At 38.9% G+C, this 65,823-nt stretch overlaps 1 protein-coding gene and 2 non-coding genes across 3 annotated transcripts; all 3 read left to right on the top strand.

Moving 5' to 3' along the window:
• Window positions 1-11,342: 11,342 nt before the first annotated feature.
• Trnaa-ugc (transfer RNA alanine (anticodon UGC)) lies at window positions 11,343-11,414 on the top strand. Its single transcript has one exon. It is a non-coding gene; the product is annotated as a tRNA-Ala (tRNA).
• Window positions 11,415-12,787: 1,373 nt separating this feature from the next.
• On the top strand, window positions 12,788-12,859 carry Trnaa-ugc (transfer RNA alanine (anticodon UGC)). The gene has a single exon. It is a non-coding gene; the product is annotated as a tRNA-Ala (tRNA).
• A 20,057-nt stretch (window positions 12,860-32,916) lies between these two features.
• On the top strand, window positions 32,917-38,059 carry LOC129925127 (mucin-2-like). Its single transcript, XM_056023505.1, has 3 exons — window positions 32,917-32,991; window positions 33,205-33,299; window positions 37,354-38,059. The coding sequence occupies exons 1-3, from the start codon at window positions 32,917-32,919 to the stop codon at window positions 38,057-38,059; spliced, it is 876 nt and encodes a 291-aa protein (XP_055879480.1).
• Window positions 38,060-65,823: the final 27,764 nt, after the last annotated feature.

The following is a 65,823-nucleotide window of genomic DNA, read 5'->3' as shown; positions in this document are numbered from 1 at the left end:
ATACTCTCTAACCTCTTTTTTTTCTTTAAAACTACGGGACTTTAAGTCTGTTGGCGTCACTGACAAGTCGTGTGCTAGATGCTAAAAACGCATTTAAAGGTCAAGGGTATTGTATCTTATCAAAAGTAAATATTATCTATCGTAGGACGTCAGTTCTCCTCAGTCTGACACTGATATAAGAGACGAGAAGTTTTGCCTAAACAAAGACACCAAACAAATATATCAATAGCTCAAAACAAACCAAAATTATTTTTTTTTAAATAGCAACATTTGGAATTACCTTAAGTAATAATAATTATAGCTCTCCTATAGCGCTACTTTCATGCTTATAGCATGCTCAGAGCGCGATGGTTCAATATCATTTGTGGACCCCGTTCTGATAACATGTGGATGTTTCTCTACTAATGATGAAGAAAAAAAAATGTCATATTAATAAAGTTCCTTTGGACCTTTCAGCCTGTATACAATGGCGCAGAACACACGACTTATTTACAACATGCCTGATAAACTCACCAACAAAAACATTTAGAATTTTGTTTCTCGGAATATTTGGGCTTCCATAGAAACAAAAGACAGTGACTTTCGAAAGAATCCCAAGTTCAAGGACTTTGTTCGTTTGGCATGTGAGGACATGTAGGATACATGTTTGCATACATGTGTCTACAACAGAGAACAATAGACAACCTGATGATCGTCAAGTTTGAACAATTTCTGACGTTTTTTATTATATCTTATCTTATCTTATATAATACAGACGTTACTTCAAAAAAGAAGATGATTACGTCCTACGCGTCATGCATTCAGTCATGCATATAAACCAATGACTTAAGTTCTGCCAAGTCACTGGTTTTCCTGGCTAGCTCAGGCTATGCTCTAATAGCACTAGGGAAGAAGGAGTATTTGTACAAATTTGTCCTAGCATATGGGATGAGGAATGTGCCTTTATCTTTGTGTCTTTCAGAGTATTTTATAAAATTTTATTTTTGTATTTGAAGATTATGGTTCGGTGTTTTATGTATGATTGCTACTTTACTTTTGAGTCGTCTGTCCTGAAGGCTTTCTAAATTTAGTGATTTTACTAAAGATGTTACTCTGGTTATGTGTGAATATTCGTTTGTTATGAATCTCACTGCTCTATTTTGTGTCTGTTCTAGTTTCTTAATGTTTTCTTGAGTTTAGGGGTCACAAACAGAGGATGCATATTCTATTATTGGCCTAAACACGGTTATATCCAGTAAAAGATTACATGTGAGTTCCTTTTTTTTTTTCACAATAATTAATTTTTTTTTATATTCAGATCACTAACAATGACACACAAAATAGTAATCTTTTTTTTTTTAAGGAAACCTCAGAATTTGCGCTATTCAATTTTAGCTTTGTCGTCATAGGAATCCTTGGGCCTTAAGCCTCTTTTTTGGTCATTATATGCCTCTTTTGTGGACTTTTTTTTTATTCGCTTTCAAAATATTACATTGCAATGTAGAAATCAAGGATTTTTTTTCTAAATTCAGTACTGAAGAGATGACATTGCCAACAACACATAAAACACTAACATACGTTTACGGTTTACACAACAGTTCACGTTAAAATTGTTCATAAACTGTCCAAACTTGACCATCACTGGGTTGTCCATTGTCTTCTGTTGTGGACGAACGAAGTTATTGGGATTTTTTTTTTTAAAGGAAACCTCAGAATTTGCGCTATTCAATTTTAGCTTTATCATCATAGGAATCCTTGGGCCTTATGCCTCTTTTCTTTGCCTCTTTTTTTTTGGGCTTTATGTGCCTCTTTTATGGGCCATCTTGCCTATTTTGTGGGCTTTCTTTTTTTTTTTTTTTTTTTTTTTTAGGTTTTTATTTGTAAGTTATCATAATTCACAAGTATTAAATCATAAACAATTGAAAAGTGATTAACCTAAAATATTATAAAAATAATAGAAATATTATTTAATACCAAAGACATTGGGATTTTTCCAGAACAATTGCCGACAATTAAGAAAAATTTCATCAATATAATAATTATATAAAATATATATGTTTAAACTTAGGTGTTTATATTGTTGCATAACTCCACCCGCATACATAACTGAGTTGATAATGTTATTTAAAGTGGAAACATATTTTCCAGGGCGACACTGATACACCGATGCACCCGCCCAGATCGCCCTTACCCATACGCCATCTCCGTTACCTCCCCCCCCCCCCAAGACATGACGTTTGTGTTATCTGTTGACATCCTGAATGTGTACCTGACATTTGACTTTGGTGTCGGTATAACCTCGGACGTATCTTGACACCAGAAGACGTAAGCTATCTTTTCACGGGACAGTCTTCCCAGTCTTCCTGTCTATGTGTGGCTATTGATATGTGTGTGTGTGTGTGTGTGTGTGATTGTGTGTGAAGGTTGATGCATATTTGTGAATGAGGTTATGAATTAGATATCGTTTGCAATTCGCACCCAACAGCTATCTGTAATGTCAATATTTAAAAAGCAATATTTGTTTCCATTGAAAAGAAATTCTAGAAAAAACAAAATTCTGGAGACTTATGGCGCCTTACCGTTCTTATACCATAAACACACCAGGGTTAGGTCAAGGTCATCGATTCTGTATCTTTGACATCATCAAGTTATCATCGACTCAACATCTCTTTCTTCCTCCTGGTATTTAACTTTGTAGGATAGATTCGTTAGATAGAATCTAAGACAATACAATCTAGGACTGTACTATCTAAGCTCTTTGACCAGGACGCTATCTAAGACAGTACAATCTAAGACTGTACTATCTAAGCTCTTTGACCAAGACACTATCTAAGACAGTTCAATCTAAGACTGTACTATCTAAGCTCTTTGACCAGGACGCTATCTAAGACAGTACAATCTAAGACTGTACTATCTAAGCTCTTTGACCAAGACACTATCTAAGACAGTACAATCTAAGACTGTACTATCTAAGCTCTTTGACAAAGACACTATCTAAGACAGTACAATCTAAGACTGTACTATCTAAGCTCTTTGACCAAGACACTATCTAAGACAGTTCAATCTAAGACTGTACTATCTAAGCTCTTTGACCAGGACGCTATCTAAGACAGTACAATCTAAGACTGTACTATCTAAGCTCTTTGACCAAGACACTATCTAAGACAGTACAATCTAAGACTGTACTATCTAAGCTCTTTGACAAAGACACTATCTAAGACAGTACAATCTAAGACTGTACTATCTAAGCTCTTTGACCAAAACACTATCTAAGACAGTTCAATCTAAGACTGTACTATCTAAGCTCTTTGACAAAGACACTATCTAAGACAGTTCAATCTAAGACTGTACTATCTAAGCTCTTTGACCAAGACACTATCTAAGACAGTTCAATCTAAGACTGTACTATCTAAGCTCTTTGACCAAGACACTATCTAAGACAGTTCAATCTAAGACTGTACTATCTAAGCTCTTTGACCAGGACACTATCTATGACAGTACAATCTAGGACTGTACTATCTAAGCTCTTTGACCAGGACACTATCTATGACAGTACAATCTCAACATTTCTTTCTTCCTCCTGGTATTAACTTTGTAGGATAGATTCGTTAGATAGAATCTAAGACAGTACAATCTAAGACTGTAATATCTAAGCTCTTTGACCAAGACACTATCTAAGACAGTACAATCTAAGACTGTACTATCTAAGCTCTTTGACCAAGACACTATCTAAGACAGTACAATCTAAGACTGTACTATCTAAGCTCTTTGACCAGGACACTGTTTAACCAGTTATTAATTTCATCATTCATCATTTCTGCCTATGGTCATATCTGGCTTGAACTCTGTCCTGCGACGTCTCAACCTGTGGGACTTTTAGATCCAATAGCTCGTTGCCACGTCACAGCTCATGACGTCAGAGTATAATAGAGCCAAGACATAAGGGGACATGGTCAGCAGAGGAAGGGACGAAGTTTGACCAATGCTTTGAAATACATGGACAAGTTAAATAAGGCCAAGGACTCAAATATTGAATTATCTCTGTTGCTAATAGAAATTACTCCGCGCTATAATCAGAAGTAAATAATTAACTTCTCTAGGGTTACAAATGTTTTATATATCTATTATACACCTGTATATCAGGGGTTCTCAGCCTGTGGGTCAAATGACAAATGGTCAGGGAAATTTGGATTTTGTCTATTCATCATTGGAAGTTTTTTTTTATGCTTTTTTTTAGCGGCACCTTCACTTTCACCTATCCCTGGTCTACTGGGCCGTTGAGGCACCACACAAGATCTGCCAACCTTCTTTCTCCATTCTTCTCTGTCATTTGCCCTTGATAGAATTTCATTCTGATACTCTTTCTGAAATATAGAAACCTGCCTTTTTAACTGCCTGGGTGGACCACATAAACTGTCTTTGTCACCAATATTAAATTTAATTATGAGCACAAATGTAATTATCTGTAAACGAATAAAAAGTTTATGGTTGGGGGTCGCAACCTAGTGGGAAATTATATTAGTGGGTCGCAGAACTAGTAAGGTTGAGAACCGCTGCTGTATATGCTTTAAAAAATACATATCAATTCTTCCATAGTCTGATAATACTTAATAGACTCGAGACTTGTATATTTACAAGAGTCTTCGCAAGAAACATAAGCTAATAGTCCTCAGAAAAACATTCTTCCTGTTTAACAGAGTTACGGAGCTTTGTTATGGCCATTTTTTTTCTTTTTTTTTTTTTCACATTGGTTCAGTTTTTAGTTACGCTGTTAAAATCTCGACTAAAAAGCCAGTACCAAAGTATGAGCAAGATATTCGACACTCTTGTATCAGACTACACCTGCAAGTGATAGTTGGATCTCCCTATCAATCTTCAACCAAGATAAGGATAAAGAAAGAGGGCCCCTTCGAACTATCCTACGATACTACAGTCACTTTGACTAGAAGATGATCTGTCAGGCTGTCACTATCGATAGCACTTGCCACTTCGGAACACACCTGACTTTCACTCGAACAGGTAGATATGTCAATCTCGATTGAGTGATGGCATTGAAGGGTGGATAACAGCACAGCACTGAATACGTAATTGAAATTTTACCACTGGCTACACCCGTTAGAATAAAAAATTAAAGTTCCCTCTTTCAGACCTTGCGATCTAGTGGGCAGACGATGTAAAGGTCATCCGTTTCTGTGGCTGAAGGTTAACGAGGTTGTCATGAGAACAGCACAACGACCAACTGCATTTACTTTTCCCCAACTGATGTCATGTACCCATTAGGGGCTGGGTGGACTCAGGCACCAGGGGGATCCCAAAATTAAAAATCCCAATCTTCACCAGGATTCGAACCCGGAGCCGCTTTGCCGCTCAGCCACCGTGGCTCTTCTACGCCCGCTATCTAGAGCATAATAGGTGTTGTTATTGTTGTTTCCCCTGTAATGTAATGTAAATATGCGCATTATATTAGTCGTATCTCTGTGTTGGCCGCATTGATTTATATTTAGTGAAAGCATACCTGTGTATTGAACTCAAACTGTATTGTAACATGTATGCACTACGCAAAAACAGCAGATTTCTGCTTAGGGCTTTTGCAAGAGAGGATTTAAGTCTCTCAAGACCTCATTCAAATTGAGTTTAGTAATGGGGAAGATTATCATGATTGATTGACTACATTGTGGCTATCTGTCTATAGTTTATAAATTATATAAATATCTGTGTAGAATAACTTCTAATTTGTGAAAGATTACATTTGTTTACCTTTGCATATATTCAGCATGTAGTTGTTATTTTTTTAACATCAACTAAACAATAATTATATATCAGACAGAATTTAGCTTTATACATGAGTTCTATAACTTGTACTAGCATTAAATTAAATGAATTTTGTTATTTTGCACAATGGTCCATCTTTTCTTTTACCATCTCCTTTTCTTTAATTCATTATATTTGTTTTATTACCTCCCTTTCTTTAATTCATTATTTTTTTTATTACCGCCCTTTCTTTAATTCATTATACTTTTTTTTTTAAATACAGAAAGTCGTCGTCTTCAATGTACTTGCTACAAAAAAAAAAGTCGCGATTGACTTCATGCTCAGTCTATGTTTACTGTCCTTTACTGAATAGATCGTCGTTTCGCTGTCCTTACAGAAACTTTGTCCTGGCTCGTCCTAAAACAAAATTATTCCAAAACAAGTCTGTTTATGTTTGGTCTTCAATTATGTCCCGTTTGTGTTTAGTCTAGCGCGGCGACACTCAAAGGCGTCACCATTCAGAAACGGGCCAGGCACAACTGGCCCACAACACTAGCTGTCAAACAAATTGTAATTATACAAACACCTGATCACAGAATAGGTACAGCCTGGTCTAAGTTCTCCTTTCCGGCCCCATTCTCCCGTAAAGTAAATCCCCGACCCCCTTTCTTAAGTCTTCCCCAGGGTCAGGTTGGGGAGGAAGGTCAGAACAGTTTCATTGGGAGGTATGAAAGTGATGCTTTGTACCTGAGTCTCACTCACCTGGTCCTGGACGGAGCAAAACTCAACGTTGGTTCGATTACTTTGTCGTCAATCAGAGGTAGCAGCTCTTTCACTGGGCATCTTACATGAGTTAACTCTTTCTCTCCTAACTGACGATACCAACGTTGATTCCACCAGAATGTGGTGAATAGTTACGGAGAGAAAGAGTTAACACACACGCGGAGAAATCTAGTCCTGGAGGTGATTTTAAAACATGAAAAACATAAACAATACTTAAAAAAATAAACAAGCTTATATTATCGATTATTTGGGATTATTTATTTTGTGATATGAATATTAGCCTAGACATACAGAATCCGTGCGATTAGAAATATTTTTACCAATTGTCCTTAATGAAAAAATGTTTGTAAAATCTTTGACATGTTTCGGATGTTCCTTCCGAGTTGAAGATTGTTTACTTCCTAGTCAAAACATCCCGCGGGACGACGGTGGATGGGAGCGGGCAGGGTTTGAACCCGGGACCATCGATAAATGCAAACGAAATTCCAGGCGCAAACCGCAAGACCATGCAGCCATCCTATGCGCTATGATCGTGTCACTTGTCTGGACCAGTTGTGAAAGGGGGGAAGGAAGAAGGGCGGGTCTCTTGGTGAATATTTACATGATCGTCTTTTTTTTTCTAAATCCATAAAAAAAAATGTTCACTCAGGGCTCAACAGTCCTTAAGGGGACTAATTAAACGTATACCACCACATCTGTCAAGTACGATTTCTTTTCCTTGTTCAACGTACTAAACAAAATAATTAATTACCAACGGTTAATTGACTCATTGCTTATTTCTTTTATTGATTCTCGTGTTGTCAGGTAAAAGAAATAATTGTGCAAAATTTCAGCTTGATCCGAGACTGGGTGTGGGAGAAATAATGTGTACAAACTTTTTACCATACAGAGTGAGTTGATTTAAGCTTTGTAAAAAAAAAAGGAAAAGGAGGGGGGGAGGGAATACCATCGAAGTAAGAAAACAAGTTTCGGTTTAGGTATGAAAAGGGCGTATGGCGCTATCTTTCCCCTAGCTTCCGCGCCCTCAAGCGACAGATCATAGCTAGCATACCTCAAGCCGCCTGAACTATTACGGAGCGGTTGCCAAACAGATTCATTCACACCTTCTCCGCGTTGGTTCCCCAAAGATTACATTTTCCGCTACATTTACCTGAAGTAATTAAAATCTGGTAGCGACAAAAAAAAACAACAAAAAAAAGCATATACACGCACCCACGCTCGTACAAACAGAGTCTGGGAGATCAGGTGCATGTCGAGAACTCTAGGTACGACCCTAGGGGCGTTTTCAAGATGGACAACGTGTGTCTACTCTCGTAGTGTGAAAGTTGACATTCAGATTTCATAAAATTGTGACAGTTTCAATTGGGAGCTGAAATATATTGTTGTAACTCTCTAAGGCAAGCACTCAAAGTAAGACAGGTTGACAAGAGTAAATGATGTATTTATTTAGCTTAACTAGTAGAAGCATCAACAAATAGTAATAGTTACTAGTTAGACTTGGACTTCTGCTATAAAGTCACAGGGAGTAATATGTCTTAAGTTCTAAGAGTCCTACTTCATACCAGAACACAGAACAGACCACCGACACACTTCCCAGTGTCGCTCCAGGTCTCCCACTCAGTTTCCTAGTATCACACAGGACAGCACTCAGCACCAGACTGTTCAAACTCCCATGACTTTTAGCCGGCTCACAACAGTCCTTCTTCCTGTCTCAATATGTCTTTCACTAGTCGTGTTCAGTAGTGCTCAGATGCGCACCATCAGTGTAGCGCGGGAGCGGGGTTACAACAGTATTATTTGTGTTGTAGGTGTTTATCAACGCACCTACTTGATGAGTCTTCTAAAGGTAGATAAGCCCTACATGTTTCGGATGTCCCTTCAGACTACGTCCTAGCCTAAACCTTCAGATTACATCCTAGGCTAAACCTTCAGATTACATCCTGGGCTAAACCTTCAGATTACATCCTAGCCTAAACCTTCAGATTACATCCTAGCCTAAACCTTCAGATTACATCCTAGGCTAAACCTTCAGATTACATCCTGGGCTAAACCTTCAGATTACATCCTAGCCTAACCTTTCAGATTATATCCTAGCCTAAACTTTCAGATTCCATCTTAGCCTAAACCTTCAGATTGCTTTAACTTACTTACTTAGACTTAGGTCCTCCCGGGCCGTTCGGTGCATTGGGCAGCAGGCTGTCTCCATAAAGATCTGTCATTGGCAATGTCTGAAGCCTCCTCCCACCTGGTGTCCACTGTTCTTCAGATTACATCGTAGCCTAAACCTTCAGATTACATCCTAGCCTAACCTTTCAGATTATATCCTAGCCTAAACTTTCAGATTCCATCTTAGCCTAAACCTTCAGATTGCTTTAACTTACTTACTTAGACTTAGGTCCTCCCGGGCCGTTCGGTGCATTGGGCAGCAAGCTTTCTCCATAAAGATCTGTCGTTGGCAATGTCTGAAGCCACCTCCCACCTGGTGTCCACTGTTCTTCAGATTATATCCTAGCCTAAACTTTCAGATTCCATCTTAGCCTAAACCTTCAGATTACTTCCTATCTAAGCCTTCAGATCACATCTTAGCCTAAGCCTTCAAATTACATCCTGGGCTAAACCTTCAGATCACATCTTAGCCTAAACCTTCAGATCACATCTTAGCCTAAACCTTCAGATCACATCTTAGCCTAAACCTTTAGATCACATCTTAGCCTAAACCTTCAGATCACATCTTAGCCTAAACCTTCAGATCACATCTTAGCCTAAACCTTCAGATCACATCTTAGCCTAAACCTTCAGATCACATCTTAGCCTAAGCCTTCAAATTACATCCTGGGCTAAACCTTCAGATCACATCTTAGCCTAAACCTTCAGATCACATCCTAGCCTAAACCTTCAGATCACATCTTAGCCTAAGCCTTCAAATTACATCCTGGGCTAAACCTTCCGCTGGATGACGGCGGATGGGCAGGGTTCGACCCTCAAGACCATCGAACGACAGTCCAGAGTGCATACCACTCGACCAGACTTACATACGAACAGTGAAAGAAAGTATTTTGACATTGGGCTTGACCTTGAGGGAAAAACCAGATGGGTGTGGGGTTCTCTCCCTCCAATGAATCAAGCGAACCCTCAGAAACACTGCTAAACTTTATTGGATGTTGCTACAAGAGACTAAGTCTCACCACAAAGCTCCAGATCATGGAATCAATGTTCGTATCTGTGCAGTTTGCACAGCTGGCGGCAATGTGAACTAAATATGCATTGGGGGGGGGGGGGGGGACAGAGTTGAATTTTAAAAATAATAGCGACTAAATAGAATATGCTGGTGATGAATCAGTGTAGACCCTCAGCTTCAGGATTCAGTTCGAATCTTTTTGCTTTCTTAGCCAACTTAGCCGTAACAAACTTCTTTTATTGGGGAGGGGGGGGGGGGGGAGGAAACAATGTAGACGCCAATTTGTGCTTTTGTTCAGATAGGGTGCCCATAGTTAAACAGGGCAAATATTGAGAGATGGCTGTTGCTGTTGTAAGTGCTGTTCTAAGTGCTGTTGTAATCCAAAAATTTTTTTTTACTTGAAACAAAAATCATGTAAAAGTAGTTATACCAAAGCCCATCAAATCCTGGCAAACAAACATTTAAGATGACAGACTGAAAAAAAGATAAGGAAAAGAGAGAGGAAGGAGAAAGAATAAAGGAAAACAAGAGGAATATAAAGAAATGTTGAAAAAGAGAGAAAGAGCGATAAAAAGAGATAGAAAGAGACGAAAGAGAAAATTAGACAGAAAAGAGATAGAGAAAGAGAGAAAGAGGGAAGATAAGGGAAGAAAAAAAAAGACACAGAAAAAGATCGGTAGATATAGATATAGAAATATAGAGACAATAAGGAAAAGAGAGACAAATAGGAAATTAGAATTAGAGGAAAGAGAAAGAGAGAAATAAAGAAACAAATGAGAACTATGGAAATAAAATTTGAAAGAGATGAAAAAGAGAAAGCAACACTAGAAAAAGAAATGACAAAATAGAGAAAAAGAATTGGGAAATAGAGATGTACAGATGCTATAGTATTAACAAAAATAATGAGTCTTATAAGCAACAATTCTTAACGCTTAAAAACTCCTACAGAACCAAAAACGGAGAGAGATCGCTGACTAACTGCGTAACATTTCCCGTTTCTACGGCGCTCTGCCCGCAGGATATTTACCCAGATTATGTCCCGTACGGTCCCTTAATCCACACTTTCTTACCGGGAGAATAGTCGAAATAGAGTTCGCTTCGTTCAAGAGCTAAACTCTATTATCAACTCCCTAAACCCCCCTCTCCCTCCCTCACCACCCTCCACCCGCGCCCCATGCTTCTAATTTCTTCAGGGAGCATATTCCCTCATGTAGAAAAGGACACACACACAAAAATATTATTTTTTTTATACGAGAGTTTTTCTTTATTGAGTTTGAGACGGTTCTCTAGGGCCCGTTTTTTTTTTTTTTTAACCAGGGCAATGATTGTTTACATGTGAATGGGCTATAATCTACCATTTGGTCGGTGTGTGTGTGGGGCGGGGGGGGGGCATGGGTTTAAGGCGTAAAGAGTTCCATCAACGACCCTTTGCCATTGAGCGTATCGCTTTGCTGGATACATGGCTGTGTGTATTCATTTACTTTCATAAAAGAAACAATTTGCTCAATGTGATGTAGCACCCCACGAACCCTCGAACCACGCCCGTGAACCCCCCCCCCCCAGCGAACATTTCAACGGCTGGATGTGACGACGATCGTGACTTGCACGCGAGGTCATAATAAATCCATAAAGAGTAGCATAAATTGTATGTGGGGATGTAGCTCAGTGGTAGAGCGTCCGCTTTGCATGTGAAAGGCCCCGGGTTCGATCCCCGGCATCTCCATTTTTTTTGCATGGACTTCATTTCGTTTGTTTTGATCATTATCTTTGTCATAACTTTATAACCCCCATTTATAAGGCTAAATCGTGACTTGCACGCCAGGTATTAGAGAAATACATTTTTTTTTGCTTATATGCTTAACTAGCCTGACATTACCCGCGGCCTGCGGGTCTTAGTTTGTGTTTTACAAATCTAGTGGATTGGATTTAGATGCATGTTAAACTTAGCTAATGATCCTTTCAAGTTTTTCTCTTTCGCTACGAAAATAAAATTAGTTTTGCGAAAATGGGTTTACCCGAAGCCGATACACTCATATCTATTAAAAACGAAAGGAGCGATAGATGAATAGGATATAAAGTACAATTAAAACGGGTTTACCCGATTTGTTCAATGAATGGGATTATAAGTACGTCAGGACGTCTAAATTCGCAGATATGTGGAACGAATTTATGGAAAAATGCTTTTGAAACACAAAATTGAAGGTTAATTTTATTAAATAAAATATATTGTGTCAAATGTGTCAAAATATTTTGTGTCATGTGTCAAAGTAAAAAACTATATGTGCAAATTTTACTTTTTAAAAGTAGATCTAGATTAAAATCCTTTCGATCTTTTCTCATTTCAACATTGTAAACAAAGCCTAGATCCATAAAATACTATAGCTTTAATAGAGTCGGTCAACATTTTTTTTTTTTTTTTTTAGGATACATACACTACGGTCTAAGTTAGTACCCAAGGAACATTTCTGCCAAGTTTTATCAAGATCGGTCAAGGAGTTTTTATTTCTATTCCTAACATATATACATACATACCCCTTACTTTCTACTTTATAGTATATATATGGAAAGACAAAGGCTTAGCCCTCGGCACCAAAATCAGACTGATGCGCTTCCTGGTCATGGCCACATTTTTATACGCTTGGGAGTCTTGGGCGCCGACTGCAGAGCTAGGGAGGAGGATCTTACCAATGGAATTGAGGCGCTATGGAAGGATCCTTGGTATCACATACAAAGACCGCATCACAAACCAAGAGATTAGAGACAGGGTTACTGCAGCGATCGGACCCCAAGATGATCTGCTAACTAGTAACTAAAGTTTAAAAAAAACAAAAACGCAATCTTAAAGTCTATGGCTATATTACAGAATCTTCGGGGCTCGCAAAGACCTTCCTTCAATGAACAGTACCAGGAAAAAAAAAAGAAGCAGACAGAGAAAGCGATGGGAAGACAACATAAAAGAATGGACGGGCCTGCCATTGAAAGAGGTTCGAACTAAGGCTTAATACAGAGAGGAATGAGAAAGACGGTCGACGCGTCTTCCTTGGTGCCCCAACGGTCAAACACATTAAGAGATAGGTAATGGTACTATGTAAATGTGTGGATGTAGCTCAGTGGTAGAGCGTCCGCTTTGCATGTGAAAGGCCCCGGGTTCGATCCCCGGCATCTCCATTCTTTTTATTTTTTATTTCGATTAATTGCTTTTTTGGTCACTGTCATCACTTGGAAAAATAATAAGTTTAACCATGACCGACACCCAAGAATGTATTTAGATTCGGCTTTAAGCTATTTGAGATATCGGACCCCTTATGATTCGGCAGTAAGCTATTTGAAATATGGGACACCTTGTGATTTGGCATTAAGCTATTTGAGATATGGGACCCTTTGTTATTCGGCAGTAAGCTATTTGAAATATGGGACCCCTTGTAATTTGGCATTAAGCTATTTGAGATATGGGACCCCTTGTGACTTGGCATTAAGCTATTTGAAATATGGGACCCTTTGTGATTCGGCATTAAGCTATTTGAAATATGGGACCCCTTGTGATTTGGAATTAAGCTATTTGAAATATGGGACCCCTTGTGATTCGGCATTAAGCTATTTGAAATATGGGACCCCTTGTGATTTGGCATTAAGCTATTTGAAATATGGGACCCCTTGTGATTTGGCATTAAGCTATTTGAGATATGGAACCCCTTGTGATTCGGCAGTAAGCTATTTGAGATATGAGACCCCTTGTGATTCGGCATTAAGCTATTTGAGATATGGGACCCCTTGTTATTCGGCAGTAAGCTATTTGAGATATGGGACCCCTTGTTATTCGGCATTAAGCTATTTGAGATATGGGACCCCTTGTTATTCGGCATTAAGCTATTTGAAATATGGGACCCCTTGTTATTCGGCAGTAAGCTATTTGAGATATGGGACCCCTTATTATTTGGCATTAAGCTATTTGAGATATGGGACCCCTTGTTATTCGGCAGTAAGCTATTTGAAATATGGGACCCCTTGTTATTCGGCAGTTAGCTATTTGAAATATGGGACCCCTTGTTATTCGGCAGTAAGCTATTTGAGATATGTGACCCCTTGTGATTCGGAAGTTAGCTATTTGAAATATGGGACCCCTTGTTATTCGGCAGTAAGCTATTTGAGATATGTGACCCCTTGTGATTCGGCAGTTAGCTATTTGAAATATGGGACCCCTTGTTATTCGGCAGTAAGCTATTTGAAATATGGGACCCCTTGTTATTCGGCAGTTAGCTATTTGAAATATGGGACCCCTTGTTATTCGGCAGTAAGCTATTTGAGATATGTGACCCCTTGTGATTCGGCAGTTAGCTATTTGAGATATGGGACCCCTTGTTATGCGGCATTAAGCTATTTCAGATATGGGACCCCTTGTTATTCGGCAGTAAGCTATTTGAGATATGGTACCGACATAAATAAATGCATTCCTTTGCTTTTTCTTTAAAACAATATTTGTGGGCTCCTGAGATGTAGTTTATGTTTCCAGTAGGTAAATCCGGCAATGGCAACACCATGACATCATTTAACTTGGTGAGACACCCCAGGACAGTAGACGAATGAAAAATGTAGCGATAATACGTAATAACTTTAAGGGAGGCAACTCAAGGAGCAGGAATGTTTATTCACAGGACATCACAAATACATTATAACCTCTATCTCTAGCACAGTCTTTTCACTTCGGCTCTAGAGTTGGGCAGGAGTCGTTCTCTTCTTCCCAATGTTGACACCCTTCTGTTTGGTTTCTAGAAGTGCGCACCTTCTGCACTAGCCTGGGTGGCGGTGCGCATGGCAGGGTTATAACAATACGTAAGATACGAACCAGTACGTAGTTTGTTACATGACAAGCCTCTTGTCGCTCCTGTCGTCGTTTTTTTATATATTTTTGTTGGCGTTGTCGTCATGGCTGTTGATGTCATTTTGGTGGCGTTGGTGATGTTGATGTCATCTTGGTGTTGTTGTTGATGTTGTCATCTGGGTGTCGTTGGTGATACTGATGTCATCTTGGTGCCTTCGTGGCTGTTGATGTTATCTTGATGTTGTTGTTGATGTTGATGTCATCTTGGTTTTGTTGTTGATGTTGATGTCATCTTGGTTTTGTTGTTGATGTTGATGTCATCTTGAAGTCTTCGTTGATATTAATATCATCTTGGTGCCATCGTGGCTGTTGATGTTATCTTGGTGTTGTTGTTGATGTTGATGTCATATTGGTGTCGTTGGTGATGTTGATGTCATCTTGGTGTTGCTGTTGATGTTGATGCCATCTTGGACAACACACACAGCACCTGTGCCTCCACAAACATATTTATCCGAATTTCGATTGGACAGAAAAGTTGTTTTGTTTTTTTACGGTTGGGAAAAATGTCGTAATTAAGAAGTGTCCCGCTTGTAACATGCTTGGAATAAGTAAATACAGTTCCGGATTTACGACAGTGTGTCTACCAAGGACCTTACCTTCCACAAACTCAAAAAAAAAAAAAAAAAAAAAAAATTTAAAAAGTACAACTAAAATATGTATATTAAATATTTATTTTAAAAATAGTCAAGCTAGATTAAATACATAAGACCGCCGTTTCTCTCTTTTAAAATATAGCATGCTTTTAGATTGAAGTATTTTCATTCATAACTGTATGTTTATTATAGCTTTTGAAAAAATTGCAGCGGCCTTCACAAAAATCCTGCCCCGGGGCCTCCACATGCCTATATCCGGCCCTGACTACATTTAGTAACTGCCAAAGTTTATTTCGGTAACGGACTTTGGTTTAAAATGTAGTTGCCAGATTACAAAGAAAGATAATTAATGCGCAGATTAACGATTTAGGCTCTGAAACTTCTAACGTTGGGAGTCAAATGAGTTCCCTTGGTTATAACTCGGGATGTAGCTCAGTGGTAGAGCGTCCGCTTTGCATGTGAAAGGCCCCGGGTTCGATCCCCGGCATCTCCAAATCTTTTTCTCATTCCTCTTAGTTTTTTTTTAATTCAAGAGTTATTAAAGGCAAAATAATCACATTATAAGAGGTACGAAGAAGGAGAAATCTATTTCAAAAAAACATTTCAAATATTTTTTATAAAATAACAATTAAATAAACAAGAAAAAAAAGAGCAGCTGATATGACTACATTATCTTTAATACAAATTAATTATTGTTTTGTCATTTCATTATTCAATTTATCTTATCTCATATAATACAGACGTTACTTCAAAAAAGAAGATGATTACGTCCTACGCGTCATGCATTTAGCCATGCATATTAACCAATAACTTAAATTCTGCCAAGTCACTGGTTTTCCTGGCTAGCTCAGGCAACTCATTCCATGCTCTAATAGCACTAGGGAAGAAGGAGCGTTTGTACAAATTTGTCCTAGCATATGGAACGAGGAATGTGCCTTTATCTTTGTGTCTTTCAGAGTAATTTCTGGGATAAGTATTTTCTAACATTTCAAACTTTTAAAATAAATGATAAATAACAATAAATATATAAATAAGAAATATTTGTGCCAAATTTCCAGCTTGATCCGAGATGGAGCGAGGAGGCAATAACGCTGACAAACCTTTTACAAGACTGACAGACAGAAAAACAGAGTGAATTGATATAAGCTTTGTAAAAAGAAAAAAAAAGGCGTGAACAGGTTCTGTATTGTTTTCCATGCACCTGCCCGTCATTCCATTATCTTGACCAACGTCCATCTACCCCAGGTACAACAGGGCAGCTCCTCTCACACAAACACACACACACGCAATCACCAGAACAAAGAACTGGTCACACAATTCCATTCACGGTTTCTCACATTTCATTGTGGCAATGGGAAAGAAACAGTTCCTTTTTCCCGCCAATTTTTAGACAATCGGACACAAAAACATTAAAAAAAAACTTGGCCGTAGGTCCAAGGGGAGCTAATTTCACGTCTGATAAGTCCGCTGTTGAGGACGAACAATGAATCAACGAACGTAGATGACCAGGCCGATGGTTGGAGAACACTTGTAAGGGCATCCGTCAAAACACTTGTTGAAATTAACCAACAAATGCAGAAAAAACTGGCAACAATAAGCAGACGACGAGAGCGTGAGAAATCCCGTCAAATCTTATTGGCCATATTAGGTCGTGAATACATTCTAATTTTAACTTAACTAACATATATAAAAGCCTTATTTATACAAATAACGTTTTTTTTTTAAGCTGAATATCCGACTTATAAAATAAACCACACAGTAGAAAAAAATAATGCCAAATAGAAGACCTTTTGAAACTGTGGCTTTTTTATTTCTAGAGTATTGTGATTCGACGCTCTGACACTCGTTTGACAATATTGTGACACTTAGCTTACCCCCTACACCCTGGGTGGAATTCTAATTAAGGACGCCCCGAGACTAGGAGAAACCAAAGAGAACGTCTAGCGCCATAACAAAGACAAAGATAAATAAAGGTCCTCATACATCAAACATGTGCTTACATCTAGACACATGAAGGTCCTCATACATCAAATATGTGCTTACATCTAGACACACGAAGGTCCTCATACATCAAACATGTGCTTACATCTAGACACATAAAGGTCCTCATACATCCCACATGTGCTTACATCTAGACACATGAAGGTCCTCATACATCCCACATGTGCTTACATCTAGACACATGAAGGTCCTCATACATCCCACATGTGCTTACATCTAGACACATGAAGGTCCTCATACATCAAACATGTGCTTACATCTAGACACATAAAGGTCCTCATACATCCCACATGTGCTTACATCTAGACACATAAAGGTCCTCATACATCAAACATGTGCTTACATCTAGACACATAAAGGTCCTCATACATCCCACATGTGCTTACATCTAGACACATGAAGGTCCTCATACATCCCACATGTGCTTACATCTAGACACATGAAGGTCCTCATACATCCCACATGTGCTTACATCTAGACACATAAAGGTCCTCATACATCCCACATGTGCTTACATCTAGACACATAAAGGTCCTCATACATCAAACATGTGCTTACATCTAGACACATAAAGGTCCTCATACATCCCACATGTGCTTACATCTAGACACATGAAGGTCCTCATACATCCCACATGTGCTTACATCTAGACACATGAAGGTCCTCATACATCCCACATGTGCTTACATCTAGACACATGAAGGTCCTCCTACATCCCACATGTGCTTACATCTAGACACATAAAGGTCCTCATACATCAAACATGTGCTTACATCTAGACACATAAAGGTCCTCATACATCCCACATGTGCTTACATCTAGACACATAAAGGTCCTCATACATCCCACATGTGCTTACATCTAGACACATAAAGGTCCTCATACATCCCACATGTGCTTACATCTAGACACATAAAGGTCCTCATACATCCCACATGTGCTTACATCTAGACACATAAAGGTCCTCATACATCCCACATGTGCTTACATCTAGACAGACGAAGGTCCTCATACATCCCACATGCGCTTACATCTAGACACATGAAGGTCCTCATACATCCCACATGTGCTTACATCTAGACACATAAAGGTCCTCATACATCCCACATGTGCTTACATCTAGACACATGAAGGTCCTCATACATCCCACATGTGCTTACATCTAGACACATAAAGGTCCTCATACATCAAACATGTGCTTACATCTAGACACATGAAGGTCCTCATACATCCCACATGTGCTTACATCTAGACAGACGAAGGTCCTCATACATCCCACATGTGCTTACATCTAGACAGACGAAGGTCCTCATACATCCCACATGTGCTTACATCTAGACACATGAAGGTCCTCCTACATCCCACATGTGCTTACATCTAGACATATGAAGGTCCTCCTACATCCCACATGTGCTTACATCTAGACACGAAACGAAATGCTTGGGCTTGGTATTGTTGAAGGTCAGTGTCTCATTTCTGAGACACAATGTGAAAATTTGTAAGGGTGGTGTGCTGGTCGTTTCAGATCTGCAACAGGTTGGGGTTAGGGCGTGGAGACGAAAGGCCCAGGAGAGATCTGAATGGAGGGATGTGTTGAAGCAGGCCGGAGCCCTCCATGGGCTGTAGCGCCACTGGGATGAAAAGTTTCTCAGTCTTTATCAAACTGTGGGCGAGGCTTGTGTTCTGTACCATTGCATACAGGCTGAGAGCAGTGGCGTTGCTTGGGAGGGGGAGAATTTTAAAAAAAAATCCAACGGGACCCCCACTTGAGGAGTGCTCCCTAAATGAGTGTTTTTACAATAAAAATTAAATATAACGCAAAATGTAGGGGCAACCCAAACGATGGAAAATTCCTAGCTACGCCACTGGCTGAGAGATCCAAAGGAACTTTATTGCTCTACGTCATAAGTAGAGAAGCCTTTACAAGTTGACAGAGCGGGCCCCGCTTTCAAGATGTCCATGACTGTCATCTTGACGTCAAACCAAGATTGAGACTAACCGACATTGCTGTCAGCTCATGGGGAATTTAGTGTCAGTTTCGTATCTTATCTTATAAAATACAGACGTTACTTCAAAAGAGAAGATGATTACGTCATGCATTTAGTCATACGTGTTAACCAATGACTTGAATTCTGCCAAGTCACTGGTTTTCCTGGATGGCACAGTAAACCCATTCCATGCTCTAATGTGCCTTTATTTTTGTGTCTTTCTGAGTATTTTGTTATGTCTGGTCTGGCCTTAAATTATTGTAATCCCCAATGACAATAAAGCTACCATTTAACACCTAGAGATATTTGTAAAATGTTTTACATGTTTCGGATGTTCCTTCAGAGTTGAAGATAATTACTTCCTAGTCCAAACCTCCCGCAGGACGACGGGGGATGGGAGCGGGCAGGCTTTGAACCCGGGACCATCGATAAATCTGAACGACAGTCCAGCGCGCAAACCGCACGACCAGGCAGCCAGCCTGTATGTATGTTTAATGGTATGTTTTATATATATATATTAGGAAACCTCAGCATTTGTTCTATTAATTTTTAGAATATTCCTCCTAGGCCTCTTTTCTTTGCCTCTTTTGTAAGGTTTTTTTTTTTTGCGCTTTTTTTTGGGCCTAATTGCCGTTCTATGGGCTTCTTTTTTTTTTCCTTTTAAAAATGTCCACATTTTACAAACATTAAATAGTAATGAATTAAATAAAAGTATGAAACATGATTAACTTAAAACTTAATTATTAAATAAAATAGTAAATCTACGTGAATAGTAGATAGTAACTTGTTCGAGATTAATTAAACAACTAAATATTGACTTGTCTTGTGAGAATTATTTTCCTCGTCTTGGTTGTCTGTTAATAAACTTTGGGTCCATGTGTTGAATATCTGATGGAGTTTAGGTTGGCTGCCTGGTCGTGCGGTTTGCGCGCTGGACTGTCGTTCAGATTTATCGATGGTCCAGGGTTCAAACCCTGCCCGCTCCCATCCCCCGTCGTCCTGCTGGAGGTTTGGACTAGGAAGTAAACTATCTTCAACTCTGAAGGAACATCCGAAAACATGTAAAACAAGATATTTCTTTTTAGTTTTATTTATTATTCAGTACTGAAGAGATGACATTGCCAACAACACAGAAGACACTAACATAAGTTTACGGTTTACACAACAGTTCACGTTAAAATTGTTCATAAACTTTCCAAACTTGACGATCACTGGGTTGTTCATTGTCCTCTGTTGTAGATGAACGAAGTTATTTGGGATTCATTCGGAATGATCTGACCTTATTTCCTATGGAAGCCCAAGAAACCTTGTTGGTGCGTTTGAATTCTTAAAACTGTTTTTATGTACCACAAAGGGAGCTAATCAACGCAAAAAAAACCTGTTCATGTACATCACTCAGTCATAAGTCCAACGCCAATGTATACAGGCTGAAAGGTCCAAAGGAACTCTATTACTATGACCGCTTTCCCAAATCACTAGTAGAGAAGCCTCCACAAGTTGACAGACCGGTACCGGTTTCCAGATGTTCACTTTTCGTCAACCCAAGATTGAGGCCACACAGCATTTTTTAAATTCAGTATGGACCTCATTCACCAATCGTAAACAAACAAAATTTAGTCACGTGATCTTATTGACAAAACAATGGAAAAAAACTGTCACGTGACAACCATCATGAATTAAACATGAGATCGTAAATTATATAGACGAGATAGAGCACCACGTTGCTAAATGTTGTTTGTTTACGATTGGTGAATGAGGTCCATTGAAGAGATGACATTGCCAACAACACATAAGACACTACCATAAGTTCACTTTAACATTGTTCATGAACTGTCTCAACTTGACCTTTTTTTTTGTTTTTTTTAAATTCAGAAGAAGATTTTTCTTGCTAAGCTGATTCCCACATGGATGAATGGGTAATTAATTTCACGTTTGTATTATTTTCCAAGATTATGTCCTTAATATGGTGTCCAAAAATATGCATTGGAAATTTCAAGATATATGTGCACATGATAGCCAAAAAAAAAGACCTCGTTAGATATAGATTATTATAGATATCGGGTAAATCCGTGCCAGTGGGTATCGTCTGGATAATGTTGTCATATTGTAAGTTGACTCCATTCATTAGAGATGCGCTAAGATACATTGACATTTAGCGCGTATTTGCTGCGTGAGTGTGGCGTGTTAGTGCGTATATGCATGCGAACTGCGTGTGTGCGTGTGTAGCTGGAGTGGGTTGTGGGCGGAGAGACTGGTCACGTGGTTCTTACTCGCACTGATAATTTAATCATGGGGACATAATCGTAAGGCGGGAAAAAAAAAACCCCAACAACAACAACACAGGTGATGCTCTTCTGTCTGGAAGTGATGACGTCAATCAGGCGTCATTAGCTGGCAATTAACACGCGACTCTGATATGTAATTTGGTTGCGATTGATTCTAGGCACGTGTTTTAGTGTCACTGCATGTGTGTGTGTTTGAGAGAGAGAGAGAGAGAGAGAGAGAGAAGGAGAGTGTGCTTACGTTTACAATAGGAAATGGTCGCCCCTTTTGATATGTTCAAGTTGTGAAATATCGTCAGGAGGGTGCTTGTAAGGTAATAATACGCAGTTTAAACCCCCTGGAACAATATGCTTCAAGGCAGAAAGATTGTCAGTAATGCATTTATGGTATGAAATTAATTAGTATTTTGTAATTTGTTCTGATATATTATTTGAATCATATAACTGATTTTTATTGGCCATGATATATTTACATATTTCATATTTATACTTTTATGTTTATAATTTCATATTTATACATAGTATAATTACTCTTTCAGATTTATGCTTTCTACGTTTTAGGATGGGAAATATATTTGAAAGTTGTCATAAGTCTGGAAAATAAAACAATGAAATAAAATATTAATGTCAAATCCCATGTGTTCAGACCTCGTTGAGATATCCAAAAAGTTTCGAGATAAATCCCGTTTATGAACCTTTGATCCCGTGGCCAGGATGAATGATTCGCTTTTCACTGACCCCTCTGTCTGGAGGCCCACTTCAACTAGATGATCATTTAATCCCATCCGTTTGTTCATGGGGTCACAGTCCCCATCCTAGGCGAGGTCAGAGGCCGATCCCGCGTGGGACTAACTCCATATTCCTATAATGTACAATGGCGTCTTTGCTCTTATGGACCGGGCTGGTGAATGTATCAATGGATGCGGACTGGTTAACAAGTCTTTCTTCCATCTTCACCAAGCGCCAGTACACTCGCTAAAGCAGAACTGAGGTAGCCTACTGGACGCCCTGTTTCCTCTCGTTCTTAGACGTTCCGTTTCCCACGGGCGGACGTTTCCACAGAGAGCGCCACGCTGAGGAGACGGGAGCTTGAATCACCCGTGTCTTCAGACCTCACACTTTTCTTTTGAAACTCCAAAGTGTAGGGAATGGAACAAAGCCTAATTCTATAAATGACCAATGCATGACAATACATAACAAATACTGACCAATAAATGACAAATACTGACCAATACATAACAAATACTGACCAATAAATGACAAATACTGACCAATACATAACAAATACTGACCAATAAATAACAAATACTGAGCAATACATGACCAACACATAACAAATACTGACCAATACATGACCAATCCATAACAAATACTGACCAATACATGACAAATACTAACCAATACATGACCAATACATAAGAAATACTGACCCATACATAAATACTGACCAATACACAGCAATTACTGACTAATGCAAAACAATTACTGACCAATACATAACAAATACTGACCAATACATGACCAATACTTAGCAAATACTGACCAATACATAAATACTGACCAATACATAAATACTGACCAATGCATAACAAATACTGACCAATACTTAACAAACACTGTCCAATACATAACTAATACTGACCAATACATGACAAATACTAACCAATACATGACCAATACATAAGAAATACTGACCCATACATAAATACTGACCAATACACAACAATTACTGACCAATGCATAACAATTACTAACCAATACATAACAAATACTGACCAATACATGACCACTACTTAACAAATACTGACCAATACATAACAATTACTGACACATACATAGCAAATACTGACCAATAAATAACAAATACTGAGCAATACATGACCAACACATAACAAATACTGACCAATACATGACCAATCCATAACAAATTCTGACCAATACATAACAAATTCTGACCAATACATGTCTTGCGTGTATCAGAAAATCTCCTGAACGATGGTTTACTTAATCAAAGATTCACACAGACTCAGGACAGTCAAGTGAAAGCGCTAAATCTGACTAAATTACATATAATTTCAGGAAGTCTTTTTCCATGGTAGACCAGTTCAAGCCTCTAATTTTTAGATTAGATGGTAGGACGGGGGAGGAGAGGGGGACAACACTAGAAGACTATATTGATTATATCAGTAAGCATTATCTATAATTTAAATTATTAATATTTCTTTACCTTAATTAGAAATTTTCTGTACACGAAACCCCACATCTCTCTTAGGCCGGGTTTATAAACAAAGTGTTTGACAAGGATTCGAACTAGGCAGAAACAGGTATTTTCGTCTTCCGCATCCAACTTCGGTCTGGCCACTAAATTACAGCTTGACCACCTGGGTGTCCAGTCACCCGTAACCTCTTAAATGATCTTACTATTTATCTGTAGACAAGATGATAACTAAATCCTCACCCCCCCCCCTCCGCCCCGATGAGCTGCTATTCTTAGTAACTTGGGAAGAAAAAAAAGAGTTATTTCCCATGACGATGTTTTATATAGCTTTTTTTTTTTCCTTTTTTTTTAGTTTTTTTTTTACCTCCAGGAGTTACTTCCCATTCAAACATTTATTTTCGTTTCAGGAAAACTAAAAATAAAACGGTCGGTGAATGCCAGGGGAAGATAACTCTAAAGACAACGAAGCTTATTAGCGAAATGTTGAAGCGACCTGGCATTCGTGGAGTTAATTTCGCGGAGTAGCTGGGGATTTACCCCCTCATGGCGGCGCCCCTGACATCTCTCTCCCAGCTATCTAAAGAACACAAACAGACAGGTCAGAACGGAGTGTTACTGTTGCTAAAGATTTTTGAGTGTTTTCTGAGAAATGTGGTCACCGTAACGTGGTTACTGGAGGAGTTGTAACTTTCTTATCATTAGATAATAGAAGGCTTGCAACAGGTCAAGGCAATATAAGATAAGTGATATAAGATAAGTAATAGTATAAGACAATAAAAGTGTATACACAGATCCTAATAATACAATGGAGTAATGCACTGCCTAGAGAGACAGAAAGAGAGAGAGAGAAAGGGAGAAAGAGAGAGAGGAAGAGAGAGTGAGAGAGAAAGAGAGAGAAATTGAGAAAGAGAAAGTGAGCGAGAGAGAGTAAGAAATAGAGAGAGAGAAAGAGAGTAACGAAGAGAGAGAGAAATAGAGAGAGAGAAAGAGAGTAACAAAGAGAGAGAGGAATAGAGATAGAGAAAGAGAGTAACAAAGAGAGAGAGAGAAATAGAGTGACAAAGAGGGAGAGAGAAATAGAGAAAGAGAAAGAGAGTAACTAAGAGAGAGAGAAAGAGAGAGAGAGAAAACGATAGAGAAAAAGAGAACGAAACAAAGAGAAAGAGAAAGAAAAAAGAGATTGACAAAAAGAGAGATAAGGAGAAAGAGAATCATAAAGAGAAAGAAATGAGAAAGTGAACAAAAGAACACAAAGTGACAAAGCGTAGAAAACTAAGAGAAAACAGAGAGTCAACTTAGAGATACTGCACAGCGAAGATAAGAGAGAGTCAACTTAGAGATACTGGACAGCGAGGATAAGAGAGAGTCAACTAAGAGATACTTAACATCTTGGATAAGAGAGAGTCAACTAAGAGATACTGCACTGCGAAGATAAGAGAGAGTCAACTTAGAGATACTGGACAGCGAGGATAAGAGAGAGTCAACTTAGAGATACTTGACAGCGAGGAAAATAGAGAGTCAACTTAGAGATACTGGACAGCGAGGATAAGAGAGAGTCAACTTAGAGATACTGGACAGCGAGGATAAGAGAGAGTCAACTTAGAGATACTTGACAGCGAGGATAAGAGAGTCAACTTAGAGATACTGGACAGCGAGGATAAGAGAGAGTCAACTAAGAGATACTGGACAGCGAGGATAAGAGAGAGTCAACTAAGAGATACTGGACAGCGAGGATAAGAGAGAGTCAACTTAGAGATACTGGACAGCGAGGATAAGAGAGAGTCATCTAAGAGATACTGGACTACGAGGATAAGAAAGAGTCGAGGATGGATAGATAAAGCGACAAATGGGAGGGAGAGACGCGGATGGATGGAGAGTCAAGAATGTGAGGAAGACAGAGAGGGAGAGAGTCGGAGAGGAGAACAAATAATGGAGAGACAGGAAGAGAACAACGTGGATGGAGAGAGAGACACACAGAGGGAGAGACCGGAAGGATAGCAAGAGGCGGGAGAGATAGGGAAAGAGATACGGACTGATGGTAAGACTATTCTAGCAAAGTAGTGCAAGATTTTCAGAGACCTGAACCCTAGCCATTACGTTTGTAGTCTTGAGCTGTCAACGCTACACCTTCAGCCAGGATGGTTTAGATCTCTGGCGCTACTTACAATGTAAGTATTTTAACCTCAGTTCTCCTGTTAAGAAGGCGATAGCTTCTGCTCACGATATGTAGATATTCGATACCGTCCACTTAGCGCAAACAAAATCGTATGTCAACATTTGCGGTGGAGCCGAAACACGGGCGGTATCGGATAACACTGTTTAGCCGAGTACCGACAGCGCTGCTGTGTCCGCGACTACTGCTGTTTGGGTTGTGTACCCTTTTCAATGTTTTCTTGGAGCTCTGGCGTAGGGACTATTTCTGCGTCTGTTTTGTTGTCCAATTCCACAGAGAAAACACAAATTTGGACCGATAATAGGATTGTACTTACGGATACAAGGATGCCATTGGATTATTTCCAACACAAGATTTAATTCTAGAACCCATAAATGCATGACGTCATAATTCTATTTTTTTTTCTTCTTTTTCCATGACGTCGCTAGTCCAAGTAGATTGATTCCCTTGGCCCTTGCCTCGTATGTGACGTGGGATGCTACTTCATTGGTTAACGCAAGCTCTGACAAAACATGGTACTTGCTTAGCTGAAGCCTGACCCTGTGGTATGCGCTCGGGAATGTCGCCATGATGGTCCCGAGTTTCAACCCTGAGTTATGGAGTGTGTTTGTGTATGTAGGTTTAATGTGTCTGATAAAGTTTTTTAGTACGTTAGCTGCAGATGCGTGGATAAAAAAAAAAATTAAAGTAAAGTTCCCCCTTTCAGACCTTGTGGTCTATAGGGCAGATGATGTAATAAAGGTCATCTGTCTCTGTAGCCTACGGTTTATTAGTGTGTCATGTGGCCAGCACAACGACCAACCGCCTTTACTTTTCCCCAACAATGTCAGGTACCCATTAGAGCTGGGTGGACTCAGAGGCGCCAGAAGATCCCGAAATTAAAAATCCCAGACTTCACCAGGATTCGAACCCCAGTCCCCGGTTCGGGAGCCAAGCGCTTTACCGCTCGGCCACCGCGCCTCCAGATGCGTGGATAAGGGGATAGTTATTGATAGGGAACGTATTCAATGGCGCAGGACACACGATTTATACAAAACGTTTTGCGTTGAATAGCCTTTTCTAAGTACACTTGGTTGGACTTAAAGGCATATACAATAGGAATTCATGCCTGACAGCTGGTAAACGCACCAACAAAAACATTTAATATTATGTTTTTTGGCATGTTTGGGCTTCCATAGAAACTAAAGAGGGTGACTTTGAAGGGAATCCTAAGTTCAAGGACTTCGTGCGTTTGGCATGTGAGCACAAGTATGATACACGCGTCTACAACAGAGAACAATAGACAACCATGTGATCATTAAGGTTGAACAATTTTTAAAGTTAATTTTTTTTTATTTATTTTTTAAAGGAAACCTCAGAATTTGCGCAATTCAATTTTAGCTTTATCATCATAGGAATCCTTAGGCCTCTTTTCTTTGCCTCTTTTTTTGGGGCTTTATGTGCCTCTTTTATGGGCCATCTTGCCTCTTTTGTGGGCTTTTTTTTTTTTTATAGGTTTTTATTTGTAAGTTCTCATAATTCACAAGTATTAAATCATAAACAATTGAAAAGTGATTAACCTAAAAATATAATAATAGTAATAGAAATATTATTTAATATCAAAGACATACTACCTAACCAATGAACCCCCTAAAGACAGAAAAATGATACAAGTATCCTCTACTCCAGAACAATCAACACAGTATCAGATATCCCTGACCCCCAACACCCTATTTCTGGAAAACTACCTGAGCATTGTACAGGTATATGAAAATCAAACTACATAATTCTCTACCCTAAAGTCCATTATTTTTCTAAATGTCGATTCTAAGTGACTAGGATCAAACACCTTATTATTATGTAGACATTTGAGCCAGCTAGCCCAAACAAGATTCCTGCATTCGGAAACAATAATCAAGTTAAAGTTATGTATCATTTTATTTTTTAGTTTTGGCAGCTTGTTTAAAATAATAGACAAGTTAAAATTTACATAATTGCCACAGTTTGCTTCCAATAAGTCCCTTACAGTACTTCTAACTTGAGGGAATAATGGACATTCCAAATACATATGTTTCTCATTATCAGCATTTTCAAGATGGCATAATATACATTCACGGTCATTTGCCCGTCTTCTAACCATAGGGGTCATCCCAAAGATAAGTCTATAACTTAGGGGCCTTAACCAACTTAATGCTCCTAATAGTGTTTTTAAATATAAAGCTTCTAATTAACTTGTTCAGCTTGTTTATGAATTTAGGAGGTGGCTCTGTAATGTTAGCCAAATAGACAATCTTTGGAATGACCAAACTATTTATCAATACAGCTCTACCAAATATTGTAGAACCTGTGTGCTGATAAAGTTTAATCAAGTTTGAGGCTTTGACAAAAATATTCTCCCACTGGTCTTTACAATAGAACAAAGGATTACAGGTATTGACAATACCACAAATCTTGATTTTATCAACTATTCTGAAAGCGCAATTCTCTTTGAATTTCCATTTCCCTAGTCCCATTACAGAGGATTTATTTATATTTAATTTTGGGGTATTCTAGTAATTAGTATACGAACGAATTTAACCAATTAAAAAACCTTAAGTAATAATTCATAAATATAAGAAATTTGTGTTTTAGATTAGGTTTTGAATTTGTGGCCTATTATCAATGTGCGCTTACATCAATCTGAATATAAACTACTTGATTGATATAGTCCCGTAACTTTAAAATGGTTGGCCTATAAAAAGAGCAGCTCGGCAGCAAAAATGAACTAGCAGACGACGAGGCTACCCGTTGACCTTATTCGTTCTGAACGTTAACCTTCATTGTTGAGAAAACATGGAACTTTCTGTTTTGTCTGGTGTGTGTGTTTATTTGTTTTTGGCAATGTAATCTTCTACTGAAGTATAAAAAAAAATAATTGAAACAAAAAAAAAAAAAGAATTAAAAAAAAAAGATTCAAAGTGTTCAGTACTAAAGAATCAATTTTCCACACTTTTTCGCCTGTAGCACAAAAATATTTGTGTAGAATTTAGTTGGTAACAAAAGGTCATTCAATAGGGCGACCTTGACCTTGTTAATTTTGTCTATTTCTTTCAAAATCTTTCCCGATCTTCCTTTTTTTTTTCATTTTCTAAATATTTTTTTTTTCTATAGGTTCCATTATATCACCATCACATTTCTTCATGGCGCTTTCCCTTCTTTTCTTCTCTTTTGCTTTATTTTAATTGCTTAACCGGATCTTAAACATCAAAGCGTCTGCAAAAATCTGATTACTGTGATTAACGTTTAGTGTGAATATCCCTAAAGCCAAAGTGATGTCTTTGAATATGGCTACACGTCAAACCTGTGAACCGAATATGGCTACACGTCAAACCTGTGAACCGAATATGGCTACACGTCAAACCTGTGAACCGAATATGGCTACACGTCAAACCTGTGAACCGAATATGTCTACACGTCAAACCTGTGAACCGAAAATGTCTACACGTCAAACCTGTGAACCGAATATGGCTACACGTCAAACCTGTGAACCGAAAATGGCTACACGTCAAACCTGTGAACCGAATATGGCTACACGTCAAACCTGTGAACCGAAAATGGCTACACGTCAAACCTGTGAACCGAAAAAGGCTACACGTTAAACCTGTGAACCGAATATGGCTACACGTTAAACCTGTGAACCGAAAAAGGCTACACGTTAAACCTGTGAACCGAATATGTCTACACGTCAAACCTGTGAACCGAATATGTCTACACGTCAAACCTGTGAACCGAATATGGCTACACGTTGAACCTGTGAACCGAATATGTCTACACGTCAAACCTGTGAACCGAATATGGCTACACGTCAAACCTGTGAACCGAATATGGCTACACGTTAAACCTGTGAACCGAATATGTCTACACGTCAAACCTGTGAACCGAATATGTCTACACGTCAAACCTGTGAACCGAATATGTCTACACGTCAAACCTGTGAACCGAAAATGGCTACACGTCAAACCTGTGAACCGAAAATGGCTACACGTCAAACCTGTGAACCGAAAATGGCTACACGTCAAACTTGTGAACCACAAAAAAAAAAAAACAAAGACTAGAAAATGTCGCCCTGACATCAAAACACAAACACTTGTTAAGTAAACGTCGCGTGACACTAGAGCAGAAAGGAAACAGTTTAAAAACAAACCTGGAGTCAAGTTCTGGAGGTCGTTAAAGTCAACTGCAGCTTTTGCAGGTGCATCGCTCTTTTTTTTTTCTGCAAACTTTTCGGCCATATCGGCAGTACCAGCTACTAATCACTGACCCAAAAAGTCCCAAAAAGCCCGTGGAGTCTGGGAGCACATGAGGCGCCCTGACCGCACTTCCCCGTGGTGGAGGCTTTCCAGGCCTGAGCAAGCTATTATAGCACAGTGCAGGGCAGGCCACTGTCCTGTTGGCTCATATTTCTCGCGGCTATGGCCAAATTTTGATTCACGGTGCCCCCGCTGCGGGGAAGAAGAAGAAACCGTGCCTCATATTCTGTTTGACTGCCCCAGACTTGCTGATCTCCGTCTCGACAGGTCTGGGAAACCCAAAATTCTCGACCTGTATGGCGACATTTATGCACTACGCAAGACAGCAGGGTTTCTGTCCAGGGCTTTTGTAAGAGAGGATTTGAGCCTCTCAAGCCCTCACTCCAATGGAGTTTGATGATGATGACGATGATGATGATGATGATAATGATGAATCACTGACCAGTTCAAAAAGTAGAGTACCCTTTCAAATTTGTTTCTGTAGCTTAAAGTTAACGAGGGTGTCATGTAGCCAGTACAACCACCAATCGCATTTTTCTTGTTCCCATCTAATGTCAAGTGCTATTTTAGTTGGGTGTGCTCAGGGGCGGATTCAGACTCCGGAAATAGAAAGTCCCATTCTTCACCAGAATTTGAACACAGTAGACAGTAGACCTTAAATAGACCATATCTACTTTTTTATTGACAATGTAAAGAAATGACCAGTGATTGTTGGCTTTGCAGGACCACTGCGTTGTAACAATTAGAAACTTAAGTGAAAAACAAATAAAAAATGAAAACCTAAGAATATAATACTGTTGTAAAATAACAATATACCCTGTTATTACCCGATAGAGGGGATAGGGATAACTTAAGTGGCAGAGACATTCGAGACAAGAAGATACTCGTTACCCGTCTGCAGACCTTCGTCACAAGGAAATTCTTTAGTGGAGACTGTTAAAGGGAGACTACAGTGAAATTTATTCGTCAATAAGCAGCAGTTCTACTGCTCCAGACCTACATCACAAGGAAATTCTTTAGTGGAGACTGTTAAAGGGAGACTACAGTGAAATTTATTTCCCTCTATCAAATCTCGACCCTGACAATGCCGGAGAATAAAAATTCGTTTATTTATATGATAATAGTCTTAATTTCATTGCTCGCAATGACAAAATATGAAATTTGGATGGCTTTCTGGCCGAGTGCTATTTTCTCCGACAGTCGCCACGATAGTCGCGGTTTCGAACCCTGCCCACTGCCGCCCCAAGCCGTTCTGCTTAAGGTTTGGGTTATCTTATCTTATCTTATCTTATATAATACAGACGTTACTTCAAAAAAGAAGATGATTACGTCCTACGCGTCATGCATTTAGTCATGCATATTAACCAATGACTTAAATTCTGCCAAGTCACTGGTTTTCCTGGCTAGCTCAGGCAACCCATTCCATGCTCTAATAGCACTAGGGAAGAAGGAGTATTTGTATAAATTTGTCCTAGCATATGGGACGAGGAATGTGCCTTTATCTTTGTGTCTTTCAGAGTATTTTATTAAATTTTGTTTTTGTATTTGAAGATTATGGTTCAGTGTTTTATGTATGATTGCTACTTTACTTTTGAGCCTTCTGTCCTGAAGGCTTTCTAAATTTAGTGATTTTACTAAAGGTGTTACTCTAGTCAAATGTGAATATTCGTTTGTTATGAATCGCACTGCTCTATTTTGTGTCTGTTCTAGTTTCTTAATGTTTTCTTGAGTTGAGGGGTCCCAAACAGAGGATTCATATTCTATTATTGGCCTAACCAAGGTTAAATAACATTTTAGTTTTATGTTCTTATTTGATTTATAGAAATTTCTTTTAATAAATCCTAATGCTTTGTTTGATTTTTTTGTAGTTTCATCAATATGTGGATTCCATGACAGTTTTTCATTTATTATAACACCTAGGTATTTTGCGTTTTTAGTCTGTGTTACTGGTTTGCCATGAATAAGATAAGTGGAATTAATTTGTTTTAGTTTTTTTGTTACTCTTAACAACTGACATTTTTCTGGGTGGAAAGACATGCTCCAATTTGATTCCCATTTCTGTAATTCATCTAATTCTCTTTGTAAAATATCTGTGTCTTGTGTTGTTTTTATTGTTCTATATATTATGCAATCGTCTGCAAATAATCTGACTTTTGTTCCTGAAGTAATGCAATTTGGTAAATCATTTATGTAAATTAAAAATAGTAGTGGACCTAAGACTGTTCCTTGAGGTACACCTGAGTTTACTGTTATCGGTTTTGATTTAGAGCCATTTATTATTACAGTTTGTTCTCTCCCTATCAGAAAGTCTTTAATCCACTGATGCAGTGGACCATTAATGCCGAAATATTTTAATTTTTTAAGCAAACTATGGTGGTGAACTTTGTCAAAAGCCTTAGAAAAATCTAGTAAGATAGCATCTATTTGTTCACTATTATCTAAACCTTTTGAAAAATCATCAATTAGTCCTATTAGTTGTGTTTCACATGATCTATATTTCCTAAAGCCATGTTGGTATGGTGTGAGGACATTATGTTTGTCTAAGTGGTTAGGGTTAAGAGATAATACTCTTCATTTCCGAAGGTGGATAAAAAAAAAAAAAAAAGAGTACAAATCAAATACAACCAAAATAACTTTTGCACCCCACCTTGTCTACACCACTGTAAAAATTTTATTTTTTTTAAATTGTCCGCATATTACCAAAACACCAATTATAACCGAAAAAGAAGACGCCATGACACCAGAGAAAATAAAAAACAACAACTCTCCAAAAACGAAACAATTCGAAAACGAGTCTGACATTGAGTGGGGGAGCTGCCGGTGATGCCAGCTGCACCTCTTGCAAAGCGCATCATCTTTCTGGATGTCCAGTCAAGCAGAAATTGGAATCACCTTCAGGTTAGCGATATCCCCTCTGGCAGTCGGGCAGTTGAGTGTCAAACATATCTCACGTATTTTTTTCTTAATGGGCTTTTTGGTGACTTAACCGGAAGATGTTTGTTTTTATGGAGTATTGGCTGTATCATCCGTCTCTCCCTTGTAGCATGTGTCAGGAAAAAGACGCGTTGTGCGCATGCGCTGTTGCTAATGTGTTCATGTTTTGCTTTTCAGATGTTTATTCATAAATGCCCGTGTCATCCATATGTGGATAGTCGTATCCGTGGAGATATTATGCGCAGGCAGAGAGCCCGATGTTTACGGCTGAGGTATTTCTCAGAGAGGGGTCACCACTAGGGATTCGAAAGAAGAGAGACGATACTCTTCAACGGCCAAGAAACTGACTGATTGAGAGATAGGGATTAGTCATTTTTATTAATTTCAACATATTGCATTTCACACGCCCAAAAAAAAATGCATTGTAATTTAAAAAAAAAATCAATACCTATTTTATGTTGAATGGATATTCCATATAGACATTCATGTCAGACTAGAATATAGGCGAGGTCGTATTCAACAAATAACAACTGCAATACACAGACTAAATCGACATTTGTCAGTATGGGGATGGAACCTGTGACATTAGTGTGATTTGCTTTTTAATATGCGTAGCTTTTTTTCCACTTTATTTTCCAGAAAGATACATTGCAAAAAAAAAAAGAATTTTATGGTATCACAACAACAAATGTAAAAACTTTGTTCAGAAATTGTTCATAGTTCTTGCGTTCATTTGCTTGTCCTTTTTCTCACCCTAGACGCGTGAAAATCCGCATACATCTTACATGGGCTTACATCTCACACGAAATGCCTGATCTCCGTAGTTTTGAAGGTCAATGTCTTTATTTTCTAGTAAAGTCCAACAGTTCTGGGACACATACACACACAGAAGTGTTTTTTTTTATGCATGGTGTGTTGTCAGTACTCAGCCATTCTGAAACGGGAAAGGGAGGGGGGGGGGAAGGGGAGGCTTGTGTAAAAAATTGTTCATAAACTGTCCAAACTTGACGATCACTGGGTTGTCCATTGTCCTGTGTTGTAGACGAACGAAGTTATTTGGGATTCTTTCGGAAGGATCTGTCTTTTTTTTTTAAAATGTAATCAACGCCTTTATTGTTACAAATACAATGGACCTCATTCACCAATTGTAAACAAACAACATTTAGCCACGTAGGGCTCTATCTCTTCTATATAATTTACGATCTCATGTTTAATTCATGATGGTTGTCACGTGACAGTTTTTCCCCGTTGTTTTTATCAATAAGATCACGTGACTAAATGTTGTTTGTTTACGATTGGTGAATGAGGTCCATTGTGACTCTCGTGTGGGATATGTCTGTAACCACAAAATAGGCTCTTTAAAAAACGGACACTACAACTAGTTGACTTTAGGATGCATAACAAGTGGACAAAGCACATAGCAAGAGCTGCCGTGTTATACAGCACTCCCCCCACAGTTTACATTAGAAACAATATGTCTTCCCTGACAACACAGTACTAACGTCATTCGGACATTTGTCAGTTATTGAGAATATAGTCATTGAAATCAAGTGACAAAACTGTATGGACGAACATGAGAAATAGGGAAACAATGCATAGAAAGTATAATAATAGGATCTGTCATTTTTTTCTTAGTAGTTTAGTATTTTCTACTTGTTAAAACATTATTACAAATTTTTAATACTTATATTTTTTTTTTGTGATTTAAAAATGGTATATCTACTCTACGTAAAATTAAAATCCAAGGATGATTCATGAGATAAGAGGATGCGAGTGGTTTTCTACTGTTTCCAAAGATATTGACGTCTCTGTTTCAGACTTACTCATTTCCCGAAGGCTATCACATCTGCTGCTATCTTGGGCCCCTTTTACACGATCTTCTAAAAATCCCCCCCCCCCCCCCCCCCAAAAACACACTTCTCCCCGCCATTTGCATTCTCACATTAGGGTCCACCCCATTTCGGAATTCTGTTTCCAATTCATGTTTTAACTCCCCATTCTGAAGGATTTGGTTAAGTAATTAGTCTTATTATCTTCCCTTCTACCCCCCCCCCACCCCTCCCACGTTCTATTAAAGATGAACTAGCTGTGTTTGTGCGTGCCTGTGCTGAGTTTCAAGGGGGGGGGAACGCTTCGTTTTACACTCCCTCCCCCGCAAGCCAAGTATGATTAAACACGCGAAACACTTTCTCCGTTCTCGCTCTCTCTCGCGCGAAGTCTCCCTCGAAGCGAGATGCGCCTCTTCAGAGCCCGGAAGTTCAAAGAGCAGCAGAAATTGTCTCGGCTCCACGATTGATTCTTATCCAATAACTGTCTCTTTAGGAGATTGGAAGCGGGGCCTCGCGAAGATTGTCATCCAGGGGACGAGGCGCCGGGCGAGGCTGACAATTCGAATTAAGGGCGCGGAGAGGAGGAAAAGAGAAACGTGGCGTTTCGGGTAAATTACAAGGTGGTCAAAAAGGATTGGTGGGGGGGGGGGGGGGGGGAAGAAAGGGGGGGGGGTAATGTTGATGGTCAAGGTGAAGGATGTTGTAAGATGGACTAATAAATGTCTGTATGATTTTTTTTTTCTATCAAAATGTCATTGCCATAGAGGTCAGTGTCATAGATGTCATGTTTATTTTGTCCTTGCTAGAGAAGACCTTGTCCCACTAGAACAGGGGTTCTCAACCTGTGGGTCGCGGCCCCCTTGGGGGTCGAATGACGATTTGCCAGGGGTCACCTAAGACCATCGAAAATTGTCTACTCTTCTATTGCTGTATGTGTGTGTGTGGGGGGGGGGGGATCGCGGCAGAGTGGGGGATTGTAAAAAAGGGGTCGCCGAGAATAAAAGGTTGAGAACCGCTGCACTAGAACTTTGGATCTCATCTTGAATATATCATGGTATCGATTCTTTTATTTAACGATTTCACATAGAATCGATGTTTTAAATGCAATAAAACGTCTAGTGTCACTCCAGGGGTGGGCTAAGTATGGTTGCGTTCTCAAAGTGGCTCTCGAAAGAATTGAATTTTCTACGCCACATAAAAAAAAATAAACATGCTCATTCCTAGTGTTATAAAATAGAAATATTTAGAAAAATAAAACTTCTGTTTTGTGATATTTTAATTAATCGATATATTAAACAGCTTTTATAAAGGAAAGAACATCCTTTTTTACAGCCACGTCTCTCAATATTGTAAGATTTACATCCCTTTTCTTTAACAAAAAAACTTAATTAATTACCCCTTATTAATTATTTAAATAATTGTTTTAATTTATTAAATGTTTTATCTTTTTTTTTAATATATATTTATTCTAGTGTTGTTTGGGTCAATGAATAATTGTGCAAAGTTTTAACTTGATCCGAGAATGGGAAGTGGGAGAAATAGCGTGTACAAGATTTGTACCAGACTGACTGACTGACTGACTGAGTTCATAAAAGGTTTGTAATATGGGGCCACGTGATAAAGAGAACCTTTTTGTCACCGTCAGCTATTGTAACAAATATTCGAGGCCCTGATTTAGTACTCACCCAGGGCCCCGCGAACCGCTACGGCCGCCTCTGTGCAGACATCTAACATTTCAAACATAAACACAACTGCCGCTTCAACGTTTACAACAAAAACCATCGACCACAACAGCAACAGCCACATCTTCTCCAGACATACCTAATCCAGACACACCCACCCCAGACACACCTTCTTCACACACACCTGCCACAGACACACCTACCCCAGATACACCTACTTCACACACACACCTGCCACAGACACATCTACTCCAGACACACCTACCACAGACACATCTAATTTAGACACACACCTGCCACCGACACATCTACTCCAGACCCACCTACCACAGACACATCTAATTTAGACACACCTACCACAGACACACCTACTTCACATACACACCTGCCACAGACACATCTACTCCAGACACACCTACCACAGACACATCTACTCCAGACACACCTACCATAGACACATCTACTCAGACACACCTACTTCACACACACCTGCCACAGACACGTCTACTCCAGACACACCTACCACAAGCACATCTACTCTAGACACACCTACCACAGACACACCTACTTCACACACACCTGCCACAGACACGTCTACTCCAGACACACCTACCACAAGCACATCTACTCCAGACACACCTACCACAGACACATCTACTCCAGACACACCTACCACAGACACATCTACTCCAGACACACCTACCACAGACACATCTACTCCAGACACACCTACCACAGACACACATACTTCACATACACACCTGCCACAGACACATCTACTCCAGACACACCTAACACAGACACATCTACTCCAGACACACCTACCATAGACACATCTACTCAGACACACCTACCACAGACACACCCACTTCACACACACCTGCCACAGACACGTCTACTCCAGACACACCTACCACAAGCACATCTACTCCAGACACACCTACCACAGACACATCTACTCCAGACACACATACCACAAGCACATCTACTCCAGACACACCTACCACAGACACACCTACTTCACACACACCTACCACAGACACATCTACTCCAGACACACCTACCACAGACACATCTACTCCTGACACACCTACTTCACACACACCTACCACAGACACATCTACTCCAGACACACCTACCACAGACACATCTACTCCTGACACACCTACCGCAGACACATCTACTCCAGACTCACCTACCACAGACACATCTACTCCTGACACACCTACCGCAGACACATCTACTCCAGACTCACCTACCACAGACACATCTAATTTAGACACACCTACCACAGACACACCTACTTCACACACACACCTACCACAGACACACCTACTTCACACACACACCTACCACAGACACACCTACTTCACACACACACCTACCACAGACATAATATCTACTCCAGACTCACCTACCACAAGCACATCTACCAGAGATACAGCTTTGGCTGTTGTCGAGATGCTACTGAATTCAATCTCCGCCCTCAGAATACTCTTACTAAGACATATGTTTATATGATAGAAGAATTTTGTGAAATGATATAATAGAACGACCAATAATGTACCGCGAATCTAAATCTTACATTCATATAAAGATTAGTGTGTAAATATTGTTGTAATTGAAAATACTTTCATTCTCTGGCATTGCTAGGTCTGAGCTTCGTTTAAGTCTACTCTCAACACTGTCCACCGGAGGAATTCTCTGATGTTGTGGCAGGTCTGCAGCAGTACCGCCCTCAGACAGGTAACAAGAATCTTCTTAGGAATGTTTAGGGTCTCAAATGTATTTGCGAGATCAATTGTCACTTTCCCCTCGAGATATTATTTTTTTAGCCAACCTCGCAGTATCTCTAAGCTTTGGTTTACATATTTTGTTCTTTTCTCTCTTTTACTTTCAGTAAAATTATGGGATAGTGAATAGTGAATAGTGGTAATGTCGAGGACTATTTATGATTTTTTTTCTTTTTGACAAAAAAAAACACAAAAATCTTGTCGATTAGAATCCAGCGTCATGCCAGTTAAATTAAGTCTGCGCAAGTATAGTAGATATTTGGTTGACATAAGAGCCCCCACCCCACTGTGATCGGTATTAAATCATTATCATTATTATCATTATTATTATTATTATGTTGGAAACGAACGAGTATTCATTCTCTGGCGCTGCCAGGGTCGAGTTTCGCTAAAGAGAAACACAATTCATCGTAGTCCCTTTAACAGTTTCCACTGAGGAATTTTCTGGTGATGTGGCAGGTCTGCAGCAGTACAGCCCTCTGACAGGCAACGAGAATGTTCCTAGGAATGTCAAGGGCCTTGAAGGTATCTATGAGGTCGGTTGTTATTATCCCCTCGGTTGATATAACAATGGGGTATATTGTTGTTTTAGATAACTTCCATAAACGCTTAATCTCCAAGCCTAGGTTCCCATATTTTCTTTGTTTTTCTATCTCAGTTTTTCTTAAATTATGAGACAGTGGTACGGCGATATCGATAATGGTAGCGGTTTTTTCTTTTTTATCGATGAACAGCAGATCAGGGCGATTGAAATCTACCGTTTTGTCGGTCAGAATATCCCAGTACACCAGTATTATTATTATTATTATTATTATTATTATTATTTTTATTATGTTAGAAATGAACGAGTAGTCATTCTCTGGCGCTGCCAGGGTCGAGTTTCGCTAAAGAGAAACAAAATTCATCGTAGTCCCTTTAACAGTTTCCACTGAGGAATTTTCTGGTGATGTGGCAGGTCTGCAGCAGTACCGCCCTCTTACAGGCAACGAAGATGTTCCTAGGAATGTTAAGGGCCTTGAAGGTGTCTGTGAGGTCAGTTGTTATTATCCCCTCGGTTGATATAACAATGGGGTATATTGTTATTTTGGACAATTTCCATAGACGCTTAATCTCCAAGCCTAGGTTCCCATATTTTCTTTGTTTTTCTATCTCAGTTTTTCGTAAATTATGAGACAGTGGTACGGCGATATCGATAATGGTAGCGGTTTTTTCTTTTTTATCGATGAACAGCAGATCCGGGCGATTGAAATCTACCGTTTTGTCGGTCAGAATAGGCCTATCCCAGTACAGCAGATGTTCAGTAGACTCGAGAACCTCTTGCGGAGAGTATTTATAATAAGGGGGAGTGTCCTTACCGATCAATTTGTACGTCAAAGCCAGGTGTTGGTGTATTAACTTTGCAACTTGGTTATGGCGACCTAGGTAGGCTGATTCTGATAGGGCTGGACATCCTGCCATAATGTGTTCAATCGACTCGCCCACATTTCCACATTTTCGGCATTTGTCGACAACATTGAGTTTCAGGATATGCTTCTCGTAATTTTTTGTCCTGATTACTCTGTCCTGTATTGCTGTAACAAAGCCTTCTGTTTCAGGGTAGAGATGACCTGCTTTGAGCCATGTTAAGGAAGCAGCCTTGTCGATGTTGTCCCCATGTAATGAAGCCGGAAATTTTCCGTGGAGTGTTTTTTCTTCCCATTGGCGAATCTCATGCCCTACGTCGTCCAAACCGATATTGACATCAGAATTGTGTAGGTTCAGAATGAGCCAGAAGCAGACAAGACGTTGACTCTGAAAATTTAAACCAGAAGTCGTCCTATTTAGAGATTATCTGTTTTTTTTTTTTTGGTGTGTTTTTTCTTCGTTATTTTTTTTAAATATGTTTTTGTTTAATACATTTGAGTGAATACATCAAATTAGGCGGGAAATGTAATTGAATTAGGAGCATTACACACCACGAAGGATTTGAACATTTTTCTTCAGATTTGAATTAAAGGGAGGTGATTATTTCCTGTGAAAATTGCCCCCGTGTGCTGTTTCTTTTTGGGGGGGTTTATAATTTGAAATCGATTGAAAGGCGAACAGAAAAGGGGAGACAAAAATCTGACGTCGTCTGGAGCAATAGGAGCTGCTGTTCGAAGGAGTGGTTCAGAGAACGCAAAATGTTTCTCAAAGTAAACACATCAATGCCTGAATATTATAAAATTGTGTTGTTTTTTTTTTCCTACAGGTTCATTTAATTATTGGAAAAAATGACGCGGCCCAAAATTTAAAAGAACAATGCTGGGAAGGAGGTGTGAAAAAAATAAGGGGTTTTACAGTAATTAGGTAATGGAATAAATGATTAGCGAAGTAGTGAAATAGTGAATTAATGAAAATTTGAATTAGTGAAATGGGGTTGCAAAAATGGACTGGTAAACTGGTAGTATGGAAGAATTATAAAACAAAAACCCTGAAAAGTGGATTACTGGAAAGGGATGAATTGGTGGAGGGCGAAAGGGTTAACTGATGGAATAGTGAATCGGTGAAATGGTGAATTATTTAAATAATCAACTGGTGGTGAATTGTTGAGTGGGTGAAAGTATGGATTGAAAGTGAAACCATGAAAGAGACACATAGAAAGAGGCACATAGAAATAGATACATAGAAAGAGGCACATAGAAATAGACACATTGAAAGAGACATATAGAAATAGACACATAGAAATAGACTCATTGAAAGAGACACATAGAAATAGACACATAGAAATAGACACATAGAAATAGACATATAGAAATAGACATATAGAAATAGACATATAGAAATAGACACATAGAAATAGACACATTGAAAGAGACATATAGATATAGACACATAGAAATAGACACATAGAAATAGACATATAGAAATAGACACATAGAAATAGACACATAGAAATAGACACATAGAAATAGACACATTGAAAGAGACATATAGATATAGACACATAGAAATAGACACATAGAAATAGACACATAGAAATAGACACATAGAAATAGACACATAGAAATAGACACATTGAAAGAGACATATAGATATAGACACATAGAAATAGACACATAGAAATAGACACATTGAAATAGACACATAGAAATAGACACATAGAAATAGACACATAGAAATAGACACATAGAAATAGACACATAGAAATAGACATATAGAAATAGACACATAGAAATAGACACATAGAAATAGACACATAGAAATAGACACATAGAAATAGACATATAGAAATAGACACATAGAAATAGACACATAGAAATAGACATATAGAAATAGACACATAGAAATAGACATATAGAGACACATACAAAGACACATAGAAAGAGACATCTAGAATAAGACTCGTAGAAAGTTAAAAAAAAGAAAAAAAACTCAAGAACGAACACCAACGTACAATTTTTGGCCTTTTCTGAAACTCCGCCCCACCAATTAGTCCAGTGAATCCGGGCGCCCCCCAAGAGGGAGGCAAATGCTAGTTTCTTTGGCCTTATCAGAGTTCACTTCGAGCCGCAATCTGGCGCACCCCGAGCCTGGATAAACACCACCGCTCCGCGGGCGGCGCTAGCATTCCGTGATGGAAGAAGCAGGATAAGGAAGCATCCGGAACAAAGGGGGCGCCCCCGATGCCACATCCCCTAGTTCTCCGTGAAGAAATTGGCAACTGTCACCCTGGATCTAAACGGATGTCAATCACGCAAAGATAGCGGCTCTATCGGTAGTCTGATGTTTCTGAAGGAGTATGGACGGGCATGGTATGAGATACATTTTTTTTTTAAAAGTCAAATACACATTTTTGAAACTTCCACAATGTTAAGATATCTGACTAAGTGGACGCCACGGGGCGCTGTCTATATAACACCACAAGCTCCCCGTTGATAGCCGAGAGATTCTTCTGAAAAGTCAAAGATTTAGTGACATGGCGTATCTAGAAATTTTTAAAAAAAGGGGGAGATAGTCAACTAACAAGGTCGAAATCACTGGTTTGTATCAGTGGGTTTTTTCCTCTTGAGTCATCGCACTATTCAGATTATAACTTTGGACAATGACGATGCATAAGACTGTAAAATTAAAAGCAGACATTTTTAAATCCAAGTTAATTCAGTCTCAAAAATCTATGTCTTGTACATTTTTCAAAAGTTACATATTCACTCACGGAGACGTTTAACTTTTATTTAAAAAGAATGTCAATATCACACCTAGAGCTAAGTTACTTTACATTCACAGTCAGTCAGTCAGTGGAGACGAACCCAACGGAGCAGGACACACAACTGGCGCAGGACACATGACTTATACACAACGTAATAATGAGTGATGTACAGGAACATTTTAGCTATTGTCTTAGATGAGGGACCGAAACCTGAACTACTGACCCGAATAGCACAGTCCACAGCAGCCCTTTCAAAACTGAAAATAATTTGGAAAGACAAAGGCTTAGCCCTCGGCACCAAAAATCAGACTGATGCGCTCCCTGGTCATGGCCACATTTGTATATGCTTGTGGGTCTTGGACGCTGACTGCAGAGCTAGAGAGGAGGATCCTAGCAATGGAACTGAGATGCTACAGAAGGATCCTAGGTATCACATTCAAAAACCGCTTCATAAACCAAGAGATTAGAGACAGGGTTACTGCAGCGATTGGACCAGAAGATAATCTATTATCGTAAAAAAGCGCAAGCTTAAAATCTATGGTCATATTACAAGATCGTCGGGGCTAGCAAAGACCTTCCTTCAGGGAACAGTACCAGGAAAAAGACGAAGAGGCAGACAGAGAAAGCGATAGGAGGACAACATAAAAGAATGGACGTGCCTGCCTTTAAAATTACACATTACATTACACATTTTTGCAAAGCTGATATCAATTCACTCTGTCTGTCTGTCTGTCTGTCTGGTAAAAAGTTTGTGCACGTTATTTCCTTCACCTCTTTTCTCGGATCAATTATTCATTTGGAGTAGACAATACATGAATCAATAAAAAAAAAAGGTAACCGATTAAACCATTCATTAATTATTTTATCTGATACAAACAAGGGAGACTACTCCTTCTGTAGTAATAGATGTGGCTAAATGTGTTGGGTTTAGTAACTGAAATAATTGTGAACGCTAGTTCTCCCTCACGCATTCTCCCATCAAGTTGATACTTGAAACAATTATTTATTGTACCTAACAAAAAACACGAATCTCTAAATACAAACACCCAATTAGTCAATTATGGTAGTTCATTATGTTATTTCATATCGAATAAGGGAAATAACTTGTACATTATTGATAGATATAGTTTTTAGGGCTAAGTTCTTCCCCTTTAGATAAGCTTTTTTTAAAAAAAATGTTTATAGTTTGTTTTTGTTTAGAGCGAATAGATCTATGTACATTAAAAGAAATTGAAGCAAATATGGTATTGATTAATGTATATGGATTTAGTGTGTGTGTGTCTAGGGCTAATTAGCAACTATGACTTTTCACAGTGAGCAAACAAAACATGTTTGTCTGGACAAACAGCACACTTGTGAGTGAGCAAATATGCAAAGTGTCTAAGCATTAAGCAAACAGTGAAAACAGGCAGTTTGTCTACGGTGAGCTGTCTGAGGGTTTCGTCTGCGCATATGTCTGCACGGGGAGCTCTCCCGCGCACGTGCGAACCTCCAGTTGGCGCATGCGTGCGGCTGCGCGGACCCAGCAGAAGTGAAAAAAAAAAATTCCTTTTACGCCACACGGGGTGAGAGAGCAAAGGGCGCGCACGCAGAGCTTTTGGGGCACCCTGATATTTTTTTTGTGATGCTTTTTAAAGTGGATACAATAGGGGCGTCCTAGTCAGTGGAGATGGGGGGGGGGCGGGGCACAAGGGCGGCCGTGAAGTTCTAGTTTTTAATTGTTTTATCATTCAGTGTATTTATCGGAGGCGAAAAAACAAAGAAAGCGAAACGAAAAATAAATGAGGCTGTTTTGTATTTGTGCAACGCCCCTGGGAAAAGAAGCAGAGAGGGCGGAATGTGGAAGTGAGGGTGTAGACATGAGACCTGCCAGGCTCCTGAAGCCGGGGGTCGACGTTGGACGTGGGGCGGAGAAATGCAAAGGCAGGAGCAGACGTCGTCCAACCTGGGGGCGCAGGTGTACCGACAGTGGAATGCGGGGGTCTATTAAAACAAGAGTCAGAAAAACATTATTTTTTTCTAAGGCCAGAAAATGTTTCGCTGTTTTGTTTCACCCGCTGTGGGCGTATCTATGTGTGGGAGGGAAGGGGGGTGCTCCTTTCTCATGGTTTATTCTCCTACGCTGACCTGTAGGACTTAGCCTCTTATAAAACACAGACGTTACTTCAAAAAAGATGATTACGTCCTACGCATCATGCATCTAGTCATGCATGTTGACCAATGACTTAAATTCTGCCAGGTCAATGGTTTTCCTGGCTAACTCTAATAGCGCTAGGGAAGAAGGAGCTTTTGTACAAATTTGTCCTAGTAGATGGAACGAGGAATGTGCCTTTATCTTTGTGTCTTTCAGAGTATTTTATTAAATTTTGTTTTTGTATTTGAAGATTATGGTTCAGTGTTTTATGTATAATTGCTACTTTACTTTTGAGTCTTCTGTCCTGAAGGCTTTCTGAATTTACTGATTTTACCAAAGGGTGTTACTCAAGTTAAATGTGAATATTCGTTTGTTATGAATCTCACTGCTCTATTTTGTGTCTGTTCCAGTTTCTTAATGTTTTCTTGAAAAAGTCACGAATAATATTTGTCTCTAAGTCTTATAAGATATTTAACCAAAGACATAGGGTATGGAAATCAACGCCGAAAACACACAAACGACCAATGTCTAGCAGGGCTTCAAAAGGGACATCAGATTTTGGAGATGAAAAGCTGAATTGTTTCACTATTGTTAAATACCTCGGAATTAGCGTCTCAGCTCAGATGGAGGAACCAAACTTGAACAACTGGCCAGAATTGCACAGTCCAAGGCAGCATTTGCAAAAAAAAAAAAAATAAATAAAATAAAATAAAAAAACTCAAAACAATTAGGACACTTCGACACTAAAATTAGACTGCTGCGCTCCCTGGTCATGACCATACATGATCTGTTGACCACCTTTCTCCATTCCTCTCTGTCTTTTGCCTGAAATGAAATCTCTTTCAATGACGTGTCCGTCTTTGGTGTTGTCTTCCCATCGCTTTCTCTGTCTGCCTGTTTTTCTTTTCCCTGGTACTGTTCCCTGAAGGAAGGTATTTGCGAGCCCTGAGGATCTTGTAATATACAAGATACACTTATAATTTGAGGGTTGTTGTTTGTTTGTTTTTTTGTTAGTGTCAGGGTTGCGAATTAAGCCTTAGCTCGTTTGAACAGACATTCAACATGCATCTGCGTGTGTATAGTAAATAATTAACTAGATGTTAACAATATAATTTTGAATGAGATGAAAGTAATTTACAATGGACAAACTGATAAAGCGACATATCATTGAATTTAACAATATTATAATATAGCTGTTATGTTAATCAAATAATCATTCTGCACCTTGGTGTCCTATAGTACCAAAACAACGCATTAGTAAGTATTTGGCCTCAAAGCAACAACCGTACAACACTGGCCCACTGCTGTCTCTAGTGAAAATTCAATCTACAAGCCCATTACTAACTCCCCTAAACAGGGGCACACATATAAACCTTAAAGAAACGTTATATCAACATAGTAACAGAAAAAACTCCATCAGCTAAGAACAATTCAACAAAGAAGATGCGTTCAAAAAGTGAGCACTAATTGGTGCTAGAATAATATAACCTACGCACCGACAGTTCGCAGGTCATTCATTGGCCATTGTGATCCTGTTTCGAATCTCTTTATTTGTGATGCGGTCTTAGAATGCCCTGGCTTACGCACGCTGGCTATTCGATGGTCCAAGATAACGCTGTCGCCTACGTGTAACCTACGACATACCTATATATCTTATGTAACATTTAAAAAAAAGAAAATTACAGATAACTAGAAACACTGGCATCGCTTTGATTTAATACACATACATACAAACCACGCACACACCGTAACAGACAACACAGAAAAACACACACACACACACAGATACACACCATGAGGCCGGTGTCACCTACGTGGCTCCTTGACTAATTGGCGTATAATTATATCTGGAGATACTCCAAAACTTGGGGGCACTGCTCCCCGGCGTAATTCTAGAGTCAAAAACTGGATCTTCGCCACAATACTTCTTATTCTTCTCGCCCCACCCCTCCCTCCCTTTTTCCAATAAGTCACAAAGCGGGGAGTAAAAGAACCCCTCCCCACCCCCCACCCCATTTTTTGTAGTCTCGTGGTGTAATAGTTAACAAAGCGATCTGCCATATTTTTATCCCAACTCCCAATCTATTATACGCATTCTGACCGTCTCGGGTTCCTTATATCCGATATAGCAAAAAGAATAAAGCACAGAACTAAGAGAAAGAATTATCTAGCTAGCTCTGTTCATTGAGTCGGGTTGCCCCGCCTGAACGAATAGTGGGGTGGCCCCCACCCCTCTTCCTCCTTTTCGCCTCATGGGGGTTCATTGTTTGTCGGGACGCTAAAGGATACTTCAGCAGTTGGACGTCTTCCTATACACCGCTCCTGGGACCCCCTGCTGGGCCGTGAAATACAGAGACATGATCCCACGCCGCCGTTGTAGAGCCGACACTGCGTCTCAAGCATGCGGCGATGTAGATAATGACTGAATGAAGAACACGACTGAAAAATAAAAAAATAAAAAAATCGTGTCACCGCCCCTGCATTTCATGAACGACAACTCTCAGATAAAAGTCACTCTGAAGAGTTCTTCTGACAAGTGAAACTATCTTTTTTTTTCTTTTCCCGCCAGAATTTCGGCGACAAGATTTGGAGCGACAAACAAGTACATACATCTGACATTGGCCTCTCCCTCCCTTGGAGAGTAAATTTGATGGGAGGGTGAGATTGTTCCAATCTCTTGACATCCGGCGACAAGAACTTGTCATCTGGCTTTTTGTTCTGCTCCGCTGGGGACCCGGATTAAAACGAGTCTTTTGTGAGACCGAGATCCCAACTGATAGTTTCGCCTGCTACGCAGACGATCGCTTTTGATTCCTAGCGTTTCATTTCTAGATACATTTTTTTTCCACCTACAAATTGTATCCTTTTAGGGAAACAACATACGAATATAATGTTTATCTTTATTTCCGAGTACAGCAACACTATAAGGACAAAAACTACCAATTAGAATCGATTTGCTGGTTTGTAGCGCCAAACGTCCCGTCGGAATGAGGTTTTAAAAAATAAAATATAGGGTAGTGGAGGATGTTGTGAGGTGGGGCGCAGAGAAGGGCGTCATAAAGTAAGGAGGGGATGTGGAGGAGTGGAGAACCGCGTTTGCGGGCGACGTGTCGAGAACTGCGGGCCGAATTCGGGCCTACAACTTGACTCCGGACCGTGGGAAGCTGTTGACTTCGATGCCGCGTAATGTCGAAACCTCTTCAGTTGCGGAGGTAGTGAATGGTGGTGTTGCTAAGATACGACTTGATACGCTGCAAAGTAGGTATGAGATGTATCACGTGACAGATCTACTTCTGAAAGAAACTAAAAATCTTAATAACTGCGCGTGTTAGCATTAACTAAAATATTCCTTCCTAAACGAATTCAGTTGAGCAAGCAATGTGGAAAGGTAACAGAATGGCAACATATTTAATGACCTGGTTGAGAGTCCAGTTAGGTACATTTATAGACTATAGAATTAAAGCTACCAAGTGGACCACATTTGGAAATGAAGCTAGCTGACCTTAGATCGACATCAAGGCTAGTAAGCTGACCATGTAGAGAAGATTGAAGATAAGCACAATCCTGTCTAACTAGGGCAGAACTGAGAACTTATCAATGCCAATCATTTTTCTTACTGAAAAAAAAATAGTTTCATTAATACATGAATAATTAAATGAGCGTGATTAATAGAAAGTTATACTTAAGACATTACAAAAATGTTATGTTGATTATTATTAAGGCAGCTAAACTACATCTTGTGAATATATTTTGTGTATCCTATTGACAGAATTATTGCAATAATGAATTTATATGTTTTAAAAAAGTTTTATTTTTATATTTCTTTTTCACTTTATGGCACTGCAGAATCTATGATCCCTTCTGTTCAGTGACGTAGCAAAGGTACCAGTGGGCCTGGGTTCAGGAAAATGACGTTAGCCATATCCCTCCTATTCTCCTTTTCCCCGTAAGCTGAGTGTGAATAAACTTGTCACTAAACACAAGTTAAAAGCTGTTATGGTCACACAATGAAAACTCTGATTTAACCGTTATAATTTTTTCTAAATTATAGTATCATCTTTAAATACAATTTGGGTATTTCGAACAGGTTTGCAGTGGGTATTCCCACACTCAACACAAATGAGTGTTGTTGTTTTTTGTATATAGTGAATGGTTCAAATAAAAATTATAGTTCCATATGAATTTAGGGTACACATGTCTGTAACATTGGCTGGGTTGCAATAATGAAATTGATTGGGAAATAATTTATAATTGTAATATATCACTGAGATCTTATCTTATCTTATATAATACAGACGTTACTTCAAAAAAGAAGATGATTACGTCCTACGCGTCATGCATTTAGTCATGCATATTAAAACCAATGACTTGAATTCTGCCAAGTCACTGTTTTTTCCTGGCTAGCTCAGGCAACCCATTCCATGCTCTAATAGCACTAGGGAAGAAGGAGTATTTGTACAAATTTGTCCTAGCATATGGGACAAGGAATATGCCTGTATCTTTGTGTCTTTCTGAGTATTTTATTAAATTAGGTTTTTGTATTTGAAGATTATGGTTCAGTGTTTTATGTATAATTGCTACTTTACTTTTGAGTCTCCTGTCCTAAGGCTTTCTAAATTTAGTGATTTTACCAAAGGTGTTGCATCAGAATTATCACGTGTATAAGTCTCCAATAGTCTCCATAATATTACTATTATATCCTGTGGGTGGTTTAAAAGATGGATTAAAAAAGAAAAGAAATAAAAAATTATCTTTTAATTTTAAAAAATCTAGATCCATATTTTACAAAACTCAATTTAAAAAAAAAATCTGTAAAACTTGATTGTCTTGGAGACCTTTTGGAACTTCTCTGCAAGGGGCACCTGGCACTGGGGCACCTGGCACTGGGGCACATGATGCACCAAATTGCAACACCCTACGCCTATCATTATAGGACCCCATCAGGTTCATATTGGAATACTGGATTTAAATTTTTTTTTTTTTCAAAGTTACTTGTTCAGTTATGGCTTACAATCCGAAATGTACTTGGTGGGAATTCAGCATTATTCCTGAATAGGACAAATTCTGATACGGTTTGTTTCCCTGTCTCGTGTCCATCAACGTCAAAGCACGAGACTGGAAGAGAGGATCAGACGACAAGCCTTTCAGTTGCTAAGTGGAACAAGGCGCTAGGCTCTCGGATTTCACATTTCCCATCGGGGCGCGGGGCGGCTACTGCGACTCGGCCCCCCTCCTGTTTTCAAGAAAGTAATTACCCATTTAGTAGATATCTCCTAAACTCTTGAGAAAATGCCGTTTTTTTTTTATAACTGTTATTATTGTTCTCACATAGTACTGAATGCACGCAAGAATAGATATGATTAGGGAAATAATGTCGTATTCTGAGAAGGAGGTTATATAGGGAAGGTAGGAAGTCGCGCAATAAGTCACAAGGTATAATAAATGTGATTAAAGTTACTTCAACGGTCCAGCTTTGTTGAATAGTATTTGTATCCCATATCTATCGACTATCTACAAGACCAGGGGAGATAATTTATAGATTTTAAAGAGCTAGAATTTATTTTTTTTTGGGGGGGGGGTGAATGGGGTGGGGTGATGAAGTTAGTACTGCAAGATAAATAAATACTGACGGAAAGGACTTGAATGTCAGACATTGTCTGACACATTCTCTCAGAACACGCCCCCCAGATCAGAAATATCCTTCCCCCCTTGTCGGAGCTGGGTTTTTTTTCCTGCTCAGCACTAGTGGAAATAGTGCAGTATGCTGGACAAACTCAGCAGACGTGGATCTCAAAACGAGGCTTCATATATTTTAAAGGAGTTTAACATTTCATATAATGCAGCGTAACACTTTCTCTCCGTATTTATTTTGTATCGTTCCAATAGTGTTTCATTTCGCTCATTAGTATTGCACTACCTTGTTATCATTAAACTTTAATATTTTTTTTGTTTATTATCAGAAAATTTAATATTTGGTAATCGAATTATAGGGGAAGGCATGCACAGTTCGATTTCATTCGGACACTTTTCTTATTTAATTTTTGCTTTATTATCATAGGAATCCTTGGGCCTCTTTTCTTTGCATCCTTTTTTGGCTTTATATGCCTCTTTTGTGGGCCCTCTTGCCTCTTTTGTGGGCCCTCTTGCCTCTTTTATGGGCCCTCTTGCCTCTTTTATGGGCCCTCTTGCCTCTTTTGTGGGCTTTTTTATTATTTGTAAGTTCTCATAATTCACAAGTATTAAATCATAAACAATTGAAAAGTGATTAACCTGAAAATATAATAATAGTAATGGAAATATTATTTAATAGCAAAGATCTACTACCTAATTATTGAAACCACCAGAGACAGAAAAATGATACAAGTATCCTCTACCCCGGAACAATCAACACAATATCAAATATCCCTGACCCCCAACACCCTATTTCTGGAATACTGCCTGAGTATTGTACAAGCATATGAAAGTCAAACTAGATAATTCACTACCCTAAAATCAATAATTTTCCTAAATGTCAATTCTTAGTGATTAGGATCCGACACTTTATTATTATGTAGAGCTTTGAGCCAGCTAGCCCAAACAGGATTCCTGTATTCGGAAACAATAATCAAGTTGAAGTTATGTATCATTTTGTTTTTTTTTTAGTTTTGGCAGCTTGTTTAAAACAATAGACAAGTTAACATTCACACAGTTAATGAGTCCCTTACAGTGCTTTTAACTTTAAGAAATAATGGACATTCCAAATACATATGTTTCTCGTTATCTGCCTTTTCAATATGGCATAATTTACATTCACGGTCATTTTTTTTTTTTTTAAAGGAAACCTCAGAATTTGCGCTATTCAGTTTTAGCTTTATCATCATAGGAATCCTTGTGCCTTATGCCTCTTTTCTTTGCCTCTTTTTTGGGCTTTATATGCCTCTTTTGTGGGTTTTTTTAATATGTTTTTATTTGTAAGTTATCATTATTTATTTCTAGTGTTTGTGATATTTACATGAAAAAATTTCGAAGTATATATAAAGAAGATATGAAACTCTAGCAAGTTTCAATGCTTATGCATAAAACTGGCTATATTTAACCAAAAAAAAAAAAAAAAATATTACTTCGCAAGCTTCAATGAGATTTCCCGGGATTTGTCAGTTAAGGTGATAATGAAAATTGACAGCGTAGAATTGATCCAGTTTAGCCTCCACCGACCACCCCCCCCCACCCCTTACACCTTCTGTTATTACAAAAAAAAAAAAACATGGCGACCGTTTAATGCCTGATCGGAGCCGTAACGAACTGTATCGAGCGGATGCCAGGTAACGGGGAAGTAAATGCTGTCGTCTGGAGCAACAAGCCGCTTTTCCCGCCAGAACTTTGTTGAAAGTAATCAAGCAAATTATCCAAGTCGCTTGTAAGTCAAAGGAAAGCCTAATTGGCCGAGCAGAGACAAGTTTAGAGAGGGGGGGGGCGGTTAAAGGAAGATGGGGGGGGGAGATGGATGGCGGTGGTGGGGGAGTCAGAAACGCCCTAGTGGTGGCGTGTCGGGCGGGCGAAGTGATGATTACTACTCACGGGGCGGCCGAAAGGGGAAATTACTCGCAAGAGGTAAGGAGCCAGGGGCGTGAAACCAGGGTAAGTTAAAGTGAGTGAGATTAATGGAGGGAGGGGGGAGGGAGGGGGGGCGAAAAGTCACAAAATTGAGGCCATGGGTAAGAAAATGGGGAACGAGTATTATCACGAAGCTATTGGTTAAAGTGGCCATTAAATAAAGCGCAGAAACTAAAACGGAGTCGTCGAGGATTTGATTGCTTAAGATATAGGGCTTTTGTGTGTGTGTGGAGGAAAGCGGCGGTTGGGGCGGGGGGGGGGGGAAGAAAAAAAGGAGAGGGGGAGTAGTAAATGATAGAAGAGAAGTGGTAGAAGAGAAGTGGTAGAAGAGAAGTGGTAGAAGAGAAGTAATAGAAGAGAAGTGGTAGAAGAGAAGTGGTAGAAGAGAAGTGGTAGAAGAGAAGTGATAGAAGAGAAGTGGTAGAAGAGAAGTGGTAGAAGAGAAGTGGTAGAAGAGAAGTGGTAGAAGAGAAGTGGTAGAAGAGAAGTGGTAGAAGAGAAGTGATAGAAGAGAAGTGGTAGAAGAGAAGTGGTAGAAGAGAAGTGATTGAAGAGAAGTGGTAGAAGAGAAGTGATAGAAGAGAAGTGATTGAAGAGAAGTGGTAGAAGAGAAGTGATAGAAGAGAAGTGATAGAAGAGAAGTGGTAGAAGAGAAGTTATAGAAGAAAAGAGATAGAGGAGAAGTGGTTGAAGAGAAGTAATAGAAGAGATATGAAGAGAATTCAAATGAATCTTATATCTACACACAGGGCACAGCCTTCAAAGGAACAGAAGTTGTGAACCATTCGATGTACACCTTGGTTTTGAACTGGGACCCAAGAGTTTCAAAGCAAAGTAAAGTCCCCCTTTCAGACCTTGAGATCTATGGTGCAGATGATGTAACGGCCTTCTCTTTCTGTGGCCCACGGTTAACGAGGGTGTCATGTGGCCAGCACAACGACCAACCGCTTTTACTTTTTTCCCCCGACTAATGTCAGGTACCAATTAAAGCTGGGTGGGCTCAGAGATCGACAGCACGTTGCCAACTCGTACGACCTGCCCACAGGCTGTGACGTTGCAGGTCTGTGTTCAGGCCTTCTATGACGACTTGTCACGTGTAGACTCCATGCTTATAGAAACAAGCGCTTATAACGGAATGGGCTTATCGCTATAACTTTCCCCGACTGAAAGGACCGTCATTCTGTAGACATATTTTTACGTAATCGAAACAGGCCCCCTCACAAGAAGTGTTCCTGAACTCCCATTCTAATCTGACGCCGTTGCGTCTCGTTAACGAAACGTACGTCCTCTGCTGTCTAAAAACGTCCCTCGCACTTCAGCCTCGACCTGTGACGTGTCGACCTGTCCCATCTTAAGGTAACATTGTTGGACCTGAGCGCTTCTAACATTTTAAAAAAGTCTGTCTGTCACAAATCTTGTACACGTTATTTTTCCCAGTGCCCATTCTCTGATCAGATTGAAACTTTCCACAATCATTCATTTTCCAAGACAAAACACTAATCAATCAATTAACCAATTATTTAATTCATAAGTTGTAATTAATTTTTTTAGGGTCATCAAAAGGGAGATAAATCTTGTAGTTATTGAGAGATACGACAGTAATTGTGCGATTTTTCGCTCCTTACATAAGCTTTGATTTTTAAAAAGCATTTCTCATACTTAGTTTGTTCCTAAATAATAATAATATAATAAATAAATTAATAAAAAACCAATAAATCAAAACTCGGAATCAGAATAATTCCAAAAATGAAGATAAAAAATATTTACACAAGAATTTTTTTAAATATCGGACTATGGTAATCTTTTCACATCTGACACCACACATTCATTTGATACCTTAAAATTTGTTTCCAACAGGTCGAAAATCTCCCAAATTTCAACAAAAAATTTTCTAAAATAAAAAAAAACGTAACCAAATAATTGTGGGAAATATGAAGACTGAAATTGAAATAAAAACGACAGTAATAATAACTTGAAATTCTGTTCCATTTTTTTTTCCAATCCTCCTCTGAAGATTTTTCATGGCTGAAGCCGGCCATTTTGTCTTAGTGCCAGATAAAATCATCTCATTTTTCGGTCCTGCGACTAACCACTAATTCCACGAGTCCGTCCAATTACTCACCATTCAGTTCTTAGCCCGCTGATTAAGGCGCAAGCGTAGAAATTGACGCGTCGAAAATACTGGCGTCACGGCTTCTGTAATGATGTTGGGAGGTTAAAAGGGCGCGGGGCGCTATGGTTATGTGCGTGAGTGTGTTTGAAAGCAGGCGTAAAATGACGAGAAGGAAGTGAAGGAAATTATCAGCGCCCTCTGATTCTCTCCCCCCCCCCCCCCCCCGGCCCACCAATCGGTCTCTAACTGGTCATTTCAACGCGCAGCGGCGTCTGTAAATTGGTAAATGATGATAAGAGAGTCGAAGTTTGGAAAGACAACTCTTTGGTTTCAGACGAACAAGAGTTGTCTATTGTTTTCCCTTCCCTACACAATTTTTTTATTGATTTCAGTCGTTAGTATAAAAATGCGTTTTTTTCCTTCTTTTGTTTAAAAAATTATAATTGTCAAAATTACTTTTTTTTTTAAAGCAGTTCGTAAATAAGATAATATTAGTAATTTGTGTTGTTTAAATACTTGACTCTTTTAATAAAAAAAAAAAAAAAGGTGTCCTACATATAGGAAATAGCAAATTATCATACAGTCAGAGGACTTACTATGGGTTTATTGAAACAAAGACCCAGACATGACCTACATATTTAGACACATTTTAGGAAGATCGGAGGGTGGGGAGGGGGGGGGCATGTACTGTATCTATACAACTCCTTTTTATATAGCTTTCTTTTGCTTTGATTGGTTGGTTCAATAAGCGTGTTCATGCGATTTGTGTGTGTGTGTGTGTGTGACTATGTTGTTTTTGTGTGCCTAAGTTGTGTCTGTATGTGTGTGTATATATTGTGCGCGTGTGCGTGTGTGTGTGCGTGTTTCAAGCTTCATGTGCAGGTTTCCTAATGTTACACGTACATCACATGATATCTAGACAATCTAAAAAATGGATGCGCTAATTTGAATCGCACATGTCATCTTTATTGTACATTTTCATACATGGCGGAAATCCTATTAGTAAAGCAAACTTTTTCGTGTATACGATGTGCACAACGAAGGCAGTGTTGATGAGCTATGTTTTTCATAAATAAAATTTTACTCTTTTTTGTGTACATTTTAACTCTGCAGATTTAAGCTCTTCTTTTTGTGTGTACATTTTAACTCTGCAGATTTAAGCTCTTCTTTTGGTGTGTACATTTTAACTCTGCAGATTTAAGCTCTTCTTCTTGTGTACATTTTAACTCTGCAGATTTAAGCTCTTCTTCTTGTGTACATTTTAACTCTGCAGATTTAAGCTCTTCTTCTGTGCACATTTTAACTCTGCAGATTTAAGCTTTCTTTTGTGTGTACATTTTAGCTCCGCAGATTTAAGCTCTTCTTTTGGTGTGTACATTTTAACTCTGCAGATTTAAGCTCTTCTTCTTGTGTACATTTTAACTCTGCAGATTTAAGCTCTTCTTCTTGTGTACATTTTAACTCTGCAGATTTAAGCTCTTCTTCTTGTGTATATTTTAACTCTGCAGATTTAAGCTTTTCTTTTGTGTGTACATTTTATCTCTGCAGATTTAAGCTCTTCTTCTTGTGTACATTTTATCTCTGTATATTTAAGCTCTTCTTGTGTACATTTTAGCTCCGCAGATTTAAGCTCTTCTTCTTATGTACATTTAAACTCTGCAGATTTAAGCTCTTCTTCTTGTGTACATTTTAACTCTGCAGATTTAAGCTTTTGTGTGTGTGTACATTTTATCTCTGCAGATTTAAGCTCTTCTTCTTGTGTACATTTTAGCTCCGCAGATTTAAGCTTTCTTTTGTGTGTACATTTTAGCTCTGCAGATTTACGCTCTTCTTTTGTGTGTACATTTTAGCTCTGCAGATTTAAGCTCTTCCTTTTGTGTGTACATTTTAGCTCTGCAGATTTAAGCTCTTCTTTTTGTGTGTACATTTTAGTTCAATTTAGTGTCCTTGATATTCTTTAGTTGTTTTTTTTGTGAGAACCTCCAAACAAAGTGTAATAATTCGTATTAAGTAATAATAACACAAATATAATGATGTAAGGTAATAGTGCTATTGTTCTTCCTGGATGGTCAAGTTGTAAAACACTAGTATTGCGAGGCGAGGTTCCTAAGTTCAAATCCAACGAGGATTTTTTTTTTTTTAGGGTCTAAGTGCTTCTTTAGCCCCCTCAACTGAAATATATGTCTGACATTGATTACGCATAGTAATGTGGGTATGATCATTGTGCTATCCACAAGACACCCTCGTAATCCGTTAGCCAAGGAAGTAGATAACTCTGTATATCCATCTCCTCATAGATCACCTTGTCCAAAAAGGGAAACCACTTAAACACAACCTGTACCGTTCCCCCTGGCTCTAAATACTGCGTTTTCCTTTGTGTTTTGTTCCCTCATTATCGAGATACTACTTAATAATATAGAATGATTAGGTCCTTGACTAATTGGCCGCTGTGACTCAGTAATGGTTGAACTTACACTCAGACTTGTCGTAAAAAGGTCACACCTACAGCGTTACACAAGATGTCGTAAATAACTTCTGACACCTTTTGTTGTACCTCAAAGTTCAGACTGCATGCGCAACCCCGTTCCAGCTCGAGTTAACTTTTTCCTTATTATCAGCTCAAAGAGCGGGGCCCTTGGCAACGGCCCAGCTGATTCCCCGGCTCTGCCCTCGTCAAAGATGATCACACCGGAAGCTGTGATCGTGGAGTACCGCGTATTCAGCAATTACATCCACGCGCGGAGGAAATTAGTCAAACGTCACTTGATTTCTCTCATTTAGTCTGTGTCTTCTGCTACTTCTTACAATTTTGGCATTTATGAAGAATTATTAACAGAGTTAATTTTCCCTTGCTTTTCTTGTTATCCTATTTTTTAAAAATCCTTGATTATCTTTCTTGATATTTTTGAAGGATAAAAAAAAATAATTCTGGAATCAAGGTGTCGATAATTTAGCTTAAGGTGTGGATGTTATAGACTAAGAGAATGGGGAAAGAAAAAAAGGGAGACAATAAGTGATTACAATCAAGTTAGATAACTCCCGGGGGAGAAGTATGGCGGACTAAATATCGTCTGCTCCGATTGGGGAATGATTGGTCTGCCGTGTGGCTCGGAAGGATGCAACGGTGATTGGACAAATGGAAAACCCGTAGGGGGGATTCTTTTTTGTTTTTCTGTAGAGGGCGGTTTGGGGGGGGGGCTGTTTGAAGAAAGGTTTAGAGTTGAACGGGACACAAGGGAGTATGTGAGGTAGAATCAGAGGACAAGAGAACTAGACATCTGCAACGGAAGCCAGTAAAGCGTGTTTCATATGGCGCCCCACTGGCCACCACACTGAAAGCATAGTCGGATCCCCTCCCCCCCCCCATCCCTCATACCAGGGGAGGCGGAATGGAGAGCGGAAATTATGGGAAGGCTTCCTTTTGTTCGGCGACACGCTAAAATGTTGTTCCAAGCGACAATGTCGGCCATTTTGTTTTGCACCGATACATTGTTGGGATGTGATCAGCTGTTGCCTTTACAGGCCAGCAGTGCGTGGATGATAGTGGCGTTGCATTTTTTAAAGGGGGCGCCACCAAGGGATGAATGCTGGAGGAAGGCACCTCCGCTATGATGGTAACCGCAGCCACTGCCTGGTCACACCTGGAGATGGAGCCTTGCAATGCAGGGATGGATGTCACGATATGCTATGATGTTCGGATGTGGTCGACCACTACATATGATCCAATGTACAGGATCTATTTGTAACTCCACTGCAAGCTTAACAGTCTTTTAACATTTCAATAATCCTAGACACCACCCACTTTACTATAAACAAATGATCATGTTGTCTTTTGCGAAAAGTGTGATGTGGCTGTTTATTGGCTCTTTCAAAATTATTTTATTTATAATTTATTTGTAGTAAAACTTGTTGTTCTTAAATCTTTATTGAAAAAAAAAAAACTAGACATTTTGACCATAAGTTGACATTTAATGTTGAAAACAAAAAGTATCAATACTTAGAGTTGACTTTTGTGTAGACTGAATTTACTTTTTAAAAGTTATCTGGGGACACTGTACTTGTTAAACTATTAACATGTTATAATATAATGATACACAATATCATTATCAGAGTTCTTCCTCTTGGCAATATTTTACATAATAAAAGTTGTTGCCATTTCAGGCCTGGCCATCTATAGGGCAGATGATGTAAAGCTAAAGTTTCTGTTGCCCACGGTCAACTATGGTGTCATATGGGCAGCACAACGACCAACTGCCTTTACTTTTCCCCGACTATTTCAGATACCCGTTTCTCAGGGGCGCCCAAAGATCCCAAAATTTTAAAATCCCAGTCTTTTCAAGGATTCGAACCCCCTGTCCCCCGGTTCAGAAGTCAAGCGCTTCACCGCTCATCCACCGCGCCTCCAGTTTACAAAATACTTTTACGTATCATGGCTCATTTTTATCTAGTACCATTAGCTCTTGGAACGGGTTGCGTGAATCAGCCAGGAAAACCAAAGACTTGGCAGAGTTTAAGTCTCTACTTAGCATGCATGACTAGACTGATACAGGGATACGTGTAAGACGTAATTACTTTTTTTTTAAAGTAACGTCTTTAATTTACAAGATAAGATAAGACTGTGCTGCATAGAATCCTTTTGTAACATCAATTCCATATCTGAATCTACATGCAAGCCACTAATGCTGACTAATGATCTTCCTACAGGGAACAGTACCAGGAAAAAGAAGAAGAGGCAGACAGGAAAAGCGATGGAAAGACACCATAAAAGAATGGATGAGCTTGCCTTAAAAAGAGATTCTATCAAAGGCGAAAGACAGAGTGGAATGGAGAAAGACGGTCAAGAGATCTTGTGTGGTGCCCCGTTCAACTGACTAATAGATGTGTAGAGGTGAAGGTGAAGATGAGCACAATGACATCATTTCCGCTTTGTCGTCTGCAACTACTCTATAGTCTTTATGTCCTGTGAACAAACATAAATCACTTGCATAAATAATTTCACATGGTAGAATAGCCAAATTGTTTAAAACAGACACAAATTTTTAGATTTTAAGATTTTCAAAGGTAGAAAAAAAAAATAGGGTAAATGTTTACAGACAAAAATAAAATAAAAATAAATTCACAAAAAAAAAAAAAAAAGAAAAAAAATCAATTCTGGCATAATTGAATTAAAAAGGATTACACCAGAATACGAGCTAGGCCGGGTTATTAGAGTCCATTAGTTGGAACGACTGGCCAGGTTTTGTCTCATGTATTGCATGTGTGGCTCAATTTTAATAAGATAATGAGCCAATTTTTTTTTTCCAACTAAGGGAGAGAAGGGAAAAAAATTGACTAGTACAAAGACAGAAGACATTCTTACGAAGGTAAGGGGGAGACTATAACAGGGGAGACTATCTCTCGTCCTGGTGGGTTCCCATTGTGTAAGACAGTAACCATAATTAGACGGTCTCACTGTCACTGTGTCTAAATGGGAGTGGTGGAGAGAGAGAGCGAGAGAGAGAGAGAGAGATGGTCTTATGTATGAACTGAAATACAAAATTTAAATAAGAAATTAAATTAAATAAAACTAATCACCTGTAAGTACTTACAAGAACCATACATTTGAACACGATTCTAACCTTTAACAAACTATACGCGCACCTTTAACCACAATGCAAGACATTCGATATCAACGTCATCCGTTCCTTTGGTCAGAGGTTAATGACCAACCGCCTTAACTTTCCCAAACTGAAGTCAGGTACCCAATTAAAGTTTGGTGGACTCAGGGGGCATCCTAAAAAAACCCGAAATTCAAAATCCCATTCTTTATTGAGATCCGAACCCAGGACCCCCATGTTCGGAAGCCAAGCACTGAAAGGGAAACTTTACTTTACATTCACTATATCTATGCACAGCTTTCAACTTTAATGAAGATGTATGTAGAAACGCATATTGAAATATTAACAATTTAAAACATGACTCATTAAAAAAATACACGTCCTTCTGTCACACATCTTTCTCTTGTTCTCCTCTTTTCAGCTTTCAAATACCACAGACCACCTCGCGATTTCATCAGAATCTCTTCATCCTCTACAAATAGGCCAAACATTTATTTATGATTACATCAGAAACACGCATGTGCATTACACAACAATAATACATATATAGGTATACGACATCACTGACATATATAGTAAGTAAAGCCTATTTAACTCTTTCTCTCCGAACTGACGATACCAGCGTTGATTCCACCAGAATGTGGTAAATAATTAAGGAGAGAAAGAGTTAATGCAGGAGGTCTATGACACAGTAGCCTTAGTGTCAAAGTGTCTTACGACGCAGCACGCTTTGACAAAGTGTCTTAAAAGACATGAAGCTTTGACAAAGTGTTTGACGACACAGTAAGCTTTGACACAGTGACTTGCGACACAGCACGCTTTGACAAAGTGCCTCACGTGACAATAAGCTTTAACAAAGTGTGTTATGACACTCTAGAGGCACAATTAAGTAAACCTATAAAATCGTTTCCTTATTTCGCATAACGAGTTTCAATTCGCGACCTACCACTGCTCCACATTCAATGGATCTGCAATCATACAACCGAAGCACTTTGACTTCAACATTATACCTCTGAATGATTGAACTGTTAGTACTGCAATTATCAGAAGCGTCATCTTTGGAGTGGGCGGGGACGACAACATATTTAAGCTGGGTGAAAGTGCAACAATTGTTGCGATACGAAGTGTTGGAACAAAGCGCCCCTACTAACTATATTGTAGTTGATAATTTAAATCTTTTTCTTAGGTTAAAAATTTAATAGAAATACTACAAACAACTTAAACGCCCTGTTTCGATATGATTTGAGCCGGCACTTTTTTTTTCTAATTGAGATGTTTTCATGTCATATACCGCTAATAAGACGTATTGCTTTTTTTTTTTTGTAGGACTTTGAAGAAAGTGAAAGCGGAAATGCGTGTTATCTCCCCATGGCTGTCCCCCCGTGTTGACGAAAACACAGAACTTGAAGGCTTTCCGGTTCGCCGCGGCGGCAAGATTAGTTGACTCTGGGGGAATTCCCGGACATTGGTGGTAGCTAGGCGATACACCTTGCCCAGCTCAACAAGACTATCCTCGCGCCTTGGTTTCTGGTTAGAATTGGAAACACCAAACAATTTAACGAACATGGGCGCTCTGGGATAACTTTTGTGTTGGAATTCTTTAAGCGTAGTCTAAATGTCCAGCGAAAAAAAGTAATTCTTTTGACTTGGAGATGCCAAAGAAAAATCTTTTATCTACTGTGTTCTCTAAGCACATTGCTCTGAGTTGAAAAATGGCGCGATTTACCACTCGGCCACGACGAGGGATATCACATTTATTATTACATATTTAAAAAAAAAGACAGTAAAATCAAGACCAAAAAAAAAACTTTAAAAAAATGTATTAAGCATACTTGTATCAATTAGTTTGGTGTACTCCATATGGAATTTGTACTAGATCTAGACTAACATTTACAAATCTGTGCGATTTGAATATATTTACCAAATTGTTTTTGTTTAGCTCAATTTCAAGATTTAAGCTTTCTCAATACTCTAGGATCCTATCTGATGATCCTGTCTGGACCAGTTGGGTGAAGAGGGTTTGGGGACGCGAAGCAAAAGGTATCTGAGTGAATGTTATGTGATCCTTTTAAAATGCATTTAAAAAAAATGCTCAATCAAGGCTCAAGCCGCCATAAAGGGGGCTAATTTAACCCATACCACCACATATGTCAAGTACGATATCTTTCCCTTTTTCGACACCTGACAAAAATAATTAATTATTAACTAATTGTTGTTTTTCAATTTTGATTCTTGTTTTGTCAGATAAAAGAAATAATGGTGCAAAGTTTCCACGAAATCCGAGATTGGATGTCGGAGAAATAACGTGAACAAACTTTTACCAAACTGACATAGTGAGTTGGTAGAATCTTTGTGAAAATTATTGGTATCTTATCATAATTAATGCTGATGAATGGCTGAGTGCTAGTTATCAATCTGACAAATATGCATTTTAACACAGACCTATACTAAGTTAAACAAATGTTGTTAAAATATATTTTTGAGCATTTACATAGAGCGTCAATATACCAGTGGAAAAGTAATTAGTGGGTATATGTTTGAGTATATTTTGGATCAAAGAAGTTGTAAATTTGTTTTTGACGAAGAGTTTAAAAAAAACAACACCACTAACCTATTTATAAACAAAGCATTTTTTCCCGTTCCTCTATCTCTAACATCCGGTGATAAACAACAATCCAGGGTAGTCATGGCCATTTTTGTAAAAAGTCAAACAATGTTAGTAGAACGTGCCAGCGACGATAAAGAAGAATACTGGACACTACTGGACATTGGAATTGTGTCGAAGTGAAAGTGCACGCACTTGATTGACCACAAGCTTCGCATACTTCAAATAGCTGACGGGCATGGCTTTAGGGGGTCAAAGAGGTCATATCGCCAGAAAGATCAAACTTGTGCTCATACGAAGATGAAATTTAAATTGTTTCTCGTCAAAATAGATTATACACACACACAAACACACACGTATACACATACATACATACATACATACATACATACATACATACATACATACATACATACATATAAATACATACATACATATACATACACATACATACATATACATACATATACATACATATACATACATATATACAAATAGCTCCAGTTTTGTTAAGTACACTCTTCTTCTTCGTTCTCATTGTTATGTTGGAGCGTTCAGATGACTAGACCAATATATTAGATGAACTGCGCAGTGGTTTCCAAATCAGGGAGCTCTCCATATAGTTTTCTTTCTATTGGGGTGTTTTGGGGCCAGTGTCTTGTACGGGCCTCTTGGTAAAGAAAGCAGTTTTGGAGGACATGGTCAGCATTCTCTGGTGATACTCCACATGGGCAAGTTTCGCTAGTCCCGCATTTTAGCTTCCGGTACATGTGTTGTCGCATTCTGTTGTGTCCGGTTCTGAGTAGAAAGATTAGACGTTGATCTTGTCGGGATAGCTTATAATAGGCATAATCTTTTTTTGTGATTTAGATGAGAGCTTGTCCAATGGAGCTCATTCACCAATCGTAAAGAAACAACATTTAGTCACGTGATAATATTGATAAAACAACGAAAAAAAACTGTCACGTGATAGCCACTGTGCATTAAAATTAGATCATAATATGTATAGAAGAGATAGAGAATCACGTGGCTAAATGTTGTTTGTTTACAATTTATTTTTATTTTAGTTAAGTACGGTAAACCTTCTAATTCGGGTAACCGCTTTATTGGAGCACGAAAATCTAACCAATGTCAAGGTCGCTAAATCAAACTTTGCTGTTGCCAACAAAAAAAAAAATAAATAAAAATAATAAATAAATAAATAAACAATAGTTTAAACAATATCTCAATGCCAGGCAGATGTTCGTCGTATCAATTATCCTTTAATACAGCTAGGTTATGTCCCTTTTGTTTCGAGACAAATTGGAAAGACACATAGAGTGAACGTCTATAGCTTCATTTATTACAGATTTTCACAATAATACTCAATATTTTAAGGACGCTAAGTAGTGGCAGAGCTAGGGTGGGGAGAATTTTATTTTAAAAAATCTTCCGTGCCCCCACTTGAAAAAGGGGGGGGGGGGCAAATGAGTGTTTTTTACGTTGAAAATTAAACATTACGCAAAATGCAGGCCCCCCCCAAAAAAAAAGGTCAAGCCACCCCGGACCTCCAAACGATGAAAAATTCCTAGCTACGCCCCTGACGCTAAGTTGAAACCCCATGTTGCTAATTACATTAAGAGCGCGTTCGCGAAACTTCGAAGAGTAATTTTTCTAAATAGAATTCACTAGCCTGTATATCTATGATGACTATCTATCTCTTCTATACAAATTACGATCTCATTTTTAATAGACAATGGCTATCACGTGACAGTTTTTTTCCCCCGTTGTTTTATCAATATTATCACGTGACTAAATGTTGTTTGTTTACGATTGGTGAATGAGGTCCATTATATCCGGCTGTTAGCCAATTGTTACAAAGTTTGAATCAACTCTGTCTGTCTGGCGCAAATTTTGGATACGTCTGATCTTCCCAAATCTGGATTTTCCACTTCCCAAATCTGGAATTAAGTTTACACTTTGCATAGTTATTAATTGTTACTAACAAAACATGAATCAATCAGAAAATTAAACTAATTATTTAATTAAATAGTCTTGACTATTTCATGCTAGAAAACTTGATTCTGTAGCGTTAAAAAAGTGCAAAATAAAAAAAAAACACAGCTTACCGAAAACCCCCTGGTACACCAGATATTGTTACATGATCAGATGTAAATGGAAATCTCTAATATATGCAGAACATTTTTTATTTAATACAAGTAATGACAGAGTCCTTGGGGACATTAGACAAAAAAAATTTAATACGCTGTCCAATAATAACAAAAAAAAAAAACATTATTAAAATATAAAGTAGGAAATTAATCAGCTAACTTATTAATTTTTCATTTATTGATTCACAGCGCACGCGCGCAGACACTCAGTCAAACATTGATGTGTGAAATACACAAGGAAAGGGAGATAAACCTTGTTTTAGCGAAAGAAATTTCGAATTTAAAATTCAGTTGACGATCCTTTGAATATTAAAACAATGATTTTGTCTGCATGACCTTATTGATTGGTGACTGCGCCATATCAATGTAATAACTGGATATTTTCTAGATTATAGTTGTTTTTTTTAATCAAACCAACTGTCCAACAGATTGTGTTTCGTTAGAGATTAGCAAGCCAACACTTGCGGTCAAACTTTGGAAGCCATTTGGGCAAAACTCCACGCCCTAATCCTTTTGTAGTGGGGGAAAAGGGCAGGCAACTCCGCTGAACCCAAATTTACTTTCGTATTACCTGCCCATTGATCAACTTTTGTCGCATCTTACTGTCGTCTGCTCAAGAATAAGGACAGATATGGAAGAGGGAGGAGGGGGTGCAGATTACGACTAAGGTCCCCCCGCACCTCGATAAGGTCACCTTCCGCCTTCGTGATACAGCTGTATATACCCGAGCGCCCAAGTCCGCATACCTAGCGCCCCGTGAGGATATCGGGGGGCGTTGAATGACGTGTTTAGCTCTATTGTTGCCCTGATCTGTGGACGGATAGATAACGTCTCAGAAACATGGTTTATCCGGGGGGCGCCCCCCCCCCTCCTCCCTCCCCCGTAAGAAACACAACTTTTACTCTTTCGGTCCGAGCGATAGCTCCATGGTGACCACCACGAAACATTTTTGTGTCATTCGTGTTCGAAATATTTGAGCTGGGGGGGGGGGAATGGGGGCGTCTGTTTAGGTTAGTTTAAGGGAAAGGGGGCGTATTCCACCTTAGTTCCGATAACTTGAGCTATGCCTGTTATGCTTTTGGAGAAGGGATCGTGGGCCTGTATTTCTAGATTTGTTTCGCTCGTGACAAAC

The sequence above is a fragment of the Biomphalaria glabrata genome, chromosome 3, assembly GCF_947242115.1.
Source record: "Biomphalaria glabrata chromosome 3, xgBioGlab47.1, whole genome shotgun sequence".
NCBI classification, from domain to species: domain Eukaryota; kingdom Metazoa; phylum Mollusca; class Gastropoda; family Planorbidae; genus Biomphalaria; species Biomphalaria glabrata.
This window is presented reverse-complemented; position numbering and strand designations above follow the sequence as displayed.

Excerpts from the sequence above, each read along its gene's own strand:
- LOC129925127 (XM_056023505.1), top strand. The coding sequence starts at position 32,917 with ATGCCAGCTGCACCTCTTGCAAAGCGCATCATCTTTCTGGATGTCCAG. Across the intron at positions 32,992-33,204 it reads GAAATTGGAATCACCTTCAG|ATGTTTATTCATAAATGCCC; the intron begins GTTAGCGATATC and ends TTTGCTTTTCAG. Across the intron at positions 33,300-37,353 it reads GCCCGATGTTTACGGCTGAG|ACACACCTACCATAGACACA; the intron begins GTATTTCTCAGA and ends CATCTACTCCAG.